This window comes from Juglans microcarpa x Juglans regia, chromosome 2D (assembly GCF_004785595.1).
Source record: "Juglans microcarpa x Juglans regia isolate MS1-56 chromosome 2D, Jm3101_v1.0, whole genome shotgun sequence".
NCBI lineage: Eukaryota > Viridiplantae > Streptophyta > Magnoliopsida > Fagales > Juglandaceae > Juglans > Juglans microcarpa x Juglans regia.
In genome coordinates, this window is record NC_054596.1 from 30,001,539 (window position 1) to 30,073,627 (window position 72,089).

Here is a 72,089-nt window from a genome sequence, read left to right on the forward strand (position 1 = left end):
TCTTGTGGTAATTAAAACAAAATAAAGTACTATTGCCCTTCCAAAAATTCTAGCTAAGTTTAAAGTGTGATTCTAATGCTAAGAATAATCCAAAAAGAAAATACTAACCGAGATTAAGGGAGCTAAAGGCTAAAGTCTTAATGGGCTTTTTAGACATGGTGTTACAATACACCCTTGCCTTCGAGTATAACAAATACACATAAGCCATGCCTAGATCCAAACATATTGAATACATCTCCTAAGTCCATTGTAGTCAGTGTGGAAGGTGCTAGTGCTTCATATCCTAGTGTGGCTTGCATTAATAATTGTGATACCAGTGTCTCCTGTAAAAAAATAAAAAGATGAAGGGGTAGAGCTCAATTATGTGAGGGATGCAACTACTAGGAATACTGAACAGTTGTTACACAGGTTAAACCAAGATGAACTTGAGTCCAAAGATTCTAAAGATGATAGACTCATGGATAACTCTTCAACCCCACCTGGGCACAGTAATTTTTGTGATGTTTCTAAACAATATTTCCCTGAGGGTAGCAATTGGGTACGAGGATCCTCGGGTAAATTTTCATATGGGTGATGGAGTGGCATATTTGCAGGCTGCTCTTGAGGAACTTATGATGAGATTATAATGGATTCTTCTGACCCCATAGGTCCTGCACGAGAGCTTTTTGAGAAGCTTTTTTTTATTTTTTTAATCAGTGGGAAAGGATCTTCGGCCTAGGGAAGTTATGTGCGCTCAAGCAGAAAGTATATGGTTTCACATGCACATAATGAGGACAATGTGGCAAACTATCGCCAGATATTTAAAGGCTTTGTCAACTATGCATGGACCCCAATGCTAACATACCCAAGCGGGGTGATTGGTTTTATGTTTTGTTCTATCGAGGGCCAACTACACTAGTGTTCTTAACCTTGAGGACACGGTTCTTTAACAGGGAGAGAATGTTAGGAACCTAATTGGGTTGAGTCGAAGGTGTGTAGAGGCTGAAATGAGAAGAGTTGAAGTGAAGATTAAGTCGAATCTTAGTACAGTGCCGTTAGAAGCTAGGAATGCGAAGATGTTGTTTGGGAAGGTTTAATAAGATGCGACGTTTTATATTATTGAAACGGTTCTTTTGGGTCAAGCTGTGCATTTTGTGCCAACCTTTTATTTACTTGTCTGTTATTTTCCTTGTGTTGTTGTTAGTCATTTTATCGTTGTCTTAGTTTGTTGAGGTTGTACGTTGTGGGTGTTGAGTGAAATGTAAAGGGGGTGTGAGGTGAGAGGAGAGTGCATTTTGGAATGTATTTTGGTCTGAAATTACTAGAGGAATTGGGAGCCTTAAACATCACAAGCCATAGCCTTTTATCGAATTTCATCATCTTCAATTCGTATCTATTTTCTGTCTCTATTTTGTTCTTAACATCCATTTTCAGTCTCTTCATTGTTACTCTTCAAGTGGGATCATAACACACTTGATATAACAAATTTTTGTAAATGTTGATATGACTGACTGTGATGTGCCTAAGTTAAATAGTACATACACACAGAGCATGATTGAAAACTAGAAAGGTATCTGTGACGACTTCAGCCTCTTCATTTTCCTTCGGCATCTCTCTCTCAGCATCCTTCGAGGTCATAGCATATATACCCCCGCGCTTGGGTTGGTAGTTGACTCGACTTTTCTACTCCACCTGATTCAACCCCCCAGATGTGCGAGCCTTCGGCAATCCTTCGCAAAGTGGCCCAATAACTACAGCTAAAGCATGTATTGGTCCCGATTCTGCATTCCCAAGACTGGGGTCATCCACACCTAATGCAATTTGGGACACAGTAGCTACAAAGGTGCTTCCTCCAACTCCCTTCTACTTGGCATTAGGGTTCATGGGGAATTGTTTCACTAGTCTAACTGTCTAGGACTCATGTTTGGGCTGGTAGAAAGGCTCGTCTCTTTTGGCATGCTATCATAGTGACAACACTCTTGTGCTCCCTTTCAACAATGACCACCACGTCTACACCTGGAAGGTTCGAATCCGATGGCAGCATTCATCTCCTAACTCTAAGGGTACAACCCCTCACGAGATTTGTATACCTGCCATGCATTTTAGAGACTAGTCTTGCTTCCAAAAACGAATTACACAAAAATAATCTCACAAATTAATGTGAATTATTTGATCCGTTAAATCCATTTTACAATTTAGTAAAACTTGTACAGCTTGGTTGCCATGTGTCTTCATGATTTAAACCCCATGCAATCCATTTCTCTTTCCCCTGTTTTGGCCAAACTTGCACAATTTATTTTAATTTATTTTATTTTATTGTATCCAGATTACATTTAAGCATATGTAACAAGGTTACACATTACATATTTAATGATAATAGTTTATATGCTTACATTATTACATATATGATTTTGGTATTTACTTAATTGTATATAGAACGTTTTAGGCGCATATCACTACAACATTAATTAATATATATATATATATATATATTTATATGTATCATGTATAAATATTTATACACAAACATCTCAATACATATGTATTTATGTCCAAATATATATACATATATTAAGTAAACGAGTAAAAGCTGATTTTAAATGAGAAGGCGTCACAAGTTCTGGTGAAGCCAAGCTAAATTGAATATGTATCGTTTAGTGATCAAACTGGATTTTGCTTTCCCAAATTTAACCAGGCGAATGGTGTGCACCTACAATCCTAAACCCAAGAATAAAGGCATTTATTACCATAGGGGACAAACATGTGTAACTGTCTTTTGGTCTCAAACACATTCCTAGCCAGACTTAAAAAGCCTAGAATTAAACCCAGGGCACGCAATAGGAAGCCAACATGGACATCAAATGAACTAGTGGTGTTTGAAGCAAGTTGAGCAACACATTTCACTATACCTACTTTAGCATTACCTGAATGAGTGAGTTTAGTGTCAAGGGGCAGGAGGGATATGAACCAGCACCCTCCGTTCCAAAAAGCAAGATGCCTAACCGCACCACCCAACATTTTTAATACAACCAGCTCAGTACCCACCAATCTTGCTGTCCACAACAGAATTACATTTGACTAATTACTGCCATTATCTAGATTCATTCTCACGTTGCCGCTTAAGAGAATCTCCCCTTGGACCATGTTTGTGAAACATTCCCAAACCATTCCCGTCAGAAATGGGACCCCGCAACGCAGGTTTCTCATACATGTTCTGGACAGCCAAATTCCGGGGTGACCAAACTCTCTCACTTGAAAAATCACCCAAGTTTGTTGTTCCCTTTAATTTAGGAATTCCACTATTGGGATGACGGGAAGGTGATTTCCGGTGCGTGCCATGTCCCATAAGCGATCGGAGGTGCTCATTTGAATTCTGTACCATCATTCTCCTCTTCCCTGGGGCAGACTTGTTAATCTCAGTAGCATTTACCATTGAAGTCAGTGAGTCCACAGGTTCTAGTGGTATTGATATTCCGGACAGCCCGTCTAAAGATAGAATATTGGCTACAGCATGCATAGAGGCCCCTAGAACAGGAGGAAGAACAGTCTTTGGATGTGTTACCTACAACAAAAAAATGAAATAAAGAGCAAGTGACTTTAGAAAGATAACATACCCCATGAAACTCATGTGCATTAGTCAAGGTGCAGTGTACAATTCACTCAGACCCAGGAGTAAGAACAATGGAAGTTTACCTTGAATAAGACTGCTGCTGATAATCGCTCCCTCAAGCAGTAAATTTGAGCAACATCAAGTGCTGTTGACCCAAAAAAAAGCCACCGATCCACAATTACAGTAACTGAATTATCAGGAGATGACATGATCTTTTCTTCATGTTGTCCACCTGACCGATTCTCGATCTCCATCCCACCTTCATCACTTTCTTCATCATCACTATCTTCTTCATCGTCATCGTCGTCGTCATCTTCATCATCATTATCATCATCCTTTGCGGGAGCAACAGCAATCTCTGTTGCAAGCAATAGCAACGGGAGTGGTGCAGCCACAGTACAGTTCCTTATGACCATACCTCCATCCCCACGTGTTATCTCATCATATATTATCAAAGGGCAATCATCAGTTTTCCTTGATGATAACTTAAAATTTGTGGAATGAGGATGCAAACGAACTTTATCACCGCCAGCGGTCTCCACAAGTCGTTTTCCACTTTTATGAGGTGGACGCAATCTTCCGACCATAGGATACAAACCAGCCACAAGGACTGCATGGAGTATACCTGGGTCATGTGCATTCAAGCTACAACTTGAAATATCATCAGCAATAAACCCATTCCGAATTAGTTCATTTTGAAGCTGCTTACGCATACCAGACAACATATTCATAGTGCTTTTAGAGACAAAATACTCAGAACAGAACCGTGCCTCTTGACCTCTTTGCTTTGCATTCTTCCAGCACTCAAATGCAGCTATTACTGCTAGCTGATCACTGTGCCCTCCATATAATGATGCAAGCTCAGACTTAGCAGCATCAGCTCTCTTCCTGTCTTTTGGTAACATGGGAAGAGTAAATGGATCTCTATAGTCAGAGGCACATGCCAGAGTCAAGGCTGGCTCAAGGCAGTTCATCAATATAGAAAAGAAAAGCATCTTGCTCGTCAAAGGATGAACAGGTAGAGAACCTAGCTTTTCCCCAAGTTCAGTCAACTTCTCATCAATTGACAAGGCTCCAATATCTTGAAGAACAATTATTGCATTTCGTATGGTCTCGAAAACTGGAGGATCTAATGTCTTCTGCAAGAAATCTTCTATCTTGCAATTTGGATCTAACAATTTCACCTGTACATAAGAAACAAAATTAAACATCACAAATATCACCCTTGTTCCGAACAAGAACTGTTTTTTTTTTTTTTTTTTTTTTATAGGTAAAAGTAAGTTTTATTGAAATAAGAATAGAAACAAAGTACCCAGGAAATACAAACAGGACATGAAACCTAATTGCAACTAGGTACTAGTGAGAGATACAAGCAGGTCATGAAAATTATCCGTATTACAAATAATGGCCGAAGCCCAAGAGAATAAAGTGTTGTAAAAGAAACGCTTCAGCTCCTCCAACGAACGCTCCATGTCTTCAAAGCACCGCTTATTTCTCTCTAGCCACAAGCACCACATAATACAATGAGGAATCATTCTCCACACAGCAGCTATACAAGCATTCCCCCTAATGCCGAACAAGAACTGTTACATCTCCCAAGTTCATCATTTGAAAAAGGGGGAGGAATAAAATTTATTCCTTATCAGAAACCCACACTAGTAACTCAGCCTGCTTATAGCACGTCCCAGGAATGGTTCTAGTATGGGAAAGAGATTCAATTCTTTGCATGGTACAGAAGTATAAGAGCATAGCCCTGGGTTGCAACTCAGGTAATCACTCACCGTGTCACACTAAAGCAAGTCATTATAGCATGTTCTCAGGATATGAATTCAACTAAAAATCTTAATAAATATTTCAAAATACGTTTTTTTATTGGCAAACAAAACTTTATTGATAATAAGGTTAAGCAATCAACCAAGTACACAGCATATATACAAGAGCATCACCTATGCTTGATGATTTAGTGATACAATAAATTAAATATTTCATAGTACATGGAATGCCAATCGATAAAATAGCAAGGGACTACACCAAAACAGTGTATGTTCACTACTGTAATATTCTCAATCTTTTTGTTTTCCTATTGTTTTCATTTTGGCTAAAAAATAAGTTTTTCTAAGTTGGTTTCCAGCCAAAAAGTGATTCTTTACTCTGATTTAGCAAATCGAGAGGAGATGCACTGCAGATGGCATTAGATGATCTAAATCACAGTTCCAACTACGGTCTTTTGACCCATAAACCCTAATAGCTATTGGTTCAAAAACAGTACGTCATTAGAGGTGGAATGGAGTACCTGCAGACATAATTCCTCAATTGGAATTCTCTTAATTTCAGGAAGTTGAAACTCTGGAAAAGATGCTGCTCGGAGCTTTGAAAAGAGATGATAACATATTCCTGGCTGACATCGACCTGCACGTCCTTCTCTTTGTTTGGCACTTGCTTTTGAGACCCAAGAAGATTGAAGAGTTGATACGTTATTATAAGGATCATAACTTTTTTCCTTCATACGACCACTGTCTATAACATAAACAACATCATCAATGGTAATTGCAGTCTCAGCAATATTGGTTGCTAGAACAATTTTCCGGCAACCATGAGGAGCACGTTTAAAAACCTTCTTTTGCTCAGCAGATGGAATCATAGAATGAAGACATATTATCATAAACTTGGAAGTATTTTTGAAAAATGGCATTGCAATTAATTTCTCCCTGGTTCTATTTATATCCTCCCATCCTGGTAGGAAAACAAGGATAGCTCCATCTTGTGAATCAAAACATATTTTTTTAATCAACTGCTCTATAAGAACAACATCAATAAGTTCAGGATTGATTGTTCCTAGATACTTATCAAGTAATTGTTGTTCTTCAATGGAGTTGGAAACGGCACTTTCCATGTGTTTTTTAAGTATTTCAGCGGCTTCTCTTTGGTTTTCCCGTTCAGCCCACTCCAATGCAGTAGATCCATCCTTGGCCCGTAAATGGCATTCTGCCCCAAAAGATAGGAGCATGCAAATATCAGCCACTCTACCCTTTCCAGAAAATACCATCAATGGAGTAAAGCCAGTCAAAGAATGCTGGTAATTCAACACTTTTGAAGTTCCCTCAGAAGAAAGCAATTCTAGGATCGGATCAAACTCATCATTTGACCAAGCCAGATTAATAGCTTCATCTAAAGCAAGCTTATCTTGCTCTGTCAACAGTGTGTCCTCAATAGGGACACTTGATAAGGTATTATCGAGATGATTACGTTCCTTCGATTTTAGGATAGCAAGTACATCCTCCAAATAAAAAGTTTTAACCTGCAAAATAGGGGAGAACTTGTTTTGAGTACTAAACCTAAAAATCAACAAAAAAATAATAATTAAAAGTAATAGTGACACAGAGAGTGTTTACAGGATAAGTGAACCCAGGCACACGGATGATTGGGCAGCCACCAAAATATTGCGAGAAACGTTCAGCATCAAGAGTAGCACTCATTAGTATCTGTTGGTTTTCAAGCCATAAGTACCAAAGGTCCAGAAGGGGAAAAGGTTATCAATATGAAGTAAAATACAACTTGAAAGTATACAAGATTGAATGTAGAATGGGTGAATTACTCATTTAATCTCTCACAACCAAACTGCCACCTGTTTTTCTCTTTTGGACCTAAACGACCATAAGTTTCAATTTGCACTGTAAACTACGTAGATTTTCGTTTTCACCCTAAGTTTAGACCTGGGAGTCATGATTGTGCAATGTGGTATTTTTCATATATCTTAATGATTAGATCTAACCGAGGATGAAACTAGAAAATATAGGTAGTTTATGGTCTTTTGATAACTTAAAATGCAAAGTGAAGGCAATTTGCATATAAAAAATAAATTTTTTAACAAAAAGCAAGATAAACAGATTGGAACTAACCAAACGCAGATGAGGATATAAAGGAAGCATGTCTCTGCAAAACAGATAACGAAAGTAGCAAAATCAATTGAAAACCAAAAGGAAAAATCAAAATCAATAAATATAAGCTGACATCCATGCTTAACAACTATACCCTTTTCTTTATGCTTCATTATTTACTCTATATTTTAGATTTTCTGATAAATTAAAGAAAATGATAAAGGGGTGGGGTCAAATTTATAATTCAGTTAAAGTTTTATGTGAACGTGAGTAGTTAAATTAAATTTTTTATATTTTTTATGATTGTGTACATTTACTTCAATGTTGTGTAATTGTTACTTAAAAATAGCTTCAATATGCATATTTCCGAATTAGACCTTTTTTCTCTTCAAATGTGTTTTTTTCTCCTTAAAATTGAATTTTTTTTTTTCCTTTAGTGCACTTATAAATTAAATTAGACCTCGTGAATTATTTCCCTCAACAAAATATACTTGGATAATGCTGAGTTAAATTACAATATATAGACAAAATAAAAAGAATTATCTGTATGACGTGAAGATTGGGTAATAAAATCAAGTATTCGAAAATACATATAGATTATATTTTAAAATTTCAAACCTACATAAATATTCAGCTTTGTCCCAACCCATAAGGATGGGATAACAGATGCTGACCATAAGGTGGACGGGAGGCTTGCGATACATTTTTTCTTTTTTTTTGAGATACATACCAATCAAAGAATAATAAAACACATATACAGGGAGCGATTCAAACACACAAATGTTCTACATAATGGATAAATGACGTGGTATCTTAATGCCATATTTCTTGCAAGAGCTTTTCCGACATTCTAAAACTCAAGTATCCAAATAATGCACTTACATCCCAATCATGCCCATATGCAAGTTACAAGACACACATTCATGTTTATTTGAAACACATTTCTCTAAACTACGTACCTCAGAATTGCCAACATAAAATCAGAGTAGCGATCCCTTTCATGAATTTCATCCTGCAAAGTAAAATTGAGGTCATTGCAAGCATTACATAACAATTTGAGTTCAAATATGTGAGGAGTCAGTCCATTAGCGAGGAGCAATCTTGTGTTTTTCCATTATATACCTACAGATGAGCACATCATCTCTGGTGACAGGCTCTTAGAGTATGCTTGGTTAAGAGAAATCTACAGAATGTTTTAGAATTTTCTTGAACCCTATTGCTTATTGGGTTTTGCAAAAATGGATGGGAAAATTAGAATATTTCTTTTCAAATATGTTTTGTATTGGGGTATGTTAAAGTGGATAGGTAGAGTCGAAAAGTTGTTTGAATATAATTTTTTATAGTAGTTTTTGTATTGGTTTTCGTAAAAGTTGTTTTGATTTTTGTGTTTTTTACTTTTAACTGAAATCTGACAAATGATGAAACAAAAAGTTGATATACAAAATTGTTTTGAGATTGAAAGATGTTTGGATTGAAGTTGAAATTCCTTTTTGAAGAATTTTGAATTTTTTCTAAGAAGCTGAATAACCAAACAAGGCCTTAGGTTAGGTTTGGATAATAAAATCATTTCAACCCATCTCATCTCATCTCATCATTATAATTTTCACAAATTCCCACATAAAATACAATAAACAATTCAACTTTTCCAAATCTCAAAATAATAATAATATTAAAAAAAATATTCTAACAATATTTTATTCAACTTTCATTTAAAATCATCTCATTTCATCTCACTATCCAAACCCCACCTTAATCTCCCATCCCCACACTAATCACCATCATCCTAGCACCATAAATACCCATAACGTATTTTTTTATAGGTAATGAAGAAGTTTTATTCATAAAATAATAGGCATAGCCCAACTACACATGACTTATAAACAAGTAATACCTAACTAGGATTTACAACCCAAATAAGAAATTTATGGACATTTAGACCAATAAAATCTATCGCCCCCATAGGAACAAAGTTTTAAAAAAGAAAGATTTCAGTTCATCTATAGTCCGCTTGCGATTTTCAAAGCTTCTATCATTTCTCTCCCTCCAAATACATACAAATAGGTGCCATCTTCCAAATTACTGCCAGTTTTGGTTTTTACCTTGGAGACCTCTCTGACTTGCAAGAAAGTCCACAGACCTTCTAGGCATAAGCCATGTCCCACTCTCGCAAACAAGTCATCCCATGTGGTCCTAGCCACCTCACAATGTAGGAGCAGACTTCCACCGTTCTTCGTACACATGCAATACCCAACCCAACACCATGATCGGCATTTCCTTGAGTTGTCTATAGTGAGGATCTTGCCTAGGGATGCTATCCAAAGAAATAAGCTGCTTTCAAAGGAACTTTAGCCTTCCATATATTCTACACGGAAAGGCATTTATGCCTTGGCAAGTCAAGATCTAGTACAACGATCTACCTTTCTTGGAGGGGCTCCAACTGATCATCTATAGTTCCCACCAACACTCTTGTGGACTACAATATTGCAAAGAACAAGTAATGACATCCAACTCCCAATCCCGTGCTACTGTGATGAATTCAACATTCCACTGAGGGAACTGCTAGAAAAATGGAAGAGATCAACTACTGACGCACCATTCGCTCGTGCGAACTCAAAAATTGCTGGGAATGTATTTTAGGCTTCGATCACCACACTGTTTGTCATGCAAAAATTTGACATTGGAACCATCTCCCACCTCAATATGCATGTCTAGAGAAAACCTCCCATCCTCTTCTTATGTGTTTCCACAAGCCCACCCGTGTGGGTTGTGTACCTCATTCAAGTACCATCCACCCCATGCTTCACCGAACTTAGAACCCCCTTTCTTCTTGTTATCGCCACATCCATTTCCCCAAAAGTGCTTGGTTGAACTTTATCAAATTATGAACACCCAGTCCTCCCTTGGTATTGGTGTGCATGCAGTTGTCCAATTCACCAAATGGAATTTGAATTCATCACCCACCCTGCTCCACAAGAAATCCCGTTGTAGTTTCTCAATATGGTTGGCAATATTGGTGGGAAGTGGAAACAAAGATAAGACAAATATGGATAGGTCAGAGAGGATACTTTGATTAATGTAAGCCTACCCCACTTGAGATAGGTATAACCTCTTCCATGTAGCCAGTCAACACCTTTTCAATCACGGCATCCCAAATACCCTCCAACTTGAAAGTAGCACCCAAAGGTAAGCCAAAGTATTTCATGGGTAAGAAATATACCTTGCATCCCAATATACCAGCCAAATTCACCACATTTGGAGCATCTCCCACCAGGACCAATTCGAACTTCAATAGATTCACTTTCAAAACGAAAGATGGCTTCAAAGCATAGGAATGCCCTCAAAGATTGTAAGTGACCTTAACTCACTCCACAAAAAGATGAGAGTATCATCAGCAAATAAAAGGCGAGAGATATCAAGAGAGCTATATATAATTGCCATTCCCCATCGTGAAGCTTGAGAGAAAGCCATCATCCACAAGACTTGAAATCATCTTACTGAGAAGTTCCATGACACTACTAAATAGTAGTAGAGAGAGCAGGTCCCCCAGTCTCAGACAATGGGACTTGTCAAAGAAAACCATTGAAGAACCATTCACCAAGTTAGAAAGGCGAACTATAGGAAATACAATACGCTATCAAGAGCACCATTTCTCTTCCAAAGCCACTTCTTACAAGCAAATAAAGCAAGAGGTTCCAATTGGCGTGGTCATAGGATTTCTCCATATCCATCTTACAAAGTATCTCAAGTTCTTTAGACTCGAGTCTTCCATCCAAGCACTGCAATTAATACTAAGGCCCCGTTTGGATAGTGAGATGAGATGAGACGGTTTTAGATGAAAGTTGAATATAATATTGTTAGAATATTATTTTTTAAACTTATTATGGTTTTGAGATTTAAAAAAGTTAAATTGTTTATTATATTTTGTGTGAGAATTTGAGAAAGTTATAATGATGAGATGAGATAAAACCGTTTTTGTATCCAAACGGGGCCTAAATCTAGAATTTGTCAACCTTTGGCTACTTTTTCAGACTTCAATATTAACTTTTCCACCACCATACTCAATCTATTCACCAACACTTTAAACAATGTCTCATACACCCCATTGACAAAACTAATAGGGTGGTAGTCTTTAACATCCATTATCCTGAACTTTTTCAGGATAAGAGCTATAAAAGTAGTGTTAAGGTTTTTTTCAAACCTTTCATTTGCATGAAACTCTTGAAACACTTTCCTAAGATCATCCTTGATCACTTCCCAACAAACTTGGAAGAATTCCATCATAAACCCGTCCGAGCCTAGAGACTTGTCACTAACCATGCTTTGGACCACTTTGTGAACCTCATCTTCTTCGAAAGGCCTCTCAAGCCACCCTAAAACCTGTTGATCTACTGTCTCAAAAATCAATCCATCCACTTTCGGTCTCCAAGCATATTGTTATGAAAGTAGGTGCCCATAATAATGTACAATGTGATTCTTGATGGCAAATTGATATGAGGAAACTACTCCATCCACCCTCACCATCTCATTCGTATTGTACATCCTCCTATATGAGTTAGCCACCTGGTGGAATAACTGCGTGCACTTGTCCCCTCCTTTAACCTCCAAGAGATCTATGACCATGTGAAAGTAAATACATATAGTTTTCAAAGTAAAAACTTTGCTCATATTAAGACACATCATCCATTATTGAATTTAATAAGCATAAATTTCGAATAATTTGAAGTTTTAAGTCAGATATATATTACAAAATTTGGAATTTTAAATGTCTGAATCACTTCATCTTCTTTCTACAACACTTATTTTTTTTAACATTCCTTCCTATCCTCTATATCTAATTAATTAAAAATATATAAGAAGGTTAAATTCAAACAACTCCACTACCAGATTATGAACAGAATTAGAAATAGAATAAAATTAACAAATTTTCCCACGCATGAAGTGATTACACAACTAGCTAGTTATAACAAAACTTAAAACCATAAAGTTGAAAAAAAAAAAATTAGCCTCCAGGATTACATGTCTCCCATATTGCACATGCACCACCAAACTTAATGTACTACACTAAGTAAACTAGACCGTCCAAAAATATTGAAAAAGAAAGGTCATGAATGCTACAGCTGACTAATTTCTCTTGGGTTAAAGCCTTCCACAAGAGAGCTACAATATGAAGTGCACCAAGCCCTAATGACTCGTTTCTAGTGCTGAATAATATCCTTCAAAAACTTTACAGTTTCTGTAACTTAATCATTCTAACACTCCCCCAACCCTTTGGATTTTTTCAACCCTCCACCCACAACTTACTCTCCAAACCAGAGGACTAGGGAACACCATGAAACTGGTATCCAATTTACTCCCCAAACTAGATGACCGAGAAACACCATGAAACTGATATCCTCTATTTTCTAAGATGACAATAGAATAAAAGAAAAGCATACACATTGGGCAGCTTCAAAAAAATTCAATCAAAACCATCCTAGCATGACTCTCCTGGATAATAGCAAAGCCACTATCACCACCACGCCATATTCAGCAAGCCAAATACCTCCCAAAGAAATTCTAGCACTATCTTGCACTCAACACTTTGTATCCAACACGAGAAAACCTTAAGGTTTAGCCTTGTAACAAGTTAACACAACTGAACTATCGAAAACAGTTTTCTTTACATGAGCCGAATTCCTTCATCGCATCAGCTTTGCCTAAGCCATCCACTGTTGCCAGAGGCCACTCAACACTCACCTGCCAAACAAACTGATCACACTAGTGCTGCTAAACAACAGACTCCCATCAATGCCAAAAACTCATATGTTTTAGTCTCGATGAATAACAGAGAAAAGAACAATATAATAAGAAAAACTATTAGAATAAACTAAAGAAAACATATCAATTATCCAAAATGGGAATAAAAGATAGTTATTTCCTGTGAAAATCAATGGAATAGCCACTTACAAAAAAATCAATGGAATAGCCAACAAAACGAGACTCTTTGAAAAAAATAGTTAAAAGCATAATTCTGTCATAGGCACACCATGTTTTTATTATATTGACTATGAATATCTTGTCAACAAGAACTTTCCATCAATGAGTGAACTGAACATTGGTAATAATAAGGAAGACCAAATATTTTCCTACCCTAGTATCAGAAAAGAAATCATGTGAATCTACTAAGCAAGAAACTTACCACAATAATGTGAGTTATATCAGAAAGATCTTGCTTTGCAGATTTCGTTCCAAGCTCTCTCTTTGACCTACCAGCACCTTTAGAAATTAACACCCTCAACAGAACCCCATTTGTGCAGAAAACAATTGATGAGTTCCTTCCACCTTTGCTTTCCAACCGTATCTAGCATGGAGACAAAGAAAATAGTTAGCAATGCCGTAATAGCTCAATGTCTAAACAAAAACAAATAAACATACGAAAGGATCATTTAAAATAGATAGCTCCAGTCACTGCTACAAAGAAACTTGCACGAATTGCAGGCCAGGATAAGCCAATTATTCATAATGCAAGTTATAATAATGTTTCCTGAGTAAATACTACTTTAATAAGCTACATACCTAATTACATAACGAAAAATCATATTATCACATCTGTTTTGAAGGACGAAACAGTAACAAATTACTGGGCAGAAAGCTTAGATCCACTGCAAATCCAACATAATATAGAGGACAACCTAGCAAATCAAGAAAATCGTGACATTACCTTGTATCCAATATCATCTCCAACATTCCCTCCTCTTTCATAACAGATTCTCTCAGCAACTAAAAATACAAAAGTAACTGAGTTTCACAATTGTGCTCATCTTAAGTTACGAAAACAGAAATTATATTTTATTAAAAACAATAACTTTGGAGGCAACAGCAATGAGTGCACACCTGATGTTGCAGAGATACGTCGAGGTTGAGTACACACAATTTTACAAACCTCGCCCTTACCCCACTTATAATCTAGAAGAAATTGGGGGACCTGAACAATATTTGAAAAGGAAATTAGTTTATATTGCAGATAAAAGAGTACGTCGACTTCAATATATATGGGAAGCAGTAAGATAACAGTAAAATTTTACAATTTTTTTTCTGGATAATAGTTCAAATAGATCCCATTATTGTTAAAACCTCTGATAAATACATGTAAAAAGCTAAAAAAGCATTAGTATATGCACACATACCATCTAACAAATGTATGTTTCATGCATGTATTTAGTTATATACATAAATTGAACTTTTTGCTGGCCAGCATCATCAAAGATGACAAAGTTATCAAAAGCAAAAGCCAAGCAACAGAAGCTTATCATAAAGATTGATGGAAAATCATAAAGCAGCTCAAGATTTGTAAGTTTCTTTATTAGAGTGAGAATTGCTCTCTTCTTTAACAATATACTCTTGCAATATATAATGGCCACTAGTGTCCACTGCTTAGTTATTTTTTGGTAATCCTAATCACAATAACTTCATGCTAAAACATCATTCATAAAACATAGTCTATGGGTCAGTGGTGTATGAGCCATGGCTAAGATCATACTTGAAAATACCAATGTGAGCTAGTAACAATACTTTAGGCACACATATTTATACAGATCAAAACATGCTTTTGAGGAATCTATTTCCTTTCTTATAAGAAAATTTTATTAATGAAGAGGTATTAGATAGGTATAGTCTGAGTACACAGGGTATCATGACTCATGAGAAACACCTAATGAGAGAGTGGAAAAGGGCTAGAAAATGTTCAGAAACACTAGAGATAGAGCAACCAAGACGAGTACAAAACTAAGGATAAAGGGTCTTGAAAAAACAATCCTTAATATCTGCCACCATCCATTCCCTTTTTGTTTTTATAAGTAAGAAGAATTTATTAATCCATATAATTAGGCAAAGCTCAAGGACACAGGAAGTATACAAGAGAAAAACCTAATTACAAGCTAATTGCAATGAAAAGCAGCATAAAAGTCATTAAAGCTATTCCCATTCAATACAATAGCCGAAGCCCAAGATAACAAAGTATGGAAGAAAAAATCTCTAAACCCTCCCATCGAGCGTTCCCTATTATCAAAACAGCGATCATTCCTCTCATTCCAAGTCATTAGGCATAATGACACCTATCTTCCAAACAGAATGCGATTTGACGATTGCCCTGAATTCCTCTCCAACATGAAAATAAATCTACCACCCTCCTAAGCATTACCCAAGCAATACCAAGCCTAGTAAAGATTGCAACCCATAAAATGATCTGACTGAAAAGTTCTTATTTCCCAAGTGAATCCAAAGCAACCTATCCTCCCCTCCAGCCTTTAATTCAGTGCATATAACATTATAAAATTCAGTAATATCCCCCACCTCCCAATCCTGAACAGCTCTAATAAACCTCTATACCACTGCAGAAAACCAGAAGATATGTCCATGTAATCAGCCACAGAGGCACTCTTATCCAATGCAATCCTATAAAGAGAAGGGAAAGCATTCTTCAAAGCAACATCGTCACACCATATATCATGCCAAAATCTGATTCGTGTTCCCCTTCCCACCTCAAATCTGAAATTTCTGAAAAACTCTCCCCAACCATTTCTGATAAATTTCCAAACACCCACACCATACACCCCTCCTTACTTCATTTGAGCACAAACCTTGCCAAATACTCCCATATTTTTTTTTTTTATGTCGGGGAACCTCTCTAAGGCAGGGCCTTTTGGACCCACCCCTGCAAAGTAAACCCCGATCCTGTGCACCGCACCCTCGGAAGTTTTCCTACATGGAACTGATAAAATCGCTGGCTTTTCACCAGTGGGTGTGGCCCCTAGAGATTGTTTGCACCCAAGGGGATTTGAACCTAAAATACTCCCATATTTGACATCAATAACATTCCTCCACAGAGCATCCCCTTCCCGATGATACCGCCACAACCATTTCCCTAAAAGAGCCTCATTGAATGTTCTCAATTTTCTAACCCCCAAACCTCCACAAGATAAAGGGGTGCAAATCTTATCCCACTTGATCAAATAGAATTTTTTTTTTTTTCTCATCTTCTATACCTTCCCACAAAAAAGCTCGAAAAATCTTTTCCATTCTATTAGCCACCCCTACAGGCAAAGGAAATAAAGAAAGTCTATTGGAAGGTTAGATAAAATGTTCTTGAATAAGGTGATTCTACCACCTTTGGACAAATAAATCATTTTCCAACCAGTCAATCTACATTCAGTCTTTTTGATAATCCCATCCCACATAGCCTTGGATTTATGAGGAGCCCCAAAGAAAGACCAAGATACTTCATAGGCAAAGATGAAACCTTGCAACCCAGTATACCAGCCAATTCCCCTAAATTATTTACAATCGACATGAACCATTTCAGATTTCAATAAATTCATCTCTCAAGTCCAGAAACAACTTCAAAACAAAGCAAAAGAGCCCTCAAGGAATGAACTTGATCAGGGTCCAGCACACAAAGAATCAAGATGTGAGACAGTTATGCTACCATTCGATGAACCTCCCACCAAAAAACCTAAGATAAAGCCCCTATCTTTCGCCGCCTTCAACATTCTACTCACACATCCTTTACTAGAATGAACAGAAAATGAGACAAAAGATCCCCTTGTCTCAAACCCCAAGAGCTTTTAAAAAAAACCTTCAAGAGTAACATTAACCAAAACTAAGAATCTGACAGTTGTGATGCAATGTTTCATCCAATTACACCATTTCTCCCCAAAACCATACCTACCAAGATACACCAAAAACTCCCAATTTACATGATCAAAGGCCTTCTCCATGTCTAGTTTGCAAAGGATACCTAGGGCACCAGCTCTGAATCTACTTTCCAAGCATTCATTAGCAATAAGAACTAAATCGAGAATTTTTCATCCCTTTACAAAAGCATTTTGTGACTTTGCGAAGATCTTCCCCGTAACTACACTCAAACGATTAGCTAGAACCTTCGAAATGATCTTGTACACCAGACTCACCAAACTTATAGAACGGAAATCTTTCACCTCCAAAGACCCTACCCTTATTCTCAAAGCTCCTATCATTCCATCACCCACCTCATATTGAATACACCAAATAAATTCCCCCCAACCCTTTCTCATACTTTTCCATAGACCTATCCATACGGCCAATTCACCTAATTGGAACTCCACCCTCAATAATAACTACCATATTTTGCATCCAACACCAATCTTCAAGGAAAAATGCCAAATCCATTTCCCCAAGAGAGCATGATTGAACCACATCAAATTGAAAACCCCCAAACCACTCACCAATACTGGAGAGCAAACTTTAGACCACATTACCAAATGAAATCTGAACTCCTCGCCTACAACACCTCACAAAAGATTCCTTTGTAATTTCTCCAGACAATTTGCTATGCTTGCAAGAAATGGGAAAAGGGGCAAAATTAAGTAGGCAAGTTCAATAATGTAGTGTTGACCAAGGTGATCCGACCTTCCTTTGGTAGATACATTTCTAACTCCATCTTTTCAAGAATCCCATCCCAAATAAACTTTGCTTTGATAGGAGCTCAAAAAGGAAGACCCAAATAAGTCATAGGTAAGAGGCTACCATACAACCAAAACTACTCACCAAACTTTCAACATTCTCAACATTTCCAACTAGGAACAATTTAGATTAGCCAGACTACTCTTAAGGCCAGAAACCGCTCATAAAAAAAAGAATTGTATATACTGGAGGTAGTTGGGATTTGCCTCACAAAAATTTATGTATCATCTACAAAAAAATCATGTGAAATCACCCTCTCCATAGAGAAGTAAGATTAAAAAGAGAAAAGCCCCATTGACTTTAGTTGAAATCATCCTACTAAGTACCTTCATGATAGTGACAAAGATAAGTTGAGACAAATGGTCCAGCCGATGAAGTCTCCTAGAGCTCCTAATAATCCATTAGGCTAGCATTCACCAAATTTGAAAAACATATTGTCGAGATACAGTGGGCAATCCAACTACACTAACTCTACCCAAAGCCACACCTTCTCAACATTTACAAGAAAAAACCCGAATTTACAATGTCTAATACCTTTTGTACATCAAGCTTTCAAAGCACTCCTAGTTGACCTAATCTAATTAGGCAAGCTAGGAATTCATTAGCAATAAACAAAAAATCTAGAATCTATCTTCCCCGAATAAAATCATTTTGAGATTGCGACATTATTTTCACCAAAGACATTTTAAGCAAACTGTTAGAACTTTCAAATTATTTTGTAGCCACCAATCACAAGAATGATGGGTCAAAAATCCTTGATCTCCCCCCCAGCCCCGGTCTAGCAAACATACGTATTTTTAATTCTAACAAAGTTACAATTGGTGTAAAAATCACAAAACACTTTCACAATATCCTCCTCCTTCACCACATGCCAACAAGCTTGGATGAAAGCCAAAAAAAATTCATCAATCCTGAGGCCTTATCTCCATTTAAAGATCTCACCACCTCTCTCTCCTCAAATTGTCTCTCCAACCACAATGCTGCAACTGAATCAAAAGAAATACTAGCCAACTTAGTTCTCCAGTTAAGCCATTTGAGAAATCCATTTTCAGACCCCTAAGAGTTATTTAAAGTGGGATTGAGAGATTACAATACGGCGATTCAATCCCAATGTTGGGGTGGTGCAAAAGTTTTGAATTTACATTCCGATTTCTTTCCAAATCCGCTCTGATCGAAGTTGAAATTTTCAGATTTAGAGTAGAACTTGAAGTCAGAGTTGAACCACCAAAATTGTCAAAGTTGGGAGTCCAAACTCCCAACTTCAACTCCAACTTTGAAATTGTCTTAGGTTACTCCATTAGTTTTAACTTCTTAAACACCCAGAAGTCCCGAGTTGAGCATATGTAGAAACAAATGAGAATTTTTTTTATCTAAATGACACCATTTCAGCCTCTCACCGTTTCAATAAGCCCTAATTATATATTCAAACAAACTCCCTACAACCACCCATTAGCCATTTCTCTTCTTTGCTAGAACCCTCCATATTGTCCTTCTCTTTCAGCCTCTCTTGTTCTCTCTCAGCTCTCCCAAAATCACGTTTCTGCCTCTCTTGTTCAGTCAAACCATCTACTCTTCGGTTCCCCCATTCTGGTAGCTTTTGCCCAATCAGAGACAAAGATGCACAACTACAAGAAGTTGGTAAATATATTCTCTCACATTTCATGATTTGCTAACCACTCGATTGAAATTGTTCATGATGATTTGTTGGGTTTTGGAACTCTAAAGTTGAAATAGTTCCATGTTTATTTCATTATTTGGAGTTGAATTTTGAAGCTGAATGCATCTTGTCTCTGGTTTAGTGTTTCTACTGTTTGGGTTTCTATGATTTTGTATTTTAAGTTTTCAATAATCTGTTCAACTCTGAACAATAACCGACTTCGCTTCCAGAGCCAAAGTTTGCTCTAGCTCGGATTAGGAGTCAGAGTTTGAAGGAGTGGATTTTGGAGCCTATCCCTGCCTAGTTTGTCTTTCTATTTATCAAATCATAAATTAAACTTTTCTGTCAAGTAAAATCAGAATTAAAATCCCAAGAACAAGTATTTTTTTATCAGCAAATATAAATTTTATTGATGGTAATAGGTAAAATCCAAGTACCAAAGAACAAGTGTTGGTATCACGTGTCTATCATAAGATGAGAAATCTATTTTCAAACCCCTAAAAGTTGTTTTAGTTGGACTGAGCGAATACATTACCGCAATTGAATCCCAGTGTCTTTTAATAAGTTTTTAAACTTTTTCCGATTGATAAGTAATCGGAATTTTATAAATCAATAAAAGGGTGACACACCAATGCACAAAAGTATACAAGAGGAACACTTAAGTCTAGGGGTTTTAATCCGAAACCCTAAATTAATTTAGGGGTTTTAATCTTTGAAACCCCTAAATTAATTTAGGGGTTTTAATCGAGTTTCAATTGAGTCTTAGCTTAATATGGAAAAGTTAAAAGCTATGACTTAAGTAGGGGTGATACCCGCCCCCTACGGGGCGGGCCACCCCTCCCCCGGCCCCCACCCCCGCATAATTTCATCTAGGATACAACCAATATCATTTTTTTTTTTTTAATCGAGCATCAAATAGACAAAGGCCCTAGTATACAGAAAATATACAAGAGTGTCACCTATGCGTGCTACTTTAGAGATACAAGGAAGTCATTAAGTCAATTACAATCGACCAATGAAGTAAAGTATTGAAAAATAAACTTTTTTTTTTAAAGTATTGAAAAATAAACTTATAAGCTCATCCATTGACCACTCTCGATCTTCAAAGCTACTTGCATTCCTTTCCCTCCAAATACACCACCATAGACAAATTGGGACCATCTTCCACACTGTTGCAATCTAAGGGTTCCCCGGATGCCTCACCAAGAAGCTAGGAGGTTGATTACCCTTTTCGGCATCACTCAACCTAATCCCAACCGAGCAAAGAAGTCATTCTACAAGGTCATAGCAATCTCACAATGAAGCAATAGACGATCTAGGGAGTATCCACTCTTTGTAAGGATCTTCCCTAATGAAGACGTCCAAACAAATAAATTTGCCTTCAAGGGTGCTTTTGTCTTCCAAAAACTCTTCCATGGGAATGGATTTGTATTATGTGTGACCATGGCTTGATAATAGGAGTGGACTGTAAGCTTCCCTTACTTAGAAGGGCGCCAAAAGATCTTGTCTTCAACTCCCCTCATTATACGAGTAGAGTACAATAGATCATAAAACTCGGAGAAAGCGTCAACTTCTCAATCTTGTGCGTCTCTGAAGAATGTAACATTCCATTGAGGAGTACCGTGAGATAGGATTAAGAGGTCCACAACTAAGGGTTCTTTCATTCTTGCTATGCCATAAAATTCTAGATAAGTTTCATTGAGTGTCCTATCACCATACACATCATGCCAAAATTTGATTTTGAACCCATCACCCACCACAGAACAAAAATTTCTTGAATATGTGTTCCATCCTCATGTATTTATATAGTCCCACCCCATATGGCCCACTTACCTCATTCAAACACCATGCTCCCCATGGTTCACCATACTTCGATTCCATGAAGGCTCTCAATAATGCTCCCCGTTCATTGTGGTATCCCCATAGCCATTTGTCAAGCAAAGTTTTGTTAAAAGATTGCAAGTTCTAAATACCGAATCCTCCTTTCAAGATAGGGGAGCACACCATGGCCCATTTTACCAAGTGAGATTTAAACTCATCATTCATCCCCCACACAAGAAATCTTATTGAAGTTTCTCCATGCGATGAGCCACCTTGGTGGGAAGCAAAAAAAGTGATAGAAAGTAGGTTGGCGAGTTGGAAGGGTACTTTTGATTAAAGTGACCCTACCACCTCTGGATGGATACATCTTCCCAACTAGCCAATTTCCACTCCATTTTTTCTAGTGCATCATCCCAAATCAATTTCTACTCGAACGGAGCATCCAAAGGAAGACCCAACTATTTCATCAGAAGCTGGGATATCTTGCATTCCAGAATATTAGCCATGCTTTCCACATTCGGAACATTCCCCACTGAGACTACTTCTGATTTAGCCAAGTTCACTTTCAACCTTGAAGTAGCTTCAAAGCATAAAAGAAGTGCCCTCAAAGATCGAATTTGATCGTGAATGCCGCCACAAAAGATTAGGGTGTCATTAGCAAATAATAGATGAGATACGTAAAGTGAACCAGAAGTCTAAAGATCATAGGCATGAAGGTTTCCAAATTCTTTTTTCTTCTCTTTTTACGTTTATTTAAGGGTTAAATACTAAGGTCTAGTTTGCTTTCAGGGATAAAACCCAAAACTTTGAAAACTTCTCATCTAATCTCATCTCATCATTACAACTTTTTCAAATTCTCACACAAAATAAAATAAACAATTCAACTTTTTCAAATCTCAAAACAAAAATAATATTAAAAAATATATTCTAACAATATTTTATTCAACTTTTTAACTTTAATCTCAACTCAATTCATCTCATCTCATCTCTAAAAACAAACGAGGCCTAAAATAATCCATTTTTTTATCGGGTAAATACTAAAATAATCCTTATGCTTTGTCTTATGGACAAATTAGTCTATCTACTCTAATTTTAAACTTTTTCCTCGTGATTTCAACTTTGATCAAATTAGTCCATTTGTCAACACCAATGATCAAATTAGTCCATGTGTGTAAAAATTAAAAATTACAAAAAACATTATTTCAAAACCATAACAAAAAAAAGGATTACCTGGTGTTGACGTGTAATCTATTGCCTCTATTGATCACACAAACTCAAATTTCAAAATTAAAATGGCATCCTATATAAGAACATCTTGAGTATGTGGATCAGCCAGTCCAAACTTAAGTTGGCCGTTTTAGCCTGCAGTATTTTCAATGGTAGCATCTTAAACACGCATAAAAAACCTGAAGAAATTACATGTAACACAAATAGAAACATAACAGATGATTCAAGGCAGTAGCAGCTCAACCCCTCTCAACATGCCCCTTTTTGTGTACACAATTGGTAGATGGATAATCTAATTTGATAATCACCACAAAAAGTAATTATGAATTCTAATGATAGCATTAAGTTGCATTTACCACCTTTTTTGGCATCACAACCTCAATATTCCAAACAAATTAAAAGTTTTATCCACTTTATATTTTGCTGTCTGTTGGATTGTAAAAAGTAAAATGACAAGAATGCATGCACAAGTACAACAATCAAATACTTCACACATAACCCATAATTGCATGAGTATAGAATTCCGGATATGTGTACTAGTTGGAAAAACCACATAATCAAAAATGCAAATTTAAATGCCAAATTTCAGACACAGTACGACAAATATACCAAAAAAGATAAAAGCAAAGAATTTGTAACCTGTGTGGTCTTTCCACAACCAGTCTCACCAGATATGAGAACTACCTGCTTTAAAACAGGAGAGTTAGAAAATTTTAGAAATGAAACTGAATCCAAACATTCAAACCACAACTCAATAGTCTAGGGAAAAAAGTTCTAGTAATCAATATGTAAACCAAATACATTGTCAAAAGACATATTTGACTTATACATGGAAGACCTAGTAACACCCAGGTTTGTGTAATTGTGTGCAGAAAGGTGGTAAATGAGATCTCACATTGCTTGAAGGGAGAAGGTTAAGTCCTCTATAATGATTTCAAGGGGCTCTAATTATAACATTGACTTGGGAATTGGCATATATGTGACTTGGGCCTTCTTTGAGTCGTTACAAATAGTATCAGAGTCAACCTCAACCAAAAGGGTGGGACTTAAGCCATGCCACCATGATGGGCTTGGCCCGAAGAGGACATTGGGGATTTAATGGGGGAGATTATAATACCCAGGATTGTGTAATTGTGTATAGAAAGGCGGTGAATGAAATCCCATATTGCTTGACAATGAGAAGTTCAAGACCTTTATAACGATTCCAAGAGGCTCCAATTGTAACATCGATTATTCATTTTGGAGGCATGGATGTGGCTTGGAGCCTTCTTTGAGTCGTAACATACCAAAACTAAAAGGCATGCATAATGCAATCTGCAGATTAGTCTCCAAGTGGAAATTTCCCAAAAATAATGTAGATTTTTTTTTGTTTAGAGAGAGTTTTAGGATGTTTGAAAATGTTTTAAAGTTTTTTTGAGATGATTGTTTATTGGTTTTTGAGAAAACGAAGGTATGGGTTGAAAAGTTATTTGAATATAATTTTTTGAGGTAGTTTTTTTGGTTTTGGTTTTTGTGTTTTGTACTTTTCACTGAAATCTTGGCAAATTATCGGATGAAAAGTTGAAATAGAAGATTGTTTCGATTGATGTTTTGGTAGAAGTTGAAAAATATTTTAACAAATTTTGCAAAAAAAAAAAAAAAGGGGCAAAACAAGCATTGCTGTAAACTTGTATATAACCTGGTGAGATTCAATTGTTGATGAAATGACATCCTTGAAGGATGCAATTGGGAGCTTAGTCCTCTCTTCAGTGACCTGCATGCGCGAAGTCAGCAAAACCTTTCCCTATGAGGACACACTTTCACAGAAATTATGGCTATAAAACAGCAATGAATCTAAACAACCATGTTCATAAAGCTTTAACTGAGTTCATAAGTCAGAACCACCTGCTTCAAATATCCTTCCTTCTCCATTTTGGAAGCAAGTAACTTCACTTTCTTTGCAATTTCTGCTGTACTCATTGAAGGTTTGCAGAAAATATCATCTTTCCTTTGTCTTGTTTTATCAATCTTTTCAGCTTGTTTCCCAACCATTCCATAGTCAATCTTTCCATCATCAGGTGGGTATTGAATAAACAAATCCTGCAAAACCAATTTTGCCTCTTCTGAAAATTTCAAACATGGTAGACTCTCCAAACCCTTCGTGGTGTCAACTTTCTTTTTAGTTTTGTAAACAGAAACCCTTCGTTGGCCGCCACGCCTACACAAAGTTAGGTTCATAATAGACTATTAGCAAAAATAATTCACTCACTAAATCTAAACATGGAAACCTGCAAGCTTTCCTTATAGAACAAGATTATAAATCTGAAAGCAGGTAAGGCCCATTTGAATTTAACTGTTATATTCAGCGCTATCAAAAAAGGGGTAGACATAATTAAGAGCACTTACCCTGAACTCTTGGATGTCATACCCATTTTCCTGCATAATACATGCACTACTGCACGTTCATGGTTTGACAGGTTTTCTTGAAACATGTAGACTGCATGTAAGAGTGAAAGTCCAGAGGTTAATATAAATGTGTTGGCAGAAAATATTTTAAAAAGATGTCCAAGAACTACAATATTCGCAATTGAATCAATAGCAGGAAACTAGAAATAGAAATGAATTTCTAAATAACAATGCCAAGAAGCAGTTCTTTCTTTTCTTTTTCTCCACATATATTCCAGTAATATTCATTCATTGAGATAGAATAAATGACAAATCTCAGGTCACATACCAACTTAAATAAGTCCTGAGAAATTCAAATGAAGTAATAAAAACAAAGTAACAGCTTCATTACATCACCTAACTCGAATCATTATCAACTTGAAAGCTTTAGCAAAAATTAATAAGCTGTGAACAAATCTTCAAAAAAGAAAAATAAATTCAAAATAATTTACCTCTACTGAATACTCCAATCTCTCAAATCAAGCAAAACCTAAGAAAACTAAAATCAAATAAAAATAAAAAACTTGATCATTGAAATATACTACAGCTTTTCTTTTCTACAAGTAACGGATATTCAAGCAAGCCACTTGCATTTCAGTTGATCAAAACCTAGTTAGTACTGGAAAATGAAAACCAAAAACCCATCTCTACAGCCTACTGTAGCAACAAGGCATCCAAATCACCCACTGTAAAAGTGGTCATGCAGAAGAGAAAATGTCATACCCAAGTATCTATATTTGAGAAATTAAAGTTTTATTTCTCATAATTTCGAAATATGCCTTAATTTCCCTAATTTCCACTGCTTTTGGATTGTGTTTTTTTTTCTTTTATGTCGGGGAACCTCTCCAAGGCAGGGCCCTTCGGACCCATCCCTGCAGAGTAAACCTCGGTCCCATGCACCGCACCCTCGGAAGTTTCCCTACACGGAACTAGTTAAATCGCTGGCTTTTCACTAGGGGTGTGGCCCCAAATGATTGTTTGCACCCATGAGGTGATGAACCTTAGACCTTGAAAAGAGTGATACCCCAAGACCAAGGCCTTCACCACTTGGGCCAACCCCTTTGGGTTACTTTTGGATTGTTCAGGTACCATTTAGGTAAGATTAAAGGCTGGCAGGTTTACTTTTGACTTAAATGAAAATCTGCCATAAAGGGCCTCGAGGCAGAGTAAGAAAATTTCCTAATCTGTCATAGCCCACTTGCATTGACCGAAATCCTAGAATCTCAACATTATAGCCAGCTATCGACCCTTAGGATTAAATTAGGAAAGATCTCCTTTTTTCTTTATGGCAGAAGTTGGCTTGAGCAAGCTGTCACTGCCAGTGTTCTATCACATTAAGGGATTCCGACATCTCTCTAGTGAAATTAAAAAAGTCTTATAAGCAGGACTCAAAGGTAATCTTCCTAGAAGTCAAGTCAGATCAATAATATTCAAACAAAAAGCCCAGCAAGTCTCCTGCCCTGAAGCTGACGTAGGTCTTGGCACATATTAAGAAATTTCTGCTCTGTTAAATGCAAAACGAATCCCTAAAAGCCAAGCTGTCCAGCCCCTAAAATCAGCCAACATCCCTGCCCATGTCACCCCTCCAGCTTTAATGACCAATGGCAGGTGTTGCCTGAAACACCCTAAGGATTTCATATAGTGGCTGTCACCCTTGTAGTGCCTTTTGCTTCCATCTCAAAATTTTACAGCAGCAGCAGCAGTAGCCCCCCACTGTGCCACCTCCATGGGCCTCACTCTTTTATTTTCTTTATCAAACATCCAAGGAGGTGATGTCAATGTTGAGCAGGCAGGCAGGGCATTAGGCTAAGTTTTTCAAAATCCCAAACTTAGGGCTCGTTTGGACACTTAGAATATCTCATAATTTTGTTATTAGTAGTGACATAGTTTGAGTTAATATGTTTTATTGGGTTTTGGGAAATGAAAGAGAGAAAGTAGAATAAAAATATTATAAAGTTAAAAAATTGTTTTAATATTATTTTTGTTTTGAAATTTGAAAAAGTTGTATTATTTTTGTGTTTTGTTTGGAAGTTTGGAAAAGTTGTATTGGGTTTTGTGTTTGGATAATGATTAGGTAATAATTAGACAAAAGAAATTGAAACTTTGAAATTAAAAAGTGCTTTGTGTTTGAGTGATGTTTGGGAAGGAAATTATGAGAAGTTTTGAGAATATCTGAGAATATATAAGTGTCCAAACATGCCCTTAGTTGATAAGCGTCTTTACACAGAATTAACTCTAAATTTAAGATTCCAGAGGTTATGTGCTATAATTTCAATAAAATGAGGTAATTTATTTTGTTGAGTCACTTACCTAGCGCATGTTATACATTTTTAGTAGAATTCCTATACCTACAAGAAAGGGGTGTTACAAAAATAAACTTTGAAAATTCAAAAGAATTTAAATCACAAGAGGCCTATCATGCAAATAACGTTCAAAGGGGCAAATCCCTAGGGATTGGCTCAACTGGTAAGAGCCTAGAGTCATGGTGTTGGTAGTTTGTTCCCTCTAGATCAAAGGTTCGAACCCTTGGGTGCAAGCAAATTTTAGGATCACGTCCCATTTGTGAAAAGCCGATGGTTTACCTTATTTGTGTGATTAGAACGCGTTATAAGGGTTCAGGGTTTAACCAGATAAAAGGACATGCTGTGTTTGCCCAGTATTTGAGATCGCTCGTCATCAGAAATAACTTTGAAAGGGGCATTCTAAAAGAGTACACCCACCAGACAATTTAAAAAAGGGTTTTTGAGCCTCCCATACCTTCATTTAACGAATTGAAAAGGAACCTTTAGAAAAACAATTTGACAAAATAAATACAACCAAAACCGCCCATTTTATATATTTTAAGCTCCAATTAAAGTTCAAGCACCAAACAAAAATGTTTAATTTAGAACACAGCAGAAACATAAACACAGTTGAATTCTTTTTCTTTTATTTTCAGAACAATACTCCAGCAAAAATACACTTAGTTGGAACAAATTTTTTTTACTGAAAATACCAAAAAGACCAATGAAAATCCATAACCCTCCTCCTCCCCCCCCCCCCCCCCCCCCAAATAAAAAAAAAAAATCAAATGCACGAAACCCATACCGAATGAACACCCACATGATAATTCTAAGTACTTAGACGCAAAACCCATTCGGTGTTTTCAATTTTCTTACGAATATGTCCCGGGTACTTGAGTTATGCCTAGCCATATCGTTAATAAAACTATTTGTTTACTAATTAAAAAAATCTTACAGTTTCAGACAAACAGCCCCGCAGAAATGAATTCAGAAACAGTATGTACTAATGATCATTTCAAATAACTTTACGAACACGGGAAAAAAAAAAAAAAAAAAAGACTCGATGAAACACCGAAACTAGAACCCAGCCTCAAATGCACTTAACTGAGAATAAAAAATATTTTTTTGATAAGTAACTGAGAACAAAAAATATATAATCAACCAATACCCACATAATATTATTCCATTCTGAAACAAAAACGGTATCAAAAAATTGAGCAATAATATTCAAGCATTATTGGCACCTTCATCTTTCGATTCATGAAACTTCTGCAGTTGTTGGGATATGCGAATAGTTGTGGCTTCGGCAATGATAAGCCTTTTCGTTTCAGCCGTTTTAGCATTCTGGTCTCCTTTCTTCTGTCTCTTCTTCGCCATCTTGGCTGATTTTCTCTCAGTTAGTTTGGTACCTACGATAGACGGGAAGATACAGGTCCCCTGGACAAGAATAGAATAATGGGAGGCAGAAGGATACTGCTCAGGCTTTGTTTTACGGCTTCCACTTCCTTTCGGAGGGTTCCTTCCAGTCGGTGTAAGATTTTGCCCTTTCCGCCCCAAGTATATGCTATTTGATGCTCCCAGTTGGAAAAGCGAACGCCGGTTTTCATTTGTTTTAGGGCTCGTTTGAGGAGAGAGAATTTTGTAAATAGGAGTAATTAGTTTTTTAATAATAATGAGGTTGTTTGAATTAAATTTATTTAAAATTTTTAAAATGTTAAAAAATTAAATTAATTTTTATTTAAAAATTTTAAAAAATTTTAATGATTATTTTAAAAAATTATAATGATTAGTCTGAAAATATTTATATTTAAATTATATTTAAAAATGAGATAAGAGGAAATTAGAATTTTGAAATGATATTTATTTTCAAACAAATCTAATGAGACTGTTCAAAAAGTTTAATCGGATATGTCATAATTTTAAATTATTTATTTTAATATTAATAAAAATGATTAAAAATTATAGACAATACAATTCAAATATTTAATATCATATATCAAAAAATATTAAATATAAATTGATTGATTAGTACAGATAAAAATATAATATTAATCTAAATAATTTTAATTCATGCATTTAACCTCAATTTTTTATATGTTTTTACCTCTTATACGGAGAAGATGAAAATCATTAAGTTATAAGCACAAGGCAAATATAGTATTTTATATATAACTACAAATTTATTATTATTATTTTTTGTTGTTATATTGCTATTTTATCTTGTTATTTAATTTTATATATTTTTGTAACTTTAATGAGGTTGTTTGAATTAAATTTATTTAAAATTTTAAAAATTTTAAAAATTTAAATTAATTTTTATTTAAAAATTTTTAAAAATTTTAATAATTATTTTAAAAAATTATAATGATTAGTTTGAAAATATTTATATTTAAATTATATTTAAAAATGAGATAAGATGAAATGAGAATTTTGAAATGATATTTATTTTCAAACAAATCTAATGGGACGGTTCAAAAAGTTTAATCAGACATTTCATAATTTTAAATTATTTATTTTAATATTAATAAAAATGATTAAAAGTTATAGACAATACAATTCAAATATTTAATATCATATATCAAAAAATATTAAATATAAATTGATTGATTAGTACAGATAAAAATATAATATTAATCTAAATAATTTTAATTCATGCATTTAACCTCAATTTTTTATATGTTTTTACCTCTTATACGGAGAAGATGAAAATCATTAAGTTATAAGCACAAGGCAAATATAGTATTTTATATATAACTACAAATTTATTATTATTATTTTTTGTTGTTATATTGCTATTTTATCTTGTTATTTAATTTTATATATTTTTGTAACTTTGAATGACATATTTTATGATGGATAATTACTATGTTCATAGTATTAATTTTCGTGATATATATGAATTAAAATGTTTAAATTATAATTTAAGGTTTGAATTAGAAATCTTGATGAATGACATAAGATATCTTAAGAGAAAACAACAATTGATGAGACAAAATTATAAATTAATAATAACTAAATATCATGTATATCAAAGTAGAGAATCGGTAATAGAATACTATGAGCTGACTGCAACTTCTTAAGAAACGAAATTAAAAGTGTAAAAAATCATTTGGGGATTCTTGTTTTATAAAAAATAAAAGTAAAAAAAGTAAAAAATCACTGATACAGAATTTTAAAAAGATAACTCATAGCAAAAGAGAATGAAATATATTGGGAAGCTTGTATTGGTAAGCCATAAAAATCCGTTGGTCAGTCCAGTTATGCTGAAAGGCTTTAAGGGTAGTTCCAGTGGTGTTCCCTCAAGTTCTTAATTTACTTATTTATCTTTGGATATAGGAAATCTTTGTTTAAAACTTGGTTCAATGAATTCTTTATTCAAACCTAATGAACCTACTACTAATATCCCTATAGAACCTGATAATATCAACCAAGAAGATTATAGTATAATAAATATAGAAAGAAATCTACAATATTGGACAATTTCTAGTGTTTCAAATATACAAACATTTTACTTTCTCTTCTAAATTATCATTTCTTACAAATTATACTATTAAAACAGTAGAAAAAACCATTAGTTTAACTAATGATTATGAATCATTACAACTATTAACAAATGAAGCTATTAAACATCATAAAAAACAGAAATATTATTTCATACATATTGGACTAATACAAGTAGCTATAAAACCAATCATTAGCAGTGGATTAAGCACCTCAGTATTACTCTACCTAAGAGACGGAAGACATTATAATTTTCATGATTCATTACTTGGAATGGTAGGATCGAGCTTGTTCCAAGGACCAGTTTATTTTAATTGTTATCTTAATTATTCTATTGCATTATTTAATGTTAATATCTTACATGCTTTAACATTAAATATTAAAACAAACGGTTATCAGATGATGAAAAGATCACATTCTTTAACAGTAGTATATAGAATTCATTATAAACTAATGAAAACAACATTAGAATCACAAGTTTTTATTATCAGTTCAAAAGGATATACATTATTATTACAATCTAGTACACAAAACTCTAGTATACAAATTTCTAAATAAATCAATTGGAATCAAATTACTCTCTCTAATGAATGACAATTAGAGAATACTACTTCATTACCTAAGGTAGAAAATAATTATAAAGATGATCTTGAATATATAGATCAGAAAGCAGACGAAACAGTCCAAAGAGCTTTTCAACCTTTTAGAAGATTATTTTCACATTATTATTTTCCAACACCCTCTAGTTATCATACACCCAGATCTGTTTTTACATCAATCTCTTGGAATAAATCCTAAAATATATCCTTTGACACTAGATCTCAGAGTCTTGACACACATATTCGGGAAATTATTCCGAAAATATTATTGATATACCAGTATATACTGTTAGCCATTTTGATAAAGCATTTACCTCCCATAATCCTGAAAAAGAACATTCTTCTCCAACATATTCACAAGTAGCTGGAGATGATGCTCAAATATATATCCTGAATAAATAAGAATTTAAAATTAATAAAGAATATCTCAAACAAGATTATATGAACGAAGAAAATAGTCACAAAAGATTAGCATTTTTCTCAACTTTTACAAAAATAGAAAGAGATTATATTCAAGAAAAATATTATGAGTATTTAGAGAAAATACAAATTAATATACCTTTCTTTACAAGGTTTGAAATTTATAAATCAAATCAATTGTTTACCATAAATAGGATTACTAACCAATGGATTAAAAAAGAGAATAATCAAATTGTTTATGAAGAATAACTCATTTTAAAACCATCAAGTTCAATCAGAGAAACACTTAAATATTGGATTCACCGATTAAAAACACAATAATACAATAGAAAGTAAAAATATTGATAAAATTATTGATAATATAATCCAACAAAACAATTACATTAATTTATATCTAAAAACATGAGTAAACAATTAGAAATAATTGAAGAACAAATATCTCCCATTAATCCTCCTATTAAAGAAGTAAAAGAAACTCATTTATTTGTTCCTCATAAAATCTCATCTCATTTAAAAATCATTTTTTCTAAAAATAAAAAGATTTATTGGAACAAATCTCTAATAAATTAGAAATATTAACTATTTATAATACTATATCTACCTTAAAACAATCTCATATTAATGTATTAAATAAGACAGACTCATTTATATTATGAAATTAGTAATATTGAAAACTAATTTAAAAATCTAGATTTACAAATAAATAAGATTAGAGGAGATCATGTTAATAGTTTTTTAGCTAGAGATTCTAAATATCATGTTTTTATTACTCGTAATTGGTATCCGAGGCCTACTCCACCGAATATGCAATTTGAAGAAAGAGAACATATAATAAGATCTGTTTTCGCACCAGATGTATTATATGAATCGAATATAGATGGATTATCTGAGTATGAAATATTAAACCATTTACAAGAAATGATTATGGTTGCTAAGGTCTATAAAAATAATAGAAAAACTGATCACCAAATAGCATATGTTATTCTTACAGGATTTACTAGCCAATTGAAAGGCTGGTGAGATCACTATCTTTCACATGAACAAAGGACACAAATATTAACTGCATATAAATATGGTGAAAACATGCAAGTGATTAAAACAGAAAATAGTTTACCATTAGAAGATGTTGTAAATACTTTAATATATATATTAACCAAAGACTTTGTTGGTGATCATGTTCAATTTAAAGAAAAAATTAGTGATTTATTGATTAATTTAAAATGTCATCAATTATCTGATTTCCGTTGGTATAAAGATGTATTTCTAATTAAAGTTATGATCAGAAATAACTGACAGCAATCATACTGGAAGGACAAGTTCATAACCGAACTTCCATATTACTTCGCCCAAAAGGTATGAGAATCATTAGTAAAATCAGATAGTACTATTGACCTTCATAATCTCACATATGGTGATATAATGACTACTATTAATAGAACTGGTTTAACTATGTGCAACGATTTAAGATTAAAAAAACAAATAGAGAAATAAAAGAAATTTGCTAAAAAAGAATTATGAACTTTTTTACGAGCAGTTTGGTTATACTCTATTAATAGCTCCATCAATAAGATACAAAAAGGAAAAAAGAATTTATAAGAGTTATTTTAATAAAAAATAAAAATACAAAAAAATCCTATAAAAAGACAAAAGATAAACAAATATATAGTAAACAAGCATATAATAAACCAATAAAAAGTCCTAAAAAGACTAATAAAAAGAAAAAATAGATTGTTTGTTATAAATGTGGAAAAGTTAGATATTATAAATCAAATTGTAAAGTCAAACAATAGATTAACGAGCTAGGTATATCTGAAACAATAAAAGAAAAATTATTAGACATTTTTATAAAGAAGAAGAAAGCTCTTCAGATGAAGAAGAAATATATCAATAAATGAATCAAATTTTTCAGAACAATCTTCTGTTAGTGAATCTGAAGAAGATGAAGTACAGATTTGTAATTGTCAAGATAATGATAATTGTATTTTCAAAACCATTAATATCCTTTCAAAACAAGAAGATATTATATTAGAATTAATAGACAAAATAAGTGAGCCTCAAGAAAAAATATATTATTTAGAAAAATTAAAAGATACTTTTAATAATCCAAAAACTTTAGTAACATCTTCAGCACCTTACAATTTTTTCAGAAATAGTAAGAAGATTTAAAACAGAAAAATAAAAAATTATTGTACAAGACCTATAGTAAGAAATTAATGAGATAAAACAAGAAATTTGAAATTTGAAAATATCTAATCTTAAACTAGAAGTTTCAAATGAACAATTATTACAAGAAATTATATTATTAAAAATAGATAAAAATGTAAATAATTTTCATGATAAAGAACATAATAAAGAACAAGAAGATTGCTCAACAAAAGTTATAAAAGATGAAATAAATAATTTCATTAATATCATTGATACGATAAATTTTCAAAAATGGTATATGGAAGTAACAATCTCAATTAATCAAGAATCTTCTTTCACCACAATTGCCCGATTAGATACAAGAGTAGATTTAAATTGTATACAAGAGAGATTAATATCTTTTAAATATTTTAAAAAAACAAAAGAAACATTATCCCAAGCTAATGGATTAAAATTAAACATAAATTATAAATTATCTGATGCACATATTTGTAATAATGGAATTTGTTTTAAAACAACATTTTTCTTAGTAAAAATTATTGATACCAAAGTAATATTAGGAAATCTTTTACTTGTCTTACTCTATCATTTTTCTGTAACAGAAAAATGAATCTCTACTAAAATACTTGGATAAGGAACTCAATTTAAATTCTTATTTCCCCAGTATCAAAATAAATTAACTCAAATGAAGTTTTATTAACAAGAGAAATTAATTTTTTAACAAAAAATAAGATTAGAAGAAAAGAAAACCAGATAAATTTTTTAAAAGAAGAATTAAAATATAAAAGAATTCAAGAAAAATTAAAAGATCAGTTATTAACCCAAAAAATTGATAATTTTAAACCATAATTGAAAATGAAGTATGCTCTAACCTGTCTAATACTTTCTGAAACAGAAAACAACATATAATTGTATTACCCTATGAAAAAGAATTTTCTGAAAAAAAGTATTCTAACTAAGGGCTAGACTATTCAAATGAATAATGAATTATTAGAATTCTGTAAAAAAGAAATTGATAATTTATTAACAAAATGATTAATAAGGAAAAGTAAGTCACCATGGAGTTGTGCTATATTCTATGTTAAAAAACAGACAGAATTAGAAAGAGGAGTTCTTCATCTAGTTATCAATTATAAACCTTTAAATAAGGTCTTACAATGGATTAGATACCCAATTCCTAATAAAAAAAATTTATTATCCCGATTATATAATGCTTCAATATTTTTAAAATTTGATATGAAGAGTGGATTTTGGCAAATCCAAATTGCTGAAAAATATCGTTATAAAATAGCATTCACAGTTCCCTTTTAAAATTATGAATGGAACGTTATGCCATTTGAATTAAAAAATGCTTTTAGTGAATTTCAAAATATTATGAACGAAATATTTACTCATTTAACTTATTTTTTAATAGTTTATATAGATGATGTATTAATATTTTCTTCATCTATTGAACAACATTGGAAACGTTTAAATACTTTTGTTCAAATTATTAAACAAAATGGATTAGTCGTTTCATCACTAAAAATAAAATTATTTCAAGACAAAATTAGATTTATTGGACATGAAATTTATCAAAGAACCATTACACCAATTAGCAAAGCAATAAAATTTGTTGATAAATTTTCAGATGAAATAAAAGATAAGCAATAACTACAAAGATTTTTAGGAAGTGATATGAACCCGTGGGAATGAATTCCCTTGAACCCACAATCAATTTGAAAACTCTCCAAAAAAGCCAAAAATCAAGTCAAGGATGGAGAATCTAGACCCGATGAGAATCCGTTTCAAGAACCTAGATTATATTAAAATCTAGACCCGTTGAAGAAACCGTCTCAAGAACCCAGATTACAAAGGAGGAACGCCACAAAGGTTGTGATTTACCTTTGATAAGTTCAAGAGTTCAATCAAGAACAAGAGCAGAAAACTCAACTCACAAATAAAATTCAATATTGTCTAATCTCTCAAATGAGGCTACAAAGAGTTTTTAAACCCAAACCTAATCAAAACCCTAGCCAAAATAAAGTCCCTTTTACCCAAAATTACCCTTGATGAATAGTACCGGCTACAGTACCCGTGGCTACAGTAACCCTTACAATAAATTGATGAAATCCTAGTTCTTAAAATGTAACTTTCCAATTAAACCCTTGGCCAAAATACAAGGCCTTCCCAAAAACATAGTTAATAAGAAATAAGACATGTGAGCCAAGCATCTTCAAGCCCACTTATTCTAAATTAGTAAAATAAATCATTTAACCAAATTAGAAGCCTCCAATAACAATAGGCCGTATATCTAAGTCATGTCTTCCACAGCTTGAATAAAGTGGATCAGAGCTGGTTCTCCTTCTTTCAAGCCCATCTTGAGTGTTGGGCTCTTGCTAGCTTCATCCCAAGTGGATTGCACCAATCCATGCATTGCTTCCTTGATCTTCTTGGCCCTTGATCTTGTAATTGGCTCATCTGGAATTTGCAAATGATCTTTAAGACTAGGCCCACCTTGGTTCCCATCATTCCCCCTCTCCTCAAAAGGATTCGACCTGGATCAAAAGGAAAAATATTAGTAACATTGAAAATAGCAAAAACTTGATACTTACTTGAAAGATCTACTTCATGTGTATTTTCTTTAATTTTCTCAAGAAATTGAAAATGTTCATCCAAGCTACTCCTATCATCAACAAGCAAAGCCATCAAAGGTAAATGAGTAAGTGGATTAAAACCATAAACAATCTCAAATGGAAAATAAGAAATAGTAGTATGCAAAGTTTTATATATACACTCTAATAAGGGCAAATGATACTCCCGCAAATGTCCATGTAGCAATTCAATGAATGGCAAATGATATTCCCACAAACGTTCATGAAACACAACTAAAGTTTTTCTTACACCACTCCAATTATATGCAAACTTAATGAATGGCAAGTAATACTTCCACAAATGTTCATGCAACACGTTAATGAATGACAAATGATACTTCCACAAACGTTCATGCAATACGTCAGTGAATGGCAAATGATACTCCCACAAACATTCATGCAACATATTGAAAGTCTTCCTTACACCAAAGTTACCCAACAAACCACCATGTCTATCACACACAAGCAACTTAAACATAAAACTACTTGGCACACAAAATCTATTCTCTCTAAACAAGTACCAATCTAATTTATAGAACTTACCAAACGATACTTTTTCACATGTTACATACACACTAGCAAAGTCATCATCATTACCATGCAATTCCTTATTATATTCAAGTCTCAACAATTTTACATCTAAAATGAAGATAAGGACGTACCTTCTTGCTAAAGCATCAACCACAAAATTTTCCATACCTTGTGTGTATTTGAATACATGAGGAAATGTCTCAACACAGTCCTCCCGCTTAGCATGCATTATAGTCAACGACTTACCTTGTCCCTTCAAGTGTGAAAAAGACTCATGTTCTTTAAAGAAAGGTCGGTTAGGAATTGTCGCACCTGGCACAAAATCGATGTAGTACTCTATCTTCCTAATAAGTGGCAATCCACCAAACACAACTCTAGGAAACATGACCTCATATCCCTGCGACAAAAAGACAATAACACTAGGCAAAGATACGTCAAGTTCGTTAGTATTAAGACTCGCCTTAGCATAAAAACTCATTTTTCTTTTTGTTTTTCTCTCACTTTCTTCACTCTCTCTTTTCTTTCCACAATTCTTTTCTTTTTCACTCTCTTTTTGTTTTTCACTCTCTTTTTTTCTGTTACTCTTTTTTCCTTCATCTTGTTTTGAACTCTCGACCTGACAACTATTTTTCAACTCATTCTCTCTTTCTCTTGAGGTTTCAACCTCACTCTCATCTTTTATCTCTCTCATTTTACTCTCTCTCTCGTTTTCGGCCTCACTATTTCTTTTTTTCTCAATCTCACTTTCACTCTTGCTTTTTAGCTCAATCTCATTTTCACTTTTTTTTTTTTTTATCACACTCATTTTCACTCTTTCTTTTTTGAGCAACCTCACTTTTCAGTTTCAAATGAACCCCATGGACTTGTGTTGGAGTTAAAGGAGCAAGTTTGATTGTTTTTCCATCCTTTTCAAAACTGTACATGTTCCTTAACCCATCATGGGTCACCTTCCTATCATACTCCCATGGCTTTCCCAACAAAATATGACCAGCATGCATAAGCACTACATCACAAAGGACCATATCCTGGTATTTTCCAATTGAAAAAGTAACTAGCACTTGCTTATTGACCCTAACCTCCCCACAATCACTCGACCACTGCAACATGTACGGTCTAGGGTGTTTTAATGTAGGTAAATTCAATTTCTCAACTAAAGTAGTGCTAGCCAAATTAATACAACTCCGCAAATCAATGATCATACTACATACCTTGTTGTTGATGTGGCATCTAGTATGAAAAATGTTCTCGCTCTGCTTCTCTGTATCATCCATCTTAATTTCTATATTGAGAGCATGCCTGGCAACAAGAGACTCACCATACTCTTCATTCTTACAGTTATGTTCAATGCAAGGTTCACTCCTCCTCTTATCTTTCCTGCCTTGTAAATTTCTAATTACCAGTTCTTGACGATTCATCCTATCCCTCACTTCACCTAACACCAAGTTCAACCGCTCAAACTGTTGTTGCATGGATTGCAACACAAATGATGAGTTATCTACCATCCCTTTTGGTGAAGAGCCACTCTGATGAGACATTGTAAAGTGCTGCACAAATGAAAGTAGAAAAACCTCACACACTCCCTTACGTGTTTACACTCGAATAATGGCATTCCACTCGTGTTTCACTCCTAATTGGCTTTTCCCCGATAATAGTCTCACACTCTCTTGCCTTTTACCTCAATAGTTTTCCTGCTCAGGTTCTTTAAGAACTAGTTGAACTAAATCAAGACAATACAACCTTATATTATTCCAACCAGTAATATAGATCCAAGAAACAAGAAACAAGGAAGAAATAAAACGACACGGGACTCAAGGAATTTATATGAGGGAAATAGTAGTTATAGAACAAGATACCAACTACAAATATGTATTCAGCCCATTTGAGGATAAAACTCAATCAACAAATATTTTTCTTTGTCTTTGTTGTAACTATGTAGCAACCTTTAAATTATACCTCTCGTTATCTTCTTCTCCTTCTTCTTCTTCTTCTTCTTTTTTTTTTTTTTTTCGAATTTTCTTTTCTTTTCTTTTCCTTTCCTTTCTTTTCTTTTCTTTTCTTTTTTTCTAATTCAATCACAAACAGAAATACTCAATTGTAAAAATCAAGCAATTGAATTGAAGCACACAAGAATTGACAAGGAAATAGAAGAGAATCAATGGAACGACATTTCAAGCAATTGACAAACTCAGATATGCATTAAACCCTAGAATTTTGAAACCTGGGTAATGCAAATTTCAGCCAAACCCAAAACCCTTAGAATTTTGGCAGCCTACTTTTCGTTTCTGCAATTTTTTTTTTCTCTTTTTTTTTTTTTTTTCCTTCTTTCTTTTCTTTTCTTTTGTTTTCTTTTCCTCTCACCAACTGATTTTATCACAATCAAGAATAAGTAGTTGAGAAAACCCTAACAATAACTCAAAAACCCTTGGGCAAGTGATATACGGCAGCCCCTAGAACAAGAGATTTCAGCCACCACAAATCCTAGAACAATGAATTTCAGCAACCCTAACAATAGTGAAGAAATCTGCGAACCACCACTATTTTTTTTTTTTTGTAATCCATCCTAGAACAATGAAGCCCTAGAATTAAATATGCAAGAAATAAAAGATAGAATAAGACCTGATTGGAAACCTTGCTCTGAATACCAAATGATATGAACCCGTGGGAATGAATTCCCTTGAACCCACAATCAATTTGAAAACTCCCCAAGAAAGCCAAAAATCAAGTCAAGGATGGAGAATCTAGACCCGATGAGAATCCGTTTCAAGAACCTAGATTATATTAAAATCTAGACCCGTTGAAAAACCCGTCTCAAGAACCCAGATTACAAAGGAGGAACGCCACAAAGGTTGTGATTTACCTTTGATAAGTTCAAGAGTTCAATCAAGAACAATAGGAGAAAACTCAACTCACAAATAAAATTCAATATTGTCTAATCTCTCAAATGAGGCTACAAAGAGTTTTTAAACCCAAACCTAATCAAAACCCTAGCCAAAATAAAGTCCCTTTTACCCAAAATTACCCTTGATGAATAGTACCGGCTACAGTACCCGTGGCTACAGTAACCCTTACAATAAATTGATGAAATCCTAGTTCTTAAAATGTAACTTTCCAATTAAGCCCTTGGCCAAAATACAAGGCCTTCCCAAAAACATAGTTCATAAGAAATAAGACATGTGAGCCAAGCATCTTCAAGCCCACTTATTCTAAACTAGTAAAATAAATCATTTAACCAAATTAGAAGCCTCCAATAACAATAGGCCGTATATCTAAGTCATGTCTTCCACAGCTTGAATAAAGTGGATCAGAGCTGGTTCTCCTTCTTTCAAGCCCATCTTGAGTGTTGGGCTCTTGCTAGCTTCATCCCAAGTTGATTGCACCAATCCATGCATTGCTTCCTTGATCTTCTTGGCCCTTGATCTTGTAATTGGCCCATCTGGAATTTGCAAATGATCTTTAAGACTAGGCCCACCTTGGTTCCCATCAGGAAGCCTCATATTTGTTGCAGATTTTTATCAATCTCTCAGGCCATTATGTAAACCATTATTTAAAAGATTAAAAAAAAATTCACTTCCATGGATAGAAAAACATACTAATATTATAAAACAAATTAAGGTTCACATTAAGAAATTACAATACCTAGGACTCACATCTCGTCATACTTTTAAAATTATTGAAACAGATGCTTCTGATCTTGGTTATGGAGGAATTATGAAACAAAAAATATAAGCTGATTCGGAACAGATTGTTCGATTCTATTCAGGGTGTTGGAATCCTGCCTAAAAGAATTATAGTACTATTAAAAAATAAATTTTAGCTATTGTATTATGTATTTCTAAATTTCAAGATGATTTGTTGAACCAAAAGTTTTTACTCAGAATAGATTATAAATCAGCCAAGAAAGTTTTGATTAAAGATGTGAAAAATTTGGCTGCTAAACAAATATTTACTAGATGACAAGTTATATTAAGTATTTTTTATTTTGATATTGAACATATTAAAGGATAATCTAATTCTCTTCCTGATTTTCTATTCCGATTATTCTTACAGGAAAAATCAAGTCAATCTTAAAGTAAAAAATAAAGTCCAAATCCTCATACACACGGCTACCATCTCCTCCTTATACTTCACTTTATCCTTCTGCAACTCTAAGACCATATACGGTATTGGGAACATTATCACAAAATATTGGACCATCTTACAATTCATTTTCACCATTAGTCTCTTCAAAGTTACCATCCTACTCCAAAATCGTTTCTCCTTCTTCCTCATTTCCTTCCCAAATTATTAATCCTTCATTACTATCTCAACATTCTTCATCTCTTTTTGTTATCAAATCTCATTGGCACCCAGTCTTCCCATCGAATCGAAATTCAACACTTGTCTGACCCCAAAAATTACTTGATACATTTCTTTTATTAGACTGGTATTATATTTCGCAAAATATTGAGAAAACTTAATATTTTTATGAATTCATATTAGTAGACACCGACTCAATCATTCTCTATAAAATTCCTTGTTTTCTTCAAACTCAACCTTCTCCACCTGCATCCCCAATTATTACTTTTCATAAAGTTACTATTAAACAAGTTCTCACTTTGGAACAATGGGGAAAAAATCCCTATTTAACAAGAAAGTTTTATCATCCTTATGATCTGCCGTATTATGATTATTATGATTACCAGTAGGCATGAACAAAAATATTCTTAAAACAAAATAAAAATTTGCATCATTCTTGGTTCCTTCATTTTAACAAATTATAAGATATTAACACACTCTCAAAATGGTTTTCACTATAGTGGAAATATTATGGACTCGAAACTCTTCTTCTTCCTCTCCCCTTCCAGGAAAGCCTTCGAATTTTTACTTCACAAAATGACAGCTCACCAGCATTAAGTCATTGTTCACCACTCATTTTTTTTTCTTTCTCAAAACAAAATTAAATTGGATTATAAAGTGGGAATACGTATTCAAACCTCATCCCTCTCTCAAAACTATTATGTTTTTAGTTCGCCAAGTTTATGTTAAATGGTGAGAAAAATACAACTATGATCATGTCCTAAAAATATTTTCAAAAGTCACCAAAACTCCAGAAGTTCTAGTCCAAAGGAGCAGATTTCGGGCACAATTAGCATCCATTACAACAAGAAAGATTTGAAAAAATTAGTTGAAAGAATGTCACAAGTTTCAGATAGCAATGATGAAGAAGAAGCACAGCATCTCACCAAATTATCTCCATTACAGCAACCTGCATTATCACCAGCTCATCAGGCCTCTCATTCTCAACAAGGCTCTCATTCTCAGGGTAACTCAGCCGCCTCTCATTCTCAAGATTACTCTTCCTACCATCCAGTATATCTGATGGATTCCCAAGACCAGTTTGACCTGGAATTAGTAAATTATAACCCTCAGATTATATGATTCTAAAAAATTACTACTTTCTCAATTAGTCAGCATGATAGATGGAAGTTGTCAGGAATATTATCTCCTTAGAATATTATTATTCATGACAGATTATTGTTCAGGAAAATAACAAATGACTTTGTACATATTAGTTCACGTGTCCTGTACTATGTTAGTTTGTTTTTAGTGTCGGCTGATACTGTACATGTATTATTAGAGTCATTGTTTTGTACTGTTCTATTGTCTATATAAAGGAGTCTGTAAAAAAAAAGAAGAGCATTCAGAAACTCTAATCTGAAACCTCTTCATTTCTCGTCCAAATCACTCTAGTCCTCCTTACTCTAAAAGTTCATCTTTTGTAAATCATCATTTCTTCATGTCTTCTGCTTCCAACTCTTCTAAGAATTAGTTTCATTGTAAGTATTATGTTTTTAATAAAAAAATTTATTTTGAATATCATATCCTTTCTATATTATTTACTTCCTCTTGCATATGGTCGGTTATACCACCTGCTCTATCTGTTATCATGTATATAGCTGGTTATACCGCCTATTATTATTAAATTATTATTAATATCTATTTATTACATGAGATTTACGTATTTGGTATCAGAGACATTGAAAATTATATTATAATAATAATATTATTTTTTGTTGTTATATTATTATTAAAAATAAAAAAACTCACTCATCAAACAACTTCAAAAATAAATGTAATTTTGAACCGGTTGAAATTGACAAATTGAAATAGTTCAGCGAAGAATTCAAAATGTTCACTAAATCAATTCAATTTCTAACCGAATAATTTTGAATTGAATGAATCGAACTAATCCAACCTTGCAGCGAGCATGTACAGTATGCCTTTTTTATTCCTTCAATTTGATATTTTATAAAACCTGTATTAAAAATATTTCAAGATACAAAATATTCTAAGATGAAAATTTTAGAGAAAAGATTTGGACTACCTTAAAAATATAAGTGAAAGAAATGTAAAGAGATGATAAAATTTAGATCACCACAAGAAAACACTCATAGATTAAAAGAAGGAAAAAACTAAGATAAAAGCTGGTTTGGATAGTCATATGAGATAAAATAATCTGTAAATAATGGTGAAATTGTTTAAGTTAGATTTTTATTAGGTTTTGGGAAATGTGAGAGAAAAATTGAATAAAAATATTATAAAGTTATAATATTATTATAATATAATTTTTGTTATATAGATTTAAAAAAATTGAATTATGTTTTATCTTTTGTTTGAAAGTTTGGAAAAATTATAATGATTATATTAAATAAGTTACAGATTTGAAATTTTAAAATGTTTGTGTTTGTAATATTTAAATATTGAGATAAAGTGTGATGAGATGAGAGGATCTTATGATCTAAACGGGCCTAATTCTCCTAAAACTTAACTAAAAAAAGAAATCAACCATAAAATTGTCAAACACAGCCCCCGCTCAAAGCACCATCATGATTCAAACATGGATAGATTCATAGCTTTAACAAACAATTCTCGTTAGAGAAAATACTGACCATGGGAGCAGCTCCCGCTTTTTCCATAAAGTATAAATGACAGCTAAGGCTGAAAATATTATTTTTCGGTCAAAATTAGGTTTCGTTTGTTTTTAGAAAACATCTCATATAATTATTACAATTTTTTTAATTTTCAATATAATATAAAATAAACAATTTAACTTTTTTAAATCTCAAAATAAAAATAATATTAAAAAATATATTTTAACAGTATTTTATTCAACTTTTTAACTTTGATCTCAACTTATCTCATCCCTGAAAACAAACGAGCCCTAAATAGCGACTATTCAAAATCATAAAATTCACCGAACAAAATCAGATGCCTGGTTTGGATGCCCAATGAAATACAAACTATCTTATCTTAGCTGAACTTCATATATATATATATAATTATCAATTATAATTTTTTATTTTAATGTAATATATAATTAAAAAATATATTTCAAATTTTATAAAATATAGTATAATAGAAAGGTCAAAGTTAGAATAATTTCGTTTAACAGAAAAATGTGTTCATATTTGGGAATATTGAAATAATCATGGCCAACTACAAAAAATATATTTTGGAAAAAGTCAAAATATTTATGAGTTTTTAAATCAATAATTGATATTACTTATTTTTAATATATGCATACTATTTTCCATCCAATAATTAAGAATACTTTTTCAGTAATTGGTTGGATCCACCATTTTATCAAATTTCCAAAAAGTTAAAACCATCTCATCTCACTATTCAAACACACATTTTTTTTTTATAAAATATCTCATCTCATCTTAACTCAAAAATCTTATTACTATTCAAAATATCTCATCACATCTCATCTGAACTGCGTAATCAAACGAGGCCTTATTCCACCAAAAATAAAAGCTACCATTGTAATTGATTAGAAACAAAACCCCCATATGTAACTCAAAATAAGTTATTTATGTTCATTGACAAAATACCCAAAGTAGATTACCTTATTTCATCTTTACCTCCTTCTTTTTCACTTTAACCATTTTTTAATACCTAAATTCGTGCACCCATCACAGTGATATTTGAGATTAAAATTGTATAGAGTATTGTGAAATTTGTAAGTTCCATCTTAAAAATATGTATAAGTAATAAATTTGTGAAATGCTTTTATTAAAATTATTATTTCAATTGAAAACTATTATTAAAGAATCACATTTGTTTTTGAGTGGCCATAGGTAGGCATGCTGCCCGCCACTACGGGTGTGACCAACCGTTCATTTTTCTCTTGAATTGATCGCAAGTCTCGTCTAAACGTTTTAAATTAAGAATTCTTGTTTTAAGTTTAGCGGACAATTTTATTTATTTTTTAAATAGAGCCAAGCATTTTAAGATGCTCCATATATTTTAAATCCAAAATTATTTTAAATGAGATATTTTTTGTGTTATTGGAACCAAACCTATATTTTTTAGAGTAAGCCTCTTAACTTTTGGAGCCAATAAAATAAAATGTATTTTTGGTAGTTCATTTATTTATTTGATTTTCTTTCTCTTATAAATATTTACTAAAACTCATTATTTTATTTTTATGATAAAAAATATTATTTTTGGGATCAAGAAAAACAAAGTTGGATTTTAAATTTAGTCATATTCTATTTTATCTTATTTTCCTCTCTCTTATATATTTTTAATTCCCTATGTTTTATTCTAGCCCTTAGATTAAACCTAGTCTCTATGTGCTATGAATCCCAACCCATAACAAGGCCCAAAACCCAACCCCCACATGAAATGACGTCATTTTGGCCCCCAGGAGTCACCTCTTTCTTCTTTTCCTTCTTCTTCTTCTCTACTTCCCCGTTGTCTCCCCTCCCTGTCCGTAGCACTCTCTTCCTCCCTCCTCTCGCTCCAACCATCTCTCTCCTCCATCCCGCAGCGTTTGTGCGAATGATCAATTCTACAATTAGTTGTTAGCTATTGTTGGATATTCTCCAGATAAAAGTCAAAATATGGTTCTTATGGGTTGTTTAATAAAACAAGTGCTCTGTCTCTCTATCTTTCTCTCTCTTACTCTCACATCCCTCGTGTTGTCGTGGTACAAAAGCATTTTGCAAACCATTACCATGCCCCGCCAATCGACTACCCCTCCTCCATCTCGGCCTCACTTTCATCTCTCTCTCTCTCTCTCTCTTTCTCTCTCTCTCTCCCCTCCATTTCCTCTCTCGGTTAGGACTCTATCGCCGATGTCCACAACACTCACGACAGTACTGACAATAGAAGCTAAGCCACCAGCCACCGTGAGTAGTAGCCACTGCAAGCCCATCGTCATGCACCCCAATCCCCCAACACCTCTCCCTATTTGTTTCTCCATTTCTCCCATCTCTCATTGACCACCCACACCATCAGCCAAGAAACACCGCTTTGACCTCACGGCCAACCACTAACTAACCGCCATGGGGCTGCCTTGCACCATCCTGTATGGCTCCAACCAACCCAACCGCGTCTCTGTTTATGCAAATTGAGTAGGACAGTGCTGCCACTAGCCATCACCACCACCACCACTACTCCTCTTCCTTAAGCTGCAACATCACCCATCGGACACTTTGTCCGAAGCCCTTGTCATGTGTAACCCGAGACAAAAGCAACACATAGTCATGACAATCTCTTCCAAGCCAACCTATCCCCCATCGCTCTTCCCGTGAACCACCCCATCAGCAGTGACATCCGCCTCTTTAAGCCAAACCTAGAGCAAACCAACTTTTCCGTGTACATTTGTAGCCACCACCACGAAACCACAGTACACTGTTTTGTATCCTAGCAAACTGATCACGTTGTCTCACCGCGTGTACCACGACATCTGTTTAAACACCATCGTAAGCCACCTAGGGAACATCACTGTAGCCTCCAGCCCGTCTCTTGCACACCTGTTTGCTATACTTGAAATGGAGCAAGCCCCACGCCTCCCTCTCTGCTCGGCCCCTCGCATTGTGGTATAAACATGTGGCGCCCCGTCCCTCATGAAAGACTAAGTGAGGTATCGTGGTGCCAAGGATGTTGGCCGACGTCCACACCCAAAATAATGTTTAGGCATGTAGTAATTTAGAGGAAAGTACACGTGTATGAAATTTGTTCAATTGCAGTGAAAATATAAACGAGACACACTGAAATATCAATGTGATCATGTTTGTATTAGAATCTAGACTTCATAAAACGGAGCTTCTTGCCCTTTATATCCGAAAAAACATTTCATTGTTCAAGAATACATAGGGTTAGTCGCCATAGGCGACTGACTAACTTACAAATGAGCGTTAGACTCGGTTATGAACATCCTACAAAGGGTATGGAGTAGCTATGTCGAATATTGGAATTAAGACAGTCTTAGTCTCCTTGGTTAAGATTCGGGCGAGACTGACTCATCTTCCTTAATCGTAATACCATAGTTTGAACCAATGTTTTAAATACCATACCCGTGACCGTTTCGGTCGAGGCATTGAAACGAGATATTTCGGTACATGTACCGTTTCGGATACTGTTTCGGAATAGTCTATATATGAATAAATTAAATATATAAATATATATAAATTATATTCTAAAATAATAATCTATATATGAATAAATTATATATAAATATATATATAAATTATAACTAGTTTGGTATGAATTGGGGGGGGTCAAAAAATGAGTTTACAGTTTAAAGAAATGAAAAAAAAAAGAAGAAAAAAGTAAAGGCCGAAATATCGACTGGTACGGGTCAAAACGGCTGAAATTCTGACCGGTACGAAATTATACCATTCTCTATACCGATTACACCAATGAAATGAAATATTTCGGCTGTACTGGTCGGTACGGTACGAAATTCAAAATATTCGTTTGAACCTCCATAAAAGTTTATGGTCCTGAGATGAAACCATATGCATCTTAGAAAGCTATGACAAGACAGTTAATGAAAGAAAATGTTGTCATGAGATGCAATGAAAATATTTCAAGTACATACTGGTAGAATGCGTAAATGCATGGGGACATATCACCCCCTCTCTTGCAGATTTGTGTATACTCAGAATACCTGGCGAGGAATAATCCTCTCACCATAAACATATCTATATATAGGCACAGCCTAGAATCACCCTTTCCAAACAAGTCCTCCCTTTATGCAAAATAGATGAAAACTCAATAATACTATTATGGCAAATAGTTACCCATCTCCATGTCATAAAGATTAGTATTGGGTCAAGTATCGTTTTGTGCTCGTAGGCACTTCCAACATTGCTCATAGGCACATTCTTGCTCATATGAACAAACTTAAACTTGTTACCTTGGGATGTTACTCTACTTGGCCAAAACTGACTCGAAGACACCAATACGTGATATGTTGGGGGATCCCGCATCCAGGCTACCAGGTGAGGCCAATTAGGACATCGTTCCACCCGACTCCCTTTCGAGGGATTCTCTTTCACGTGTGATGTGAGTGGTAACGTTTCGCGAAATGGTTTCATGGGATTCTCCGTCCGTACCATGATGATAGACTCTCACTGACTCCACAAATACACACATGCACACATGCATCTTGGCTCCCACAAGATATCATTATTAGTAGCAAAAAATAGTTAAAAGCACCAAAAACGTTGAAAGAACCAGAATAAAAGAGTAAATATAACTAGAAACATAATGCTGGAGATATTTATTTATGCTTGTAGAAACATAAAATAAGATGACAGAAATGATGCAATGTCTTTTACACACAATATTCACCCACATTATCTAGCACCGTCTTAGAAGATAACATACCTTTCTATGTCGGAAGTCTCCTTACTCCTCGCTTTTCCGCAACAATCTCAAGCTTTTTCCGTGAATAAGATCTCAAAAGTGAGATATTGTCTCACGTTCAAATCCTTTAAATAGAGTGAGAATGCCAGATGTCTTTTCTGACGTATCTCTGACCCCTGATATGCTTAGATGATAAAGACAAGTCACCAGGGTATGGTTCGCACAACCATACGGTCCGCCAACTCCTCCATCCCTCCTTGAATAAGGGTTCTCCACGTAGCGTTGGACCATGCTTCTATATCTAGATGACATGACTTGTCGTGCCTTCACTTTTAATTACAGACCCACTTCTAACGAGACCCTTTGGATGGGATTTGGCTCTAAGTACGGCATTGACACCCTTTTGAACTCTTCTGTCTTTGACAAGTAACCCTTTTTTGCCATGCACGGTTAGTGCACAACTTGCCCAAGCTCATCCATCCCTTTGATTTCTTGTTCTCGTCCTCACAGGAGACGACTTTTATAGCTGATCTGTTATGGCCGAGTTCCTCATTTCTACCTCACTCTGGGACATATCAGCCGGATTCCTACGTGGTGCCTGGTAGCCTAGTTGTTGGACTAGCTACACTAGGTGTCTCCTGCTACTAGTTTGTAAGATCATTAGAGTGCTTCATGTTTTTACCTTTCCTTCAACTCCATGAATGGTCTGTCCCTTTTTGCATTAGGTAGGATCCTTACATTCTCCATTCCTTATAAAGAATTTCGTCCTTGAACTTCAGTAAGAGTTCTCACTTGTTTGGTCCTCTCAAGGGGGATGAGTTCTGAATGGGGGACCCGTCAATGACTCTGGTAGCTACTGAACGTAGATAGGGATTTCTCTCAATTACGTCAACAGTCTGACCTTCATCATTTAAGGTCTATAGATGAGATGAATGTTTCCTCCATCTTCTTCTCCGATCATGTCCTTCAGTCGTGGTATCTATTATTCTAGCACTCAAGCTAGGTTCGGCTTCACTAGACTTCGGTGAATCCTCACCCTCGTCCACATTTGGCTCGTTATATTCCTGCACCAGTCTCTTTCTTTCTCTTCGTGGCATACTCGTGCCCCCGTGATATAGCATTTCAGATATTAGACTTCTAGCCCTTCGAGTACTCTCATTGTTAGGTCAACTCTTTCATACACTCTAAAGTATGAAGAGTCAATGCTATGAACATCAAAATAATATCTAGTCTTCGATCAAGGTCTGGCTTCTCTTAAACTAGTCGTATCCATCGGTCTATCTTGTCCGTTCTCTTCTAGTCCTAATACAACTTTTACCATTCCTAGTGAGAATGGTAGTGAGACTACCACAATGAGATCCCTTGAAATCTCAGTAAGTTAAACAACTAACTTGCACAAAGATAAGTTATGCATGATTAATGATAAACATGACAATTCAATATTATTAGAGCCATCATTAACAATAACATAACATATGGTAACAATAACAACGTTCATCTACTATGACGCCCCTAGGTTATCTCTTGAGATGTAACGGAGACTTGGAGCATCGGGATATGCAACACACATACCTTTGTTCATGACAGTTAATAACTTAATATGCAATGCATCCTAATATGCAACTAGTAGTATGCAATAATCACCGCAGAATTAGGGTGACTTATAAAGATTTATGCCAGAATGAACTAAACATCCCAATAATATTAATAATCACCATAAGTTCAAACTTAAGAATAGTATTTTCTTAATACAAGATACTTAAATCCAAGTCTTGGTAGTTAGGTCAACTCTTTCATACACTCTAAAGTATGAAGAGTCAATGTTATGAACATCAAAATAATATCTAGTCTTCGATCAAGGTCTGACTTCTCTTCAACTAGTCGTATCCATCGGTCCATCTTGTCCGTTCTCTTCTAGTCCTAATACAACTTCTACCATTCCCAATGAGAATGGTAGGGAGACTACCACAACGAGATCCCTTGAAATCTCAGTAAGTTAAACAATCAACTTGTACAAAGATAAGTTATGCATGATTAAAGATAAACATGAGATGCATGCTACAAAAATATTTTCTGCATTTGTCTCCCATCGAGATTTTTCAACATTTTCATAAAAACTTTGATGCACATTTTCGTACAAAGAACATTTCTCACATCATTTTTTCAAAACATGACAATTCAATATTATTAGAGCCATCATTAACAATAACATAACGTATGGTAACAATAATGACGTTCATCTGCTATGACGCCCCTAGGTTATCTCTTGGGATGTAACGGAGACTTGGAGCATCGGGACATGCAACACATATACCTTCGTTCATGACAGTTAATAACTTAATATGCAATGCATCCTAATATGCAATTAGTAGTATGCAATAATCACAACAGAATTAGGGTGACTTATAAAGATTTATGCCAGAATGAACTAAACATCCCAACAATATTAATAATCACCATAAGTTCAAACTTAAGAATAGTATTTTCTTAATATAAGATACTTAAATCCAAGTCTTGGTAGTTAGGTCAACTCTTATGCACTCTAAAGTATGAAGAGTCAAAGTTATGAACATCAAAATAATATCTAGTCTTCGATCAAGGCCTGACTTCTCTTCAACTAGTCGTATCCATCGGTCCATCTTGTCTGTTCTCTTCTAGTCCTAATACAACTTCTACCATTCCCAGTGAGAATCGTAATGAGACTACCACAACGAGATCCCTTGAAATCTCAATGAGTTAAACAACCAACTTGCACAAAGATAAGTTATGCATGATTAATGATAAACATGAGATGCACGCTACGCAAATATTTTTCGTATTTGTCTCCTATTGAGATTTTTCAACATTTTCAGAAAAATTTTGATGCACATTTTCGTACAGAGAACATTTCTCACATCATTTTTTCAAAACATGACAATTCAATATTATTAGAGCCATCATTAATAATAACATAACGTATGGTATCATCATAGTTCTCTATTATGCACTGTGAGTATCTGTTGGTGACCGTAGTACAACTCATGTTGAAACTACGTTGTTTGCAGACTCGTTCTCAATGCGTTGGTAACGTAGCATTTCATCATAACATAACATCATAACGTATGTACACACCAGCATTAGGTGTCATAAATGACATCACTCCGACATTCTTTAAAAAGAATCCATTCAAAACCCGTTAACAGTTCTTTGTCAACCCAAGGGTTACCACTCCATTATTATTCATTCCAGAGTGAACAGAGGAGTTCCACTAGGATAATATCTCATCCTAACTTTTGGGGTTGTGACAAAATTTCTTTTCATGCATGGCTTGAAAATGTTTTTCATGGCATGTGCTTGTGAAGTATGCTTTATGCGAAAATGACAATTTCATATGATATGTTAAAATGATAAAAATTACACATGTCATATAATCAAGTACTCAATTTATCAAATAATATGATGTTTCATGCTCAAAATGACATTTATATCATGAATATGACATTTATACATAAATCATTAATAAATTATTTAAGAGTAAGTTAGATGCTTACTTACAAACTTTTGAAGTTTATAGAGAATTAGTGTGGCTGTAATCAAAGTTATTCTAAGTTAGGAATTGCACCAGTAAGGAAGATGTTCGTTCACAAATCAATATTTACAAAACTGTCTCTATACTTTGCAAAATTGCCACAAAAGTCACAAATTTTTACTATTCGCATTTGAGCCCCAAAGTTCACCAAATTTCATAAATCACATATATTCTATATCCTAAAATCATGTATGCCCTTAGAATTGTAAAAATCAAATCACAACTATGCCAAAATCAACCAACCCTTGGCATGCATCTATATAGGCCTATTTGTGATTTCAAATCTATAACCTTTATGGATGCATGTGTGCTCAAATTTCTTCAAGTGGCAACCATGAACATAACCTTAGGGACATGTTTAAAGCTTAGATACAGGTCATATGAATTCATCCCAACACTTATGTGTTGCTCAAAAGCCAAATCATTACTAAATCATCAATTAAGTATATGCATGATGTTTTTAGCTTTTATTTGTCAAAGAGATGTTTAGAACCTAAGTAAATCATGCATTTTCATTCTTATCTCAATCACAAGACTTTTATAAATGCTCATTACTCAAGTTTAGGAAATTTAACCAAAACGTCATAAAATAAACTTTGACCAAGTGAAATCGAAACATGCTTGATGATCAACACAAAATATGGATTTATAAACCTATTATGACATGCTTTTACCTCAAATTTAAACCTTCAAAAACTACTTCAAAACATTATTGAAGCATACAAAATCATATCAAGACATGCCATGGCTAAAATTTAAACCTAAAACGAATTATTCAATCAATACCTCAAATCTGACCCGGTTTGCATCTTTTACGATAACCTTCAATTAAACTCAATCAAAACCTCATTCTCATGTCATAAATTGAACCCTAACATGTCATTTAAATACTTAAAAAATGTGGCAAGATTACTTATAGAAATCATGGCCCTTGAGCTCCCAAAAACAGCTCACTTCAAGAACAATCTTAACTCACTAGGTTTCTCACTATTTTCACTCTAAGAGTGAATGGCTCTCAAGAACTCCAAGAACAATGTCAACTCAACTGACTTGAAAATACTATTTTTCGTGATGAACTCCAAACTCATGACATGACGTGGCGTGAAATGAGATGACAAATGACATAACTTGACATGATGTGACATGAACATGAGACTAGTGTTTATGATATAAAAATGATGCCTAACATATAAACATAGCATATTCATGACGTGCAACAGTTAAGCACACTGTAACGTGGCAAACGTGCAACAGATAAATGTGTATTGGAAGTAAATTGTAGCATGAGATAACATAACATATACATAGGCATAAATAATATAAATGATGGTTTCTCTTACTAGCATACACACATAAATACCCTAAAAGTAAGTTAGAGGCTAACTTACAGCGATTGAAGCATGAAAAAAATTAAGCGTGAATAACAGGAATCGTAAGGAGACATTTCTAAAGGTTAGAAACTTCTTACTAGTGTACTTAGAAAAAACAAAATTACTGAGTTAGAGTAAAATTATCATTTTACCCATACTTGTGGAAAATTGATCATTTTACTCATAACTTAAGGATTTCACATCTTAATTCTAAAAATCATCCAAATTTACATTCCTCATATAAATATCTAACTAGAAAAGTTTAAAACACAACATAACTACAAGAATCAAGCATGGGCTGAAACATATTAAGACTAAAAAAATCCTTGATTTTTGTTACAATTCTTTCAAACTCTAACTTTCAACCTAAAATCGAATCATGCAACATACAAAATCATATCTTATGCTTTAATATCATTCTAGTATATTAACAAAACACAAATCATAAAGACCATAATTCCTTCATGCCAAAATATCAAGTCATTTGACCATAAAGAACAACTCTTGATGTTCTTGATCTATCATTCTTCAAATCAACTCCAGAAACTCCAAAAGTTCAAAAATATTTCTTAACATAACCATAAATCAATCCTAATAAATAACATACTTGAACAAACAAGTCAAAAATACAAAAATCCTAAAATGTCAACCAACACTATCGGCTTGCACATTTTCTCCAAAACCGAGTACCATAGGTTTTGGTTTTTCATCAAATCACTAGATCAGACTTTTTCATGAAGTAAACCATCAATAAACAACATCATATGCTTCATAATCAAGTCTAAAGATTGATCTAGTTATTAAACTCAAGATCACATGACAAAAATTGCATAGCAACACAACACAACCCATGAGCGTTAAGTTTGTGTTTCGATTGAACCTCAACATGCATAAAAATTCATTCCCTCAATATCACAATCATAAATCTTCAAAATAACTTTCTAACACCTATATCAAAGTCCTAGAAATAACATATGTGAATATCAAGAAAATAAGAGCATGCTTTCATAACAAAAGATCAAAGCTTACTCAAAATAGAAACTGTTTTTACACCTCCAATTTCCAACATTATCATATCATGCAAAACACTTAGTAAAAACTCTCAATATGCAACAAATTTAAACCCAACTTGCATGTTAATATGTTAACTTTAAATCATAAAAAAATTGGACCAAGATCTTGTAAAGAACATCATGAAAAAAAAAAAATCAAATAATCACACACTGTCTAGATTATAGCCCAATAGATTTTTCACTAATCAAAATGCCATGAAAAATCACACAAAATATACCAATGAAAACTAGACTCAAAGAGGACTAACTTATGGGAGAGAGTTACATGAGAATCTACTTACCATTGTTTTGAAAAATCTAATTAAGAAAGGCCAGAAAAGCTATCTAAAGCTTCTCCTTGAGTTTTCTCCAAGAAGGTGTTTCAAAAGTGATAAAAGACTAAGTAAATGGCCATGAAAGACACTTATACTACTGAAGGGGTTGAGAAGGGATGTGAAGGTGACCTTTTTGTGATGGGTTATCAGCCAAAACCATGCCCAAAACTAGGGGTCATATCACACAGTTTTGTGCCTTACTGCTATCATATGATGGGGAGGTGGTGAGGTGGATTTTTGCCTTCCCATCATCCATTATTTGATGAGAAAATGGGAAGTGGAAGTACACTCAGGGTAATGGGGAACCGTTTCCAAGAAGCCATGCATATGTGGTGCAATTCGGTGGGCCTTAATGGGCTTAAACCGATTGGGCTTCATTTGGGGTTTCAATAGGGTTTGGTTTGGAGTTTTGGTTTCTATCAAATGATGGATGAGGGTGAGGGTGAAAGGACATGAATTTGAATGGCTAATAGCATGTGGAAGTCATTTAATCAAGTGATTAAACACTAAACTAAAATCAGACTCATTTAGGGTTTGGGAAACTATTTAAGGTTCATTTTCCACAAGGTATATGAGATTTCAATTGGTTCCAAGTATTTGGGGTTTCACTAGAGTTGAAACTCTCTTTGGTTTAGCACAAAAATTGATGGTTGGATGAAATCGTGTTTGGCTTAATTGACATGATCACAAATTTTGATTTTTCCTTACTTTCCTTCACTTTTCCTTCTCATGTTTCTTTTTAGTGCCAAGTGTACTATACTATTCACCAACTGTGGGTAAGATCTTGCCAAGTGTCCAAATGAAAATTCTCTAGACTTATTTGGATATTCCACACTGTGATATGAAAACAACTGGACTGTGTGCCACATGATGCTAACACAGGAGTTACTACTCACTCCAAAAATGGTGAAAATAACTTTGCACCATAAAATCCTAAATAATCCTAAAAAATTCATAGCGTACTTCCTTTCACGAATTTATACTTTTGAGTGCCTCGAAAAAAATCAAAATACGTTTTTGAACAGTTGTTATCCGGAAAACGAAAATCGTTTTATTGCTCTATAGAATCTTAAATATTTATCTGAGACTAATGGCGCAGACCATTTCTCATTCACACATTCCTAAGTACCTCAAATAAATAAAATTTTGTTTCTAACATTTAAGTGGGCCAGAAATTGATTATGCTGACAGATTCAATCATGCACGATTGCTCGATTCGTGAGACATTTTTGAGGTTTTCATGATTATCCTAAAGCCTAAAGAAATTCATTCACTAAGTTTCTAGTGGGTTGTTACACTCCCTCACTCTCAGTCTCTCTCTCACTCGTCGCCGTCGACCTCGCCGAGTCCATTTCTCTCTCATATGACTTCAATAGTTGTAAGTATCCTGAGGACCCATTAACTTTTAGTTCTCGGATTGGAATATTGAGGGTGGGATTAATGAATGGATTTGGAGGATGGAGTTGTGATTTGTGTGCTATCAAGATGTTGTGTGATTGTAATGATGATTTTTGTTTGGTGAATTTTTGTATAATTATTGTAAATCTTGGGTTTCAATTCGAAACTCTAAATTAATTTAGGAGTTTCAAAATTGAAATCCCAAACTATTAGGAGTTTCAATTTGAAACAACTAATTTAATTTAATAATCTGTTTTGGGGGTTTCAATGTTGACTCTTTTCTTATAAAGCATGTCTAATCTGGGGGCGTCACAGGGTGGTATCAAAGCAATACATCTCTGAGTTATAAATCCACATGCCCCCAGGAAATGCAACAAATATTAGGTTTAAAATTTTAGTCTTCATTAGGCTTGAATTTCTTGAAGTATAAGAGTTAGTACGTGTATTCGATACGTGTACACGTGTTTTAAGAAGTAACACATGACGCGTGGTAGATTACCTAGGAACTCTGGTGGACATAACAATTAGGAAGATCAAAATCCTTTGATGTATGGAGGGCAAGGATTCACTGAAGCAACACGTCTACTGACTGACGTGCTTAGACATCAGCAACAACAGCAAGTGCACACACCTAGACTCGAAGTTAGAGGTTGTTTGTATGAGAAGTTCTTGATCCACCGTTACCCAAAATTTTTTGGTAATGAAGGACCTCTGAAAGCAGAAAAATGGATTATCAATTTCGAAAGGACATATGAGATCTGCGGGTGCACGGAGGAACATAAGGTACTATACGCTGGGTACCTTTTTTAAGGAAAAGCTGGCATTTGGTGGGATACACGGAGGCAAGTTCTAGTGAGGGAGTTTGGAACTCTAGCCACTTTGACTTGTGGAAGATTCAAGGAGGAATTTGACAACCGACTTTTCCCAGATTTAGTTAAACTACAGAAGGCGCAAGAGTTTGCATCTCTGTCCCAAGGTAGCTTGACTGTGGAGCAGTACGTTGCCAACTTTATGGCTTTGGGGAGGTTAGCACCTCACCTAATTTCTACAGAGAAGAAGCATGCTCAGAAGTTCCAGGGAGGACTTCAGCCAAGAACTCATAGCCAAGTGGCTTGTTATAGGATTGAGAACTACCAGGAGTTGGTAAACATCTCTGTCATAGCAGAGGCAGAACATAAGGGTTTAACTGCCTAGATCATTTCAGAAAGAACGAGGACTTCACCATATGCTACTGAAGATAGTTTGAAAAGGAAGAATATGTTTAATGGACCCAATAAAGGAAATGGCATCAAGACTGGGAGCTCAATGCCGATCACATTTCCACTTGTGAAGAGTGCGGTAAACATCATGGAGGCAAGTACAGAATCGTATTGGGGACTTGTTTCAGGTGTGGCCGACTAGGTCATATAATTAAAGACTGCCCCAGTGTGGCTTTGAGAAAGGAAAGAAAGCGGGTTTCCCTCAACGGTGACTACAAACCAAATCCAAGGTAGCATGTACTCGTTAGAGTTTACACTGTCACTCATGGAGACATAGATGCTGTCGCCACAAGAACTAAAGGAGCTGACGTTGTCACTGGTATTTTTCTAAGACCTATATATTTTTAAGCTTAGTTAAGGTTGATTTGATTGCAATTGATGGTATTATTGCATTATTATTGTTTTGGAGTAATGCCAAGTCATTAAGGTTTGTAGCAGGTATGTTTTTTGATTTGAGCGAGTCCTTGTTTTTAGTGATTGTATTGCACGAGAGTTAAGTTCATACTCCGAATTGTTACCAGGTGATAAGAGTAACAATTCTCATTAAGAGTATTACTGTTCATTCCAATGTAGATATATAATACCTTTTAGTAATACAAGGAAGGATATTGAAGGTTGATGAATTAATATTCTGCGTATTTGGAGTTTGTTTTTACTTTGAGGATCCAATGGAATTTGTGTTCGGAAGAGTAAAGTGTGTGGGAGAAGCTTTGGCCTTAGTAGGATTCACTTATGATAGTAGTTTTATCCAGCTGCCATTAAATAGTTTTTGGTGAAACATTGTGTTTGTGGAAAACGTAGATCGCCCTTATATTAGAGACAAATATTTGGGGAGTAAAATATTAATCTTAAGAATTTACATGAACAGTAGGAACATATCTTTTTGATTGGAGTCAGAATAAGAGGCAGCTTATGAAGGATAGAAGAGCTATGTCAATCATAAGAGAGAAAGTCTTGAGATTAGATTAATACCTGAACGGTTATCGAGATGCTACCTAGGAGGAGGAACAATTCATTTTGATTATGAAGGAGTAAGCTAGTCCTAGGTGGATAAGATTCCTTGAGGAAATAGAGAAAGTGAATTTAGTTCTGTATGGATTAAATTCTTCCAAATTGAATTGTGCGGACACTTGAAGTTTTAGATGTAGAGAGTATACCGGTATAACTCAACCTATTTTACGGAAGGATTCTAGTGCTAATTGTTGATTGGAAAGAGAGAGAGTTAAGGAATGGTAGAATCTAAGTGGTAGAAATATATGTGGTGAATAACTTTTTGCCAGCAAGGAAAGTAGTAACTTAGCTTAAGCAAGGATTTAGTGTCCTAGACGGTTAGCCTAGAACTTGTTCATTTTAGACAGTAACCTTTGTGAGTGTTATATTCTTCTCTTAAATGGTGGTAGTTATTATATGAACCCATGTTATGGATATAGATAAGAATGATATAGGCTACGAGAAGAAGGCTTTGCCTCATGAAGAGCATTATCCACTTCTTTACCGGACCACGTGGATGGATTGAAATAGTTTCAAGGCGAGGATGGCACAGGACGAAGCTGAACCTAGCTGAGTAGTAGAAGAGCGCTCCGCAGCCGCCAACCCTGAACCCGCAATGTCAGGATCATCTATGTCATCAACTCACCACGAAAGTTTGCTAGTAGTGGGTCAAGTACCAGATAGCGACGACGAAGAGGTCGAGCAGCACCCCAACCCAGACCATGACGTGGTGTATGATTCGAACAAAAATGCGTTCTACTACTGACCCCAGCACGTCGTGCTGATGGATATCAACGCACTACCACTGGCACCGACTAGTGACGATATGTCCTGTGATGGATAGTAGGTTTGGTGAGTAGCATCTTCTCCTTAGTATTTTTTATTGTTAGTACTTACGTCGACTTCGAGGATGAAATCTTTTTTTTAGGAGAGGAGGATGTAACAACCTATTAGAAATTTAATGGTGGAATTTGTTTAGGCTTTAGGAATCTCGTGAAAATTTCATAAATTTTCACGAATTGATCAATCGCGTAGGTTTTAGTCTGTTAGCATATTTAGTGTTGCCACTCATTATAGTGCTAGAGTGCGATTTTATTTATTTGAGATAGTTAGATGTGTCAGAATGTGATATAGTCTATGCCATTAGACTCAGTTGATTATTTAGGCTTTTATGGCTCAATAATCTCATTTTCAATTTTTGGATGAAAGGCTTGTTCGAAAATGCATTTTGATTATTTAGAGGCACTTCGGGGTGAATTTCGATAAATGAATTTCACGGTTAGTTTAGTATGTATATTTAGGATTTTTCAGTGTAAAGTTTATTCTACACTTTCTCGGAGTGAATAGTAATCTCAATAGTAGCACTTAGCGCAGTGTTTTCAGAATCACAGTGTGGAATGTCCAAATTAGATTGAAGAAGTTTTATTTGGACATTTGGCAAGATCTTAACCACACTTGGTAAATAGTATTGGACACTGGTCACCAAGAGAAACCATGAGATGGATTATGAAGGAAATCATAGTGTGAGATCAAGCCACCTAAGCCAAACCCTACTTAATCAGATTTCTAGCATTGTGTTTAATCATTGATTAAATCACTTCCACATGTTATTAATTCCTCAAATTCATGTTATGACATTATTATCCACCCCTTTAAACCTTGAAAATTTGATTGGAACAAGAAAAAATGGATTTAGACTTGATAACATTTCAAACCCTAACCAAACCCTCTCTAAACCCCAAATAAGGCCCATTCGTTTAAGGCCCATTAAGGCCTACAAATTTTGGCCACTTGGCAAAGCCTTTTGAGCAAGTCTTCCCTCCCCCATGGCAGACCACCTCTACCCAAAGTATGCCCTAAAGTCAAGCTTGATGTGAAGCCAAAGGCCACCTCACCACCACTCTACACTTAGATATTTCTTTGGTTGAAAACCACTCACTATTCTTGCCTTTTTGTGACATAGCCACCCTACCTAAAAGTGTCATACAAAGCCATACCTTCACTCTTCATAATGTGTAAGAGGTGTGCAGGCCATTCACATTCACTTCACCACTTTCCACTCACATTCTTGTGAAAAAACACTTAGGAGCTATCTCGGGTAGATTTCTATGGCTTTTTGCGTGCCATTTTTGGAACTCTTGTAAGTTTCATCTCATAATAATTCCTTCATGAAAGTTGTTATGCTTTGAGTCGATTTCATGGTCGTTTGATTGGTCAAAAGTTGTTTTTAACCATGTAAAGGTCAATTTGGGCAACAATCTGATAATGTGTTGTGTTTTGAAGTTTTTGACCAAGTTAATGGACAAATCTTGGTCTGAGATTTTTATGGAGTGTTGTTAACATGTATATATGAATGTTTGTTAGAGATTAGTTGCATGATTAAAGCTTTTGATGAAAGATTTTCTCGGATTTAGAAATTGGAAGTGGAAAAATAGTTTATGTTTTAAGAAAGTTTAAGTATTTTGTGGTTTAATCTTACTCCAAAGGTTATAATATTTTTATTTGATAATGCTAAGCTCTTTATCTACATGTTAGGATATTAGTTTAAACCTTTTTGACGTTGGTTTCAAATATGTGAATTTTTATGCAAGAGATCGTACTGTTGGGTCAAAAAGTTTGATGTCTTTAGTTAGATTCGTATTTTGAGTTATTTAAGCTATGTGATTTTAAGTTTAATGCTTGGATCTACTTTAGGACACATTTTTTAAATCATGTGATATTTTGGTTTGAAGATCTCACCATAGAATGCTTTAAATCAAGTGTTTGAATAAAAGCTGGTTGAAAAAGAAATTCAGTTTTTAGACTAAGTATGGAGCCCAGTACTTCAAGTGATGCTTTGTAATTTGTGGTGACTTTTATGTGTTGATTCAAAGCATGTTAATTCTTGGGAATGTGTAATGAACATGTTAGAAGAAAGTTTTGGATTTTTGGAGTTTTTGGAAATGTTTTGAAATAAGTCAAACCATGAGATTCAAGAGTTGTATTTTAGTTAAAAAGTTTGGATCTTGTTACTAAAGAGTTTTGTGCATATGTGAAGTATAATCTTGTCGGATGTGAAGTCAAAACCATGAGGAGCTTTGTTGTAATATTGCGGTTTGATCATGAGTTTTGGAGTTGGATAAAATTGTAACAAAAATAAAGAGAAATGGCCTTTGAAAGTTTTAGTCCTAGCATGTTTCTCATAGTTGTGTTTGGTTTTAAATTTTTCTAAGTTGATATTTGAGTTTAGGACAAACTTTACATAAGAAATGTAAATTTTGGTGATTTTTAGATTTAGGATGTGAAATCATTAAGTCAAGAGTAAAATGATCATTTTTACACATGTAGAGGATAAAATAGTAATTTTACTCTAAGTTAGCATGTCTTCATATTTCTATTTGTTAGAGATTACATTCCTAACATTTAGAATTCCTACTTACAGTTTCTCGTATTTCCTGCTTTACCTAGTAAAATGTGATAGTTATTATAAGTTAGCTCTTAACTTCCTATTATATTACTACATATGTGTGACGGGTAATGGAACTACAGTCTATGTATGTATATTATCATATATGTCATACTATGCCATGTCACTTCATGATTATCTGTTACATAATTTATTCTGTCATGTATTTCTATCTGTTACAAGTATATCTTGTTACAAAATGATGTACGCTATATGTTATGTCATGTTACAAAATATTGTACGTTACTTGTTATGCCATGTTACAAAATATTGTCAATTATATATTATGACATGCTATGAAATGTTGTCTGTTACATGCTATAAAATATCTTTTGTCTCATTGTATGTCATGTTTCTCACCTCACGTTTATGTCATGTTACATTACGTTAGAGCTTATGTCCTTTTGCTTCATTTCACATTTCATCTCGAGTACAATTTGTGTGTCTTGGGAACAGCATTTCAAGTTATGTCAAATATGTTTACATCTATCATGACCTTAAGAGCTAGTATGAGGTGATATTTTAATGAAACGCTTTTGTTCACACAGAAGTCTCTAAATTAGTGTGAAATTTTCTAGGTTGAAAAAGTACAGTCAACAAGTTGCGAATGGGGCCTAAGTAACTGGTCACCGGAACGCACCAGACACTAACACCGATGGAGCCATATTTCATTTCACGTTATGCGTACTCATGCGAGTGCATATATCTGACACGAGATATTTACAATACATGTGTCCACATCAATTGTGACATATACAATACGTGTGTCTACAGCAAGTGTGACACAAACAATACGTGTGAGCACAACAAGTGTGGCACGTATATTCGCATAAAAATATATCTGCAAGTGCACAGAATAGTAACAAGTAGTAAAGTGTTTTAAAGAAAACGGATATCGAACCCACATAGAATAATTATGCTATTGAGTATTTAAATTAACTAAATTAATTACTATTTGGAAAACCAAAATTTGAAAAATGGTTTATTAAACTGAAGAAAAGAACATTAAAATTAAGATTTTAAAAATAATAAGAATAGAATTAGATTGTTTGAGTTCACCTAGCAAATCCTACATAGTTTATTCTTCCTTATTAAAGAATCCTAATTATCCCAAGTTGATGATAAAAATTCCTTAATTATTCAATGTTTTCTCTCGAATAATATAAAAAAATATCTCCAACTAATAACTCCATATATCTATGTGAATTTAACTAATTGGAGACTCATTAAATTTTTTAGATTTTTCTTGAAAATCATACTAGTCGCAGTAAAGTATCTATGCTTTCGCTCAATTAATGGTGTTTAATCCTAAAACTTTAATCACAAATCACCTCTCGGTCTCATTGTGATTCAAGAAATCAAACAATAGTTCGATAGAAAATTGCAAGCATAAAGAATAAGGAATAAACACTCAGTCATGGAAATATTAAAAATAAAATAACTTGAAATATAAACTGTAAATTCAATACTAGGCTACATCAAAAGTCTAGAAAATAGAATTAGTTCATAATGTAATTGAAAAGAAAAGGAATAAAACTGGTGTTCTTTGTTGAAATTGGTTGATGAAGCATGTGAATCTCGTATCTGCCCTCTAGTTCCGCTTTCTTGAAAGAACACTTAAAGAATAAATTATGGAACTCTAAATTCAGACTCAGACTCTAAAACATAAAAATTGTCGACTCCGATTCAGAACTCTCTAACTCAGACCAAGACAGAAATTAAAACTAAAATTAAGAACCAAGACTCCTTATTCATCCCACATGACGGGATAAAATAGATGTGAAAACTTAAATCCGAAAACAAAATAAATGTGGTTACAATTTAGTCAAAAAATCTGAAAAATAGTTTCTAAAGATAGATGTTATCATAAATGGAAATTATCCCAAAAATATCAGAATTATCTAAAATGGAAGATTCAGTGATATACGGTTTGAATTACGGAGTTCGGGAAGATTTGGTCGCCAATAGATTGATTGCGGAACTTAGAAGGGTCCCACTGGGTAGATGTCGTGTGCGCTGAATATAATTGGCGGGAAGGTCATAAATGAACGGGCGATGAGGTCACAAAGACCACACAGCCCTCACCTTTCCTACCGAGTGGAAAACTCTCGAACTGGATGAAAGACTCCTCTTGCATTTTCTAGTTGTTGTCTACGATGTCGTTTAAGTTGGTCATTTAGACTAGTCACCCAATTGAATCGCCTAGAGCCTTGTCGCTAATTCTTCGTGCCTTCTGGTCTCGAGTCTCCTCGCCTACCGAGAGGTAAGTCTTCTCGCCTTTGGGCGAGATAAATCTCTTTGCTGCTCATGGGACAAGGCTTCTCGCCCAAACCTCATCAGCTCTCTTCAGATCTTACTACCTCTCATTGGTCTAGATTCATAGTCTCTTCTTTTATACCAAAATGCTCTCATTTTGCATTAAATCTTCTCATTCCTTCAAATCCAAGAAAATAAATAAAAATATGTAGAAATAAAACAAAATTAATAGTATTGAAGGGAAAATGACACTTTTCATAAATAAAAGAATGATAAAAATCACATAAAAATAACACTTATCAAATACCCTCAAACTTAAGCTTTCCTCGCCCTCGAGCAAAAAAGAAAAGAAAAGACAATGAAAGCAAGCATTGGTTTGATTCATAAAATTTATTGTCTCAAAGATTGTCTAAAGTTTGTAATTCAAATGAATCATTCAAGATCAATCAAGTCCAATAGTTCATTCAAAACTCAATTCCACCGCATTATCCATCCCCACATTCATGCATACCCATCATTCTCACTTCATCATTAACTCCCCAAATAGTTTTATGCAACCAAGTAAATAAATAATGGATCTATAAAAACTCCATAGGCTTGCTTTTCAAATCACTCTCCACTAACGTAGAACATAAACTATCACTAGGGATCAATAGGTCTTTATTAAGCTTGTAATGTAAGGCTAGAGTGAGGGCTAGAAAGAAAAGGTAGTATTCAAACAAAATAAGAAAACTTAAGTTTGAACGCTAACAGAATAAATAGAGCATTTTCACTTCTAACACAAATATCTCTTCTCAGTTTTTGTAAATCTCTCAACACACCTCTCTTTACTGCACTTTCAAGTATCTCTCTCTTTACTGCACTTTCAAGTATCTCTCTCTTTACCTCTGATCTATTCGGCAGATCATATTTTTTTTTTTTGGAAAATACTCCATACCTTTTCGACTGCCTTTGTGGATGACTCTTGTCAGCCTTTCCTTGTTGGCCACATAGTAAACGAGTTGACTTTTCACACCCCCAAACTTATGATTTTGATAATATCGCTATAATTACTTTACTTGTAGACATTCTACCTCTCTTGCCTTACATGCTCTTATAAGTCTGTGACTTTGTGTAAATTTAGTTCTCTTGAAAGGTAAGAATATCAGTGCTTAAGCTTAAATAGAGTAGGAAATATGAGGTTTACAAGAAAGAAAAATATAAGGCCAAAATATATTTTAATAAAGTTCAAATGGATGACTAGAGATAAAGAGAATAAATAGGTAAACTTGAAAAGCTCAATCGGTCCCAAAAATGCCTTAATCATTTCCCCAATAATATTTTGTCTAGGATTTCACCTCGAGAGTAATCAAACAAGTTCTAGAGTAAGTTGAGATCATATAAATTCACCAAATTCACACAAATTTCTCTAGGTACTCAAAACAATTAATGATCATAAGAGGCATATTTTGAATATAGAAAATATCAAATTGAGTAAGATCAAGTAAAAAATTAACAACTAGACTTAAGCGATGAGAATTTTTCCTAAAAATTATAATTAATTTCAATCATATTCTTATCATAGGTTTTTTATTCATCAAACCATACTATTATTATTATTCATTTATTTTTTTTAAAATAAATAAAATAATATCCTTTCCCCCCAAATATAAATATCACATTGTCTCTAATGGGAAAAAGGAAGAAAAATTAAAACAAAGAATGTGAGAAGGTAAGAGATGCTCCTCTGATTGTTTTCAATTTTGTCAATTGAATATTTTTCTTGAATGTGAAGCCGAGCACTCCTTGGAGATCTCCTTGCCTCTTCGTTCCTACAAGATGAAAGAAAATGAGTAAAATTAAGCAGAAATAAAAATTAATAAAATAAAATAAAAACTTGGGTTGCCTCCCAAAAACGCTTTATTTAAAGTCTATAGCTAGACATTGTCCTCTCATCATTTATTACTAGTGAGATCAATGGAACACTTTTCCGAGTTAAAGTCTCCATCCATATACAGTTTTAATCTCTGTCCATTTACTTTAAATGTGTCTTTTGTTTCGTGATAGATTTCAACCGCCCCATAGGGAAAGACACGGGTCACCATAAACGGTTTCGACCACCGAAAGCGCAGCTTTCTCGGGAAGAGTCGAAATCTTGAGTTAAATAATATAACTTTCTATCTGACTTCGAATTCCCTTCTAAGAATATGCTTATCGTGCCATCTTTTCGTTTTATCTATGTAAATCCGAGTGTTCTCATAAGCATTATTGCAGAACTCATCCATCTCATTGATCTGCAATATTCTCTTCTCGCCAGCCGCTTGCAAATCAAAGTTTAGTGTTCTCATCGCCTAATAAGCTCTGTGTTCTAGCTCCATGGGTAGATGACAGGCTTTTCCATAAATGAGCCGATAAGGTAACATCCCAATTGGTGTTTTGAATGCTGTCTGATAGGCCTATAGTGCATCATCTAACCTTCTCACCCAGTCTGTCCGAGTGACACTCACGGTCTTCTCCAGTATACACTTCTGCTCCCAATTAGACACCTCAACCTGACAGCTCGTTTGAGGATGGTATGGTGTCGCCCCGTATTTAGTCAGTAGTGCTTCAAATTGGGGATTGTAAAAATGCTTCCTGCCATTACTGATTATGGCCCTCAGTGAGCCAAATTGGGAAAAAATGTTCTTCCACAGAAAATTCACAATGACCCTCGCATCATTGGTTGGCAAGGCAACTGCTTCCACCAATTTGGAGATAATCTACAACAACCAAAATAAATTTTTAGAATATGAGGATGGAAATGGATTCATGAAATCTATACGCCAAACATCAAATAATTCAAATACTAAAATATTGTTTAAAGGCATCTAATGTTCCCTAGAAATGTTGTCAATTCTTTGACAATGATCACATAGATTAACAAAATTAAAATAGTATTTGAAAATGGTCGGCCAATAAAAGCCGCATTGTAAAACTTTTGCTGTTGTTTTTGCTCCACCAAAGTGGCTGCCTGCTTCCAATGAGTGGCAATGTCTAAGTATGCTTTCCATATCTTCCTCGGGCACACATCTTCTGATTATCTGGTCCGTGCAGTGCCAGTATAGAAAAGGTTCCTCCCAAAAATAATATTTCAAGTCAGAGAAAAACTTCTTCTTTTGTTGATATGTCATCTCAGTCGGTAGAATTCTATAAACCAAATAATTTACCATGTCAGCATACCATGGAACAACTTGTGTAGCCATTAATTGCTCGTCTGGGAAGGTCTCATTAATTGAAAAATTCTCTCGCTAGCCGCCTCTTTAAGCTCAAGGTGAGATAAGTGGTCGGCCACTATATTTTCAGTACCTTTCTTATCTCTTATTTCCAAATCGAACTCTTGTAGTAGCAGAATCCATCTTAACAGTCTTGGTTTGACATTCCTCTTTGACAGCAAGTATTTAAGAGCTGAGTGATCGGTGTAGATGACCACATTCGAACCTATCAAATAAGAACAAAATTTTTCAAAGGCAAACACAACTGCTAACAATTCTTTTTCAATAGTAGCATAATTAAGATGAGCTTCTATTAAGGCCCAACTTGCATAATAAATAACATGAAAATTTTTATCTCTTCTCTGCCCCAAAACAACCCATATAGCATAATCACTAGAATCACACATTAATTCAAAAGGTAAATTCCAATCCGGTGATACAATAATAGGTGCTGAAATTAATTTCTATTTCAATGTTTCAAAAGCACGTAAGCATTCATCAGAAAATTCAAACCGTGTATCTTTAATCAACAGAGTTTAGAAAGGTTTAGTAATTTGGAAAAAATCCTTGATAAACCGACGAGAGAACCTGACGTGACCCAAGAAAGTCCTCACGCCCTTCACATTGGTTGGTGGGGGGAATTTATCAATAACTTCTATATTTGTTCGGTAGACCTCAATTCACTTGGAGGAAATGCGGTAGCTGAGCACTATTCCCTCATTGACCATGAAATGACATTTTTTCCAATTTAAAACAAGATTTGTCTTCTTGCATCTCTGTAAAACCAGACATAAATTAGATAAGCAGTTACCAAAAAAGTGACAAAAAATCGAAAAGTTATCCATGAAGACTTCTAAAATTTTTTCCACCACGTCCAAGAAGATGGACATCATGCATAAGGACATGTGAAGTGCCATAAGGACAGGTGAAATTAGTCTTCTCTTGATTCTCGGGTGCAATGGCTATTTGATTGTAACCAGAATATCCATCTAGAAAATAGTAGTAGGCGTGGCCGGCAAGTCTTTCTAGTATTTGATCAATAAACGGTAAGGAAAAATGGTCTTTCTGAGTTGCATCATTCAGTTTTCGATAGTCTATGCATACTCGACATCCCGTGACCATCCTCGTTGGTATGAGTTCATTATTGTCATTCTTGATCACGGTTATCCCTCATTTCTTTGGAACGACTTGCACTGGATTACCCATGCACTATCTGAGATTGGATAAATGATTTTGGCATCTAAAAGTTTCAATACTTCTTTATGCACTACTTCTTGCACTGATGGGTTCAATCTCCTATGGGGTTGGATGATTGGTTTAAAATAATCCTCCATTAAAATCTTGTGCATGACTAATTCGTTTGATATCCGAGATGATCCAACCCAAGGCCATCTTGTGTTCCCGCAAAACTCTCAGCAGCTTCTCTTCCTTTACATCACTCAAGGAACTGTTAATAATGACTGAAAAAATAGAGTCATGTCCTAAGAAAGCGTACTTTAAATTTGATGGAAGCGGTTTGAATTCAAGCTTGGGTGTCATCGGCTGAGATGAGTTTAGTTCTTCCACTTTCGATTTTATTGAAAGAGAAAGGCAATGTGTAGTTAACACCCCACTCATTTCTGAAGTAAGCAAATTTGACTGCGAGTCTTGTTATTCATGTTGAATCTCGATGGCGTGTTTTTAAAGATATTATGTAATTTCTAAAGTAAGTCTAGTCTTTTAAAGCCCTCGAATATTTGAAATGCCTTGAAAATATTTATATGAGGTATTTCCAGTGTTATTGAATTAAGCCTGATTTTAAATAAGACAATTATAATATTTTTGAAGAGCTCCAAAAATATTATAATTGTAGAAAATCATTTTAATATCATTTTATTAAAATGATTTTAGTTATTTAAAATGTTATGTGATTTAAATTATGTTGAAAACTCTAATTAATTATTTTATTCTCCTAAAGATATTAAATAAGATTTCATCATTTTATTAATGATGAAAGAATATTAATTTTATAATCTAAAGTTTAGTTTAAATAATATTCTATCTTAATTTCTCTCAGTATTTTTAATTAAGTTAATGTTTACGCATTTTAAATCAGTGTTTTAATTCCCCATCGTTAGATCACTTTGAAGTTCCTAAGGTAAAGGGTTAAGATTAAAACCCAGGCTCCTCTCTCTTTCTTCCTCACTTTCCCTTTTCCCTCTCTCTCCTCCTTCTCCCTCAGCTTACACCGCACGTCCCCTCTCCCTTTCACCTGATTCTCTCCTCCTCCAGCCCAGCGCCGCCCAGCCTCACCGCCACCACCGGCGACTCTCTCTCACGTCGGCGAGCTCCCACCATTGAACCTAACCCCCATCTCGCAGCCACCCTCTCCCATGCACTTCCGAAGCTCCTCACGCACGGCTTCACCATGCACAACTCCTAGCGCCGTTGTACGCTGCCACCCAGGCCATTGAGCACCACCATGAGCACCCCTGACCTCTCCCCCTTCCTCCTCCCCTTACCCAAAGCAGGTAGCCCTCTAACGCATGGGTTCTCTGTACCCATGGCCGAGCTCTGCCTCCCATGGCCACCACACCACCATTAGGAGCTTCCTCCTTTATCGGAGACCTCCCTTAGCCACCCCCATGTCCAGCCGAGCCACCTAGCTCCCCCACTCTCTCTCACGTACTCTCCCTCATGCACGACCTAGATCTGCTGCCGTAGGCCGCCGTGTCGCCTCCACCTAGCCACCATAGCTCCACCCTAAGCTCCTTCATGGCCAGCCACAATCAGTCGAGCCCTCCCTCTATTTTCCCTATTTAAGACACACAAGTTCCCCTTGGAAACCCACGGCTTCGCCGTGCTCAGCCACCCAAGCCACCATGAGGCCACCCTCAGCCTCCCTTGACCTCCCCTAATCTAGCCCTAAGCCCACACTGCCACTTTACGAGGTGGACAACCACCATACATGGTGGACATCCACTGTATGTGCCTAACCGCCACTGTACACAACCTTAGCCGCCTCCCACGGACTCCCACCATATCGGCCACCCTCGCACAGCCTAGATCTAGTAGCCAAAATCCTAGATCCGGTCCCCGAGATAGTCCTGTTGTAAGGTTACGGTAGCGACCGCTACCGCCCAAGCTAGTGGTTTTCAACGCCACTGGCCATGCCAGACAGCGAGCAACGCATGGGTTATCTCGTCGATGGTATAGCCTTCTATCCCTCGTTATTTATGTTAAATGTTAGTTGGTTGGTTAGGATGTGGATTGTATTGTTAGTATTTGTGGAGTTCGTTGTGTAGTGTGGTGATGTGATGTGTTGTGTATGTGAAGTGTTGGGCGTATTTGGGAAGTGTGCTGTGTGGTGTTGTGGACTGTGCTGTGAAGTGTGGTTGTGAAGTATGTGCCGTAATGGTGATGTGGTGTTGTGTGAAATGGGATGTGGAGTGTGCTCCATGAGGTGAAGCAATACACTGTGTGGTGTGTCGTGAATATAAGGATGGTTGCATAGTATATGGGCATAGAGCGTGTGTCAGAAACTGTGGAATAGTGTCCCGAAGTAGCTGTGATGTGGCCTGTAGTCGGAGGTGACATGTATCACCATATAGTTGACTTATGGATGGGAGTATGTGGGAAGTGACAAAATAAGTGTAAGAGTGCGCAGCGGAAGCATGACGGGGGAATGTCACAAAGTGACATGGTTAAATGAGAAGTCATGCTTGTGATGAGCGAGGAGTTAGTGTAAGAGCAACATAGCGGGAACGTGATGAGATGTCACGATGTGACAGGAGTACGTGAGGGACTGTACTCATGATGAGTTAGGAGTTGACATAGAAATGATGTGACGGGATGTCAGGTGACGTGACAAGGTCACGATGTAGCTTGGGAGTAGTCTCGAGCTATATGACGTAAAGTGTAGTTATGAATGGAGTCTTGTCGTGTTAAGTGTCGGGATGGACTGTCAAGAGGGATGGTTAGCATGAAGAGTCATGCTAGTAGGGGTAAGAGAAGGTTGGTATTGAAGTATGGCGCTTGTCCCTACGATCATGTGATCAAAGGATTACATGCTGGTCTTATGTGATAAAGGGGTAAGGTACGTGTGTAATCTGGTTAGACACATGTGCTGAACGGATTTACCATATGTAATGGGTAATCTGCCCTAAGTATGGTTACACGGTGCTTAAGCCTTAGAGTTTCCTTAGAGCCGTGTGAGGATTTAGTGTGAACTAAGATGCATGAAGGTAGTGATGGGTGTATTGTCTAGGATTGGGATTCGTGACTTAGTCGGTCTGAGTCATGCATCGGGATGAGGTTAATAAGAAGAATAAGACAAAGATTTTAGTGTTTTAATCCTAAGGTGAATCATGGGTTCACT

General features: G+C 34.8%; 1 protein-coding gene across 1 annotated transcript; it reads right to left on the minus strand.

The window, feature by feature from the left end:
- Positions 1-2,698: 2,698 nt before the first annotated feature.
- Positions 2,699-28,960, minus strand: LOC121248561 (DExH-box ATP-dependent RNA helicase DExH6-like). Its single transcript, XM_041147056.1, has 14 exons — positions 28,602-28,960; positions 25,037-25,127; positions 24,536-24,848; positions 24,330-24,404; positions 23,291-23,335; positions 14,341-14,431; positions 14,168-14,226; positions 13,646-13,807; positions 8,427-8,479; positions 7,489-7,522; positions 6,982-7,071; positions 5,883-6,887; positions 3,673-4,773; positions 2,699-3,541 (listed from the first exon to the last, which is right to left on the minus strand). Exons 1-14 carry the CDS (start codon positions 28,732-28,734, stop codon positions 3,071-3,073), a joined length of 3,723 nt encoding a protein of 1,240 aa, XP_041002990.1. The 5' UTR covers positions 28,735-28,960; the 3' UTR covers positions 2,699-3,070.
- Between the last annotated feature and the right edge of the window lie 43,129 nt (positions 28,961-72,089).

What these genes read in the sequence shown, in the direction of transcription:
- LOC121248561 (XM_041147056.1), bottom strand. Translation starts at nt 28,734, where the DNA reads ATGGCGAAGAAGAGACAGAAGAAAGGAGACCAGAATGCTAAAACGGCT. An exon ending in ACGTATCTCTGCAACATCAG is followed by an intron (nt 14,227 to 14,340) that starts GTGTGCACTCAT and finishes TTGTATTTTTAG; the next exon opens with TTGCTGAGAGAATCTGTTAT. An exon ending in TATATCCTCATCTGCGTTTG is followed by an intron (nt 7,072 to 7,488) that starts GTTAGTTCCAAT and finishes GAAAACCAACAG; the next exon opens with ATACTAATGAGTGCTACTCT.